Source organism: Lolium perenne, chromosome 2, assembly GCF_019359855.2.
Source record: "Lolium perenne isolate Kyuss_39 chromosome 2, Kyuss_2.0, whole genome shotgun sequence".
In the NCBI taxonomy this organism is placed as follows: Eukaryota; Viridiplantae; Streptophyta; class Magnoliopsida; order Poales; family Poaceae; genus Lolium; species Lolium perenne.
Window position 1 is genome coordinate 9375761 of NC_067245.2, and position 72089 is coordinate 9447849.

Genomic DNA, 72089 nt, shown 5'->3' on the forward strand with positions numbered 1-72089 from the left:
TTCCGCCTCGGAAAAATTTCCCTGCAAGCCCGTCAAAGACTCCATCTCCTCTAACAATGTTGGGGAAAGGGTTGGGAAATCTCCCGTGGCGGAACTTGTCGAAGATGCCCTTGGTGCACACGCCCTATGGCATCTTCGGAAGTTCCGCCTCGGAAAAATTTCCCTGCAAGCCCGTCAAAGACTCCATCTCCTCTAACAATGTTGGGGAAAGGGTTGGGAAATCTCCCGTGGCGGAACTTGTCGAAGATGCCCTTGGTGCACACGCCCTATGGCATCTTCGGAAGTTCCGCCTCAGAAAAATTTCCCTGCAAGCCCGTCAAAGACTCCATCTCCTCTAACAATGTTGGGGAAAGGGTTGGGAAATCTCCCGTGGCGGAACTTCTCGAATATGCCCTTGGTGCACATGCCCTATATATGGCATATTTGGAAGTTCCGCCTCGGAAAAATTTCCCTACAAGCCCGTGAAAGCTACTTAACTAGTAAAACAAGCCAACCATCTCCATTGTTAATATCTTACATACAGTAACATCATTACACAAAAGTGATTTCCATATTGAGATACACAAGTTATGATCCCTATCTAGCTAGTCTTCTGAGTTTTCTTTGTCTGTTTACCTTTCTTCTGACTGCGACGCAACCATGGACAATCTTCATTGTTTAAGATGATGCTTGGGTCATTTTTTACCTTGAAGGGTGGAATATCATCAAACTTATTATAATCTTCTGACATGTCTGTCTTGTCCTCTACTCCCACGATGTTTCTTTTTCCTGAAAGAACTATGTGCCGCTTTGGCTCATTGTATGATGTGTCCTCTTGCCTTTCTTTTCTTTTTTTCGGTTTGCTAGACATGTCCTTCACATAAAAAACCTGAGCCACTTCACTAGCTAGGACGAATGGTTCGGTGTCGTACCCTAGATTCTTGAAATCCACTGTAGTCATTCCGTACTGCGGGTCTACCTGTACCCCGTCTTTCAGGTTGAACCATTTGCACCGGAACAAAGGGACCTTGAAATTAGGTCCATAGTCAAGTTCCCATATCTCCTCTATGTACCCATAATATGTGACCTTGTTCCCATTGCCATCTTCTGCATCAAAGCGGACACCACTGTTTTGGTTGGTGCTCTTTTTGTCTTGGGGGAAAGTGTAAAATGTGTTCCCATTAATCTCGTACCCTTGAAAAGTCGATATAGTAGAAGATGGTTGCTTGGCCAACAAGTACAGCTGCTCGTCATCGGTGACATTCATGAGACGTGTTTGCAACCAACCGCTGAAAGTCTTCATGTGTTCTCCATCAATCCAATCTTCACGTTGCTCCGGGTATTTAGAGCATAAGATATCCTTGTGTTCCTCTTTGTACGGAGCCACCAAGATGGAATTATGTAGAACTGTGTAGTGTGCTTGAGTGAAAGAATGTCCGTCCATACACGTTGCTTTCTTTCCTAGCGTGCCTTTTCCACGCAGTCTCCCGTCATAGCGCGATTCAGGAACACCGATCGGCTTAAGGTCAGGAATAAAGTCAACACAAAACTCAATGACCTCCTCTGTTCCATAGCCCTTGGAGATGCTTCCTTCTGGCCTAGCACGGTTATGAACGTACTTCTTTAAGACTCCCATGAATCTCTCAAAGGGGAACATGTTGTGTAGAAATACAGGACCGAGAACGCCAATCTCTTCGACCAGGTGAACTAGGAGATGTGTCATAATATTGAAGAAGGATGGTGGGAACACCAACTCGAAGCTGACTAGACATTGGACCACATCCTTCTGTAAATTTTGTAGAGTAAGTGGATTGATCAACTTCTGAGAAATTGCATTGAGGAACGCACATAGCTTCACAATGGGTACTCGAACATTTTCCGTGAAGCCCCTCAATGCAACCGGAAGTAATTGTGTCATAATCACGTGGCAGTCATGAGACTTTAGGTTTTGAAACTTTTTCTCTGACATGTTTATTATTCCCTTTATATTCGACGAGAAGCCAGACGGGACCTTGATGCTACTCAGGACTTCAAAAAAGATCTCCTTCTCCTCTTTCGTAAGAGCGTAGCTGGCAGGACCTTGATACTTCTCTGGATTCAGGTTGTTTCCTTCGTGGATATTTTGCTGGTCCTGCCGTGCATCCGGTGTATCTTTTGTCTTCCCATACACGCCCAAGAAGTTTAGCAGGTTCACGCAAAGATTTTTTGTCACGTGCATCACGTCGATTGCAGAGTGAACCTCTAAAAATTTCCAGTAGGGTAGCTCCCAAAATATCGACTTCTTATTCCACATGGGTACGTGTCCGTCAACATCATGCGGAACAGATTGTCCGCCGGGACCCTTTCCAAAGATCACTTTTAAATCCTTGACCATATCATATATAACTTCCCCAGTAGGGCGGGTAGGCTTCGTTCAGTTATCTGCCTCACCTCCGAAATGCTTTCCTCTCTTTCTTACGTGATGTTGTTTTGGAAGAAATCGACGATGCCCCAGGTACACATTCTTGTTTCCCAAATATATAGTGTCAGTCTCACCTAAACAGTGTGTGCATGCATTGTATCCCTTGTTTGACTGCCCTGAAATGTTACTAAGAGCAGGCCAATCATTGATGGTTACAAACAACAACGCCCGTAGGTTAAATTTCTTTTGTTCGTGCTCATCCCACACAGGTACACCTTCGTCACGCCACAACTGTAAAAGTTCTTCAACCAATGGCCTCAGGTACACATCAATGTCGTTGCCGGGTTGCCTCGGGCCCTGGATGAGCACTGGCATCATAATGAACTTCCGCTTCATGCACAACCAAGGAGGAAGGTTATAGATACATAGAGTCACTGGCCAGGTGCTATGACTGGAGCTCTGCTCACCGAAAGGATTAAAGCCATCTGTACTTAGACCAAATCTTAAGTTCCTTGCGTCATTTGAAAATGACTTGAACTCTCTGTCGATTTTTCTCCACTGCGACCCGTCAGCGGGGTGTCTCAGCATCACATATTTCTTACGGTCCTCTTTGTGCCATCGCAACAACTTGGCATGCTCTTTGTTTTAGAACAAACGTTTCAACCATGGTATTATAGGAGCATACCACATCACCTTCGCAGGAACCCTCTTCCTGGGGTTGGACTCGCCCTCAACATCGCCAGGGTCATCTCGCCTGATCTTATACCTCAATGCACTACATACCGGGCATGCATTCAAATTCTCGTACTCCCCGCGGTAGAGGATGCAGTCATTGATGCATGCATGTATCTTCTGCACCTCTAATCCTAGAGGGCAGACAACCTTCTTTGCTTTGTACGTACTAGAGGGCAATACGTTCTCCCCTGGAAGCATCTTCTTTATTATTTTCAACAACTTTTCAAACCCCTTGTCAGAAGTACCATTCTCTGCCTTCCATTGCAGCAATTCCAGCGTGGTACCCAGCTTTTTCTGGCCATCTTTGCAATTTGGGTACAACAGTGTCTTGTGATCCTCTAACATTTTCTCCAACTTCAACCTCTCCTTTTCACTTCCGCAGCTTATCTTCGCATCAAGAATGGCCCGACCCAAATCGTCATCGGAGTCATCAAAAATCGGCTCATCAAAAATGGGCTCTTCTTCAGCTTCGTCTTCCCCCATTCTACTATCACCGTCTTCAGTGAACATAGGATAGTTGTCACTATCCTCTTCTTCTTCGTTGTCTTCCAATATAACCCCTCTTTCTCCGTGCTTGGTCCAACAATTATAGCTGGGCATGAAACCGTTCTGCAGCAGGTGGACGTGAATGGTCTTTGAGGTAGAGTAATTTATCGTATTCTTACAGGAACTACATGGACAATAGATGAAACCATTCGACTGCCTATTTGCCTCAGCCACGTTGAGAAAATAATGCATGCCATTAATGAAGTCGGGATGGCACCGGTCACCGTACATCCATTGTCGACTCATCTGCATTTTATATGTATATCAAAAATCATTAATTACACAACATCGTGGATATATGAGTGAACAACTTAATTAATATTCAAGTTCATCACATAAAACTAAGTTTTTTTTATAAAAAAGAAGAGGCTCACCGAGGTTGTACGGTGCCGGCTAGGGGACGACGCTGGCGATCGACGACGGTGAGGACGGGGATGATACTAATTAAAACCTACAAAATATACCATAATTTCAGCTCAAATTGATTATAAAAAAAGTAAAATCCCTAACTTAGGCATTTCATCGAACACCTTGCTAGCACTAGAAAAATAGTACGAGTTAAAACTACCAAAGAAATATGCGAAATTAGGAACGCCGGAAGAAAGGATGATATTGCTAACCCTTGGATAGATGTAACCCTTAATCTTGTTAAAATGGTGGAGAAAAAATAGAGGTTTGTTGGAGTGTGAGAGGTGCAAAGAAATTTTGTGTGAGAGAAAGAAGAGAAAAATGAGATGAAGCACCATCCAGGGACGGGCTGGCGACTGGTGATATAGGGGGCACCCTTTGGTACCGGTTCGTGTTACGAACCGGTACCAAAGGTCCAGCCCGGGCCCCACCACGCGTCCGAATTTTGGCCGAAGACCTCCCCTCACGAACCGGTGCCAGAGCTCCTCACCCGCCTGAGCCCCTAAACCGGTGCAGATGACCCTATTAGTACCGGTTCGTAAGGGAACCGGTACTAATGGCTTAGATGGATGCCCCATTTTCCACTAGTGGCAAGTGTGCAAGGGATGTCTGGAAAGCTTTGAACCTGGAAGAAGAAATAACAAGAGCTTGCAGCTAGGACAGGTCTCGTTCGGTTACACTCGAGCACCTTGTATGTGCGAAGCCAGTGCCAGTACAGCCAGAGGAACTGGCCCTCCCAGACCTGGCGGCGGTCGCAGCATGGTATATTTGGTGGCAACGGCGGCAGATCGTCAAAGGTGAACCTGTACAATCACCAGACCGGACGGCCATGGCGATTAAGGTATTAGCGACAAATTATTCACGAGCAAGCACTGCCAAGTACAAAGCGAAGTCAAAACACAAGTGGGTGAAACCTCTACGGGCTTGTTAAGGTCAATGTGGACGCATCTTTCTCAGCAGAAACACTTGCAGGAGGAACGGGGGCTGTTATTCGGGATGAATGTGGACACTTTATAGCGGCGGCTACATGGTTCCTACCACATGTGAGCAGTGCATGCTCGGCGGAAACCCTAGCAATCCGAAACGGTCTTTATCTTGCTAGTAACCAGGGATGCAACAAGATTGTGGTTGAATCAGATTGTGCAGATGCCATAGAAGCGGTGCAGAATGGGGGACTTCATATGGGGCAAGATGTTGCAATTATCGCAGAGTGCCACCAGTTGGCATTGGAGTTCAGGATGACGATATTCCAGCACTGCCACAGAGAGGTTAATGAAGCAGCTGATACTTTGGCGAAGACTGCATTTAGCTCGAGAACTTCGGCCGTGTGGGATGACAATGCGCCTGACTTTATTTCATCTTATATTGTAAATGACGCTACTGTTATTTGATGAATAAAGTCTTTCCCCGTAAAAAAAAGCACACATCAGAAATATTACATAAGATTTCTGAGCCAGACCAGAAAAGCAAGTTGTTGTTTGACAATATAGTAAACCAGAAATATTACATGTGTTAGTTAAGTACAATTTACAAAAATGCTGAACTTGGTTTTTCAAAAAAAGTAATTTTTTTTCTTGCATATAATGTTTTAAGAGCAAACACCTTAATCGATCTAAGATCTCCACTATGGATTAGCCCTTTTTTCGTTGGGAGAACATTAGAAAGTAATGGGCCTTTGTTAAATCATAAGATCGAAATTGCTACAGCTCTTATCCGTCTTGCAATTTGTTGCATCTGGTATGTATCATTCATGTGCAACCAGTTGGACTCATCTTCGTCTGTTGCGTTATTCTCCTTGTCGGGGATGCCTCCAAGTGATTGAGATGAAGTTGGTAGAATTGGTAAGCCTGCAAGAAAACCACAAACACCACATAACTAACAATTTGGCAGTTAAAAAAATGCAATCAATAATTAGTGGTACTACACAACCTATTGTTTCTAGTTGGGTGACAGCCGATTGTCAGCTGTTGATAACATAGTGTCATTGCCGTTGAGAAGGGAGTAGCATTTTTTCTTCTTCTCACAGGATTGGTGTTGTCGTTTCAATATTCCTCTCTATCTTGGGCATAATATATATAACCTTTGCCGTTGCCTCCTTTTCTCTTTAGGATCTGCATATATATAGATGAAAAAAGCTCATGTAAATGGCGTCGATGTTTTGAAATATCATCTTTATTATTTGCATACCGCTCCCTTTCCCTCCGCCTTTTGACCTCTTTAGGATCTGCATACACATCACACTTCAGTATTTCACATAATAATGGGTACTGAACATACCGTTTGTTATGAAGTACCTTGACTTTGCCCGTTGGTTATATCCTGAAATGGAGTCCGTCTGGAAGATGACATACGGATTTATGCCTTCTCTATTCTGTAAAATTAAGAGGTACTAAACAATACCGCCTTCCTGTAAATTTTAATTGTAGCAATCATTTTATGAGAGAATTCTTTGTAAATCCCAGTAGCATGGCGAAAACTCCCAATATATAATATTTTGTATGTACTAGGTTTTGTCCAGCTAAATTTGCATGGATACATCAGTAAGTTTGTTTTTAATTGACAATGTTCTATGTTGGTCAGTTCATTTATGCTCCATCTTTTTGGGGACAAATTTGTTATACAAAAAAATGCCATCCTAAAGCTATAAAGTGACACCTGTATTTTAGAAAAGTTAGCAGTGATTTCCTTGCTTATTCTTGAGATGAATAGTACTTTGTTTACATTGTATAGCTGGAAACAATGGCAGTTGTTTCTCTCCTTTAATTAGTTCTTCTTTTGATGAGTACATGACAACTCAAATTGTTAGTTCTACGCAGATGATCCATTGGCCTTACTGTAGTTTCCTCCTAGTAATCCCTTTGGCAATGTGTGATACTGTTATGTGATGAGATGAATAGGGGATTAGGAATCCAGGTTGATAGCTCTGTTATGATTTTGTAACATAGTCACACACATCTAATATGTTGTCCAATAAAGTTACATTGTGTTATCCTCCACTTTATTTGTTTTCACGTTTTACTGGTTCAAATTACGACAGGTCTTGCTAGCAATAAAAGAGAAGCATGATGAGTTTATGCTTTCAAGTTTTTTCCATTATCTTGACCGATACTTCATCACCTGGAGGTCTCTTACTCCACTTAGAGATGTTGGGCTTATATATTTGCTTCACAGACTTGGTAAACTGCCATTTTCTGAAGTTCCTACTCTTGTTCAGTGCATACTATTAAGTTTTTTTTTTGTTCTAATCAGTCAACTCATGGTAACAGATATTTCAATCAAGAGATAAAAGAAAATGTAAAAGATGCGGTGATAGTTCTGGTGAGTCTTTGCATCTCTAGATGAATATATTCCGAATAATTCTAATTGAGTAATATGGTCTCGAAAAGAAAGGAAACAAATTTTTACAAGACAAGTAGCTGTTCTCGCTCACTTTTGTGCTTTCGAAGGATGCAGGCGCGTTCATGCTTTGCTAGGACACTGTTGATTGGCTATGGATCATGAGCTGTCAATAAAGAATGAGTGCTGCGTAAGATTGACTATTGTGCAATCACATCAATTAGTTACCTGCAGTTGACTCAACTGCAGGTACTGAGGTACAGGCCAGTATAGCTGCAATCGAACACAGTACATACAAACCCTTCGTGGGGCGTCGGCGTGGAGGGGATAAGGAAGCAGGGGATTCCCCGGTGTTGGAAGGCGTCAGCGTGGAGGCAATTGGGCGGCAGGGGATTCCCCGGCGTTGAGGTGATACGGCGACTACGGCGAGAGGACTGCTTCGGCGGCAGGGTAGGGGACGGCGACCGCGAGAATGAGTGCTCCAGCGGCAGGAGGAGTCGACAGCGTGAGGAGTTCGTGCGGATGAACCTTTCCTTCGGTAATTGGGCGTGAGGAGTTCGTGCTGATGAACTGTTCCTTCACTAATCGCTAAGTGGAGAGGGATGAGGGAAAAACTGATTAGCGATTGGTGACCTGGATGTCGTCAGCTCCCGTCAAACACGGAAGAGATCTGAGACATTGGATATTCTGATTGAATGGCTCAGATTTGTTGGATCAGCCCCTCTGGGCTTTTATTAGTAGAGATAGAGATTTTTCGTTTTGTTAGGCCACCTGAAGATGGAAGATTCACCTGCAGATTTGAGCACCGGTGGGAGATAGTTTTAGCAGGTGAAAGAAGGATCTACAACACACTTTTGGACTGGAAACCAAGCTAACTAACGTGAATGGACGTGCAATGGAGAAAAGGATTGGCTGGTATGTCAAGTTCTGGAACGAGTTTGGCAAATCATTCAAACTGAGGATCATGAAGATGCAACAAACAGGAAGCGTCTTGCGAAACTTGTTAGATTTGAGGGGTTTTTCCTGCATTCCATTACTGAGGCTGTAGTTTTATAATATCTGGGGTAAAGAAGTGATCTTGTGATCTAGATTAATTCTGACACGCTGGAAGGAAAGCTCCTCTCCTCGTCGCTCCCGCGGGCGACAGGAGAGGCCCCCGCACCGCCACCCCTCTCGTCCCTCCCCCAACCCCTCCCTCCCCTCGTCGCCGCCCGGATGGCGCCGCCGGCCAAAGGCTGGCTGTGGGCGGCGGCAGGGCCCTTCCTCCCCGCGCTCGTGGTGAGATCGGCGTGGGCCGAAATCGGCGAGCCGGGGCGTCGCGCGGGCTGGGGCGCGGCGGCGCTGTTGCTGCTGCGATGGCGTGGCGACCAGCGGCGGCGGCGCCGGTCCAGGAGGCGGGTCCTGGTTCCCGGGTTCGGCGTGTTGGCGGGCCCGATTTGGGCCTGCATTGGCCTGCTCGGGCGCCTCTCTCTCTGCGAGCGGCGTGTGGCGGCTGCTGGTCGGCGGTGGTGGCTGTGTGGAGGTGCTCGGGGGGGCGGTTGCTCCCATGTTTCATGCTGGCCGCAGTGTCGTCATCGTTCCCGTCCTCTCCCCGTCTCGTCCATCAGCCTGTTGCGGCATTTTCGCAGAGGCTGGCATCTTCTCGGTTTGCAGATGGCAGCCGTGAAGGCGGCTCGCTCCCTACATGGGGGGTGGCCGGGGATGGGCGGGGAGCTCTGGCTGCGAGGGTCGTCCGCCTCTTTACTCAGCCATCATCCTGCAGCTGGTTGACCACTGGGGCTGGCGGGTGCCGTGGCTTCGCAGATGGCGGCCATGGTGGTGACGCTCTTCCCACCCGGTGACAAGGTATTAACTTGTCAATGCCTACAGATTGTAGACTAGGGTTTTAGCGGAAGTAGAGGGCAAGTAGATCTCGAGGGTTTCAGCCGGAAAAGTACTCGACTGCTAAAAAGCTAGGGTTATGTTGACAATGGAATCGATCAATTCTTTGTCCCTCGACTCCCCCTTATATAGGAGGCGGAGCCGAGGGTTTCACGATGTACAAGTTACAAAGTCCGGGAGACTCTTTGAGTTCGTCCCGTAGTAGTTACAAGTTATTATTCCTAATACAACTCTATCTTTCCAAACTATCTCTTAATTGGGCTTCCAGGCTTCATAAACTTCGAGTCGTGGGCTTTCAGAAAACCCCGGGTACTATCCTCGGCAGGCCCATTGGGGATGCCTATGTCAGTAGCCCCCGAGATTTTGCTTGAATCGAAGAATCAAGGAAAATCTCCATCATTAACACTTAATTTCTTCGAGTTATCAAATGATTTTTATAAGTCACTCATATATTGTACAGGGATACGGTAATTGGGGCTGGTTCATCTGACAGATCAGGTACCAGTTAACTGCTCTCGTGGCAATCCCACAAATACCTACTTCAAGATCAAGTCCCTGGACATGATCTCGGTATACTGGCGTAGTTTCGACATGCGCCGCTTAAGGTCTTACCATATGCCGAACTCCAGTCGCGTTTTATCGGGTACCTAACGCGTCCGTTAGGATTTTTCTTCGCATCTGTTGATACGGAAAAAAGTAGCATAGCGCATTCAGGTGCGGTGCCACGCCGCGCAGGACGGATCCTGGGGTCTTACCTTCGCAAAGTATTGCGGCATTCAGAGATTAAATCGCGACTGAGGCGTTCTGAGAATATATTGTCGAGTGCCTTTTTCGGCTGCTGGAATAGCACATTTGTCCGAGTCATATGATGACTTGTATATATTTTTTATCTCGTCCTCCCGATGGGAGTATATGAAGAGTTATATCGTAACTCGAAATATGCTTATCATGACTTCCTCAATTTCATCAGGTACGCGAACAGCGTTCCCGATGGGAGTAGCCCCCGAGGCTACAGCCAAGTACTTGTACTTGGTTGTAGGCTCACATTTTTATTATCTCAATCGCTATATTGTCGACTTTTTCCAGTGCTTCCATCTTTATCGGGTGCGCGACCAGCGCTCCCGATGGGAGTAGCTCCCGAGGCTACAGTCGAATATTTATTCTTGGCTGTAGGCTCAACTTTTCTATCTTTGCCAAATACTGCATATCAAACTTTCTTCAAAAAGTAGCCCCCGAGCATTTGAACAAAAACTTGTATTTGATCAAAAGCTCCCGAAATTGTTTTGTCTGTATCACGAGAACTTCTTGTCACCAATCTTTAAAACACCGCAGTCGAAGTTTTTCCTTAAAGTGACATCAGTGCTGACGATAGCCACGATCGCTGTATCGGGAAAACGCGAGTCTTGTCCTGTCACTGACCTGTGGGGCTGAAAGTCTATGGTTTTTTGACACGTTACGCAAGTGGGGGACACACGTCCTCCGCTTTTTCTGGCACGCGCACTGTGGCGCCTGTATAGTTACCTCCAAGTGAAAATACTTTTTTACCCCTGGACACGCGTAATTCATCAAATCCATTCTTTCACCATCCAACGGTGCGGCGTTTCGCTGGCTTACTATAAATAGTCTTCTTCTTCCTCCTGCAATCCCCTTTGCCGCGCCGCGCTCAATCCTCTCTCTGTCAAAGCCTCCATTGCGACCAAAAAGCTCCTGCGCTCATCCACATCCTCATTCTTTCTAGCGCCATTGTTGATGCCACCGCGGGCAAGACTCACAAGGCACAACACCCCTGAAGCAAGCATGGCGGCGCAAGATCTGGGCATAACCGAGTGGGAGAGATCTAAGATCTGGAATCAAGACGCGAACCTGATGAAGAAACTTGGCCTGATGAAGAAGAAGGAGGCGCTGATCTTCCCCAGCGAGGAAAGCTTTCCGACGCCTCCCATCCAATATCGGGTTAGCTTCGTTGACCACCTCATCCGCGGCCTCTCTGCTCCTATCCATGAATTTCTTCGTGGTTTACTCTTCGTGTACGGGCTGCAGCTGCATCAGCTGACTCCCAATTCCATCCTTCATATTTCTATATTTATCACCCTCTGCGAGTGCTTTCTCGGGACCCAACCGAATTGGGCCCTGTGGAAACGCATTTTCTACCTTCGCCGCAACGGCTCCCACAATATCGCCTACAACATAGGTGGTGTTGTTATCTGTGTCCGCCCTGACGTCGAGTATTTCGACGTCAAATTCCTCGACTCCGTCCAAGGGTGGCGCAGGAGATGGCTATATGTCCGCGAGGAGTGCTCCGACTCGCTGGAATACAACATCGCCCCCTTCGATGGTAGCGCAAAAATCCTTCACCGCCGATCCTGGGATGCAGAGGCCACCGACGAAGAGAAAACAGCGACAGAGGTGCTGATGAAGCGCATCCACGAGCTGCAGAACACCCGAGGGAAAGAATTATCGGGTATTCAGATTACCGCATATTTTCTTAGGATTAGGGTTTAGCCTCTGCAGGCTCGCAAAAACCCCCTCTGGATGTATGCCGGCGACAAAGACGCGGACCGCATATCGAAGGATCTTTCAGTGAAGGATTTGGAAAAGCTTGTCCATCGTATTTTGTCGCTGAGCAAGAAAGATTCAGTTCCAACCTCCTGCCGCGTGGAGCCATACAGCGGCACCAACGCTTTCCCCAAAGTAAGTAACTTGCCTCTCGAGTTTATTTTTTTTCGACTGCTATCTTGGTTAACTTGCTTTGTCGACCTTGAGTCAAATTTCGACTGCTATCTTGTTATCTTGCTGCCTTGCTGTCGACCCCTGTCCTTAACTATCCTTTGCTGTTGGCATTTGTTTATACAGAACCACCAAGTCATTTCTTCTCTGCCTCCCCTACCTGAAGGTGGGGAGGTCGATGAACGAACCATCGTTACCGACGATTCTCAGGGCCCTTCTCGCCCTGAAAGTGAAGTCGCGGGATCTCACAAATCCGCGGCTTCCTCTGACAAAGAAACAGAATCTGAAGCTTCGGAATCTACTCGTTCACCTCCTTCCGCTGCTTCTCCAAAGAACAAAAGGAAAAGAGGTGAAACCGAAGATTCCGGCACTTCCAAACTCAACGGGTCACCTGTCGAGGAAGCTTCTCCCGAAGAGGAGGGTGCCTTCGACCCTTACGCTGATGCCCTCATTAGCTCGTAAGCTATCTTGCCTTCTTTTTCTTTTTATATATTGTTAGAGTATTCTCATACTATCTTTTGTGGACAGAGGCGAAGAAGAGGAAGAACCCGCTGTTAACGTGACTGCTCCGACGAGCACGTCGCAAACTTTGGTTCTTTCAGAAACTCGCCATGCAACGGAGGAAAACTCGCCTCCTCCTCAAGACTTGGAAATGTCGACTCCTGTCGCCAGCCCCCGAGCCCCCGAGCCGAAGAGAGCGAGGATTGAACTTGGCAAAGAACAAGGCTTCTTGGCCGGGAGTTCGTCGGCTCCTTCCCTGGATGATGTAAGTACCCTTACCGCTATTTTGTGTCTAGTCGAGTTTTCCCCTCAACCTTTCTACCACCTTTTTGTCTACAGCCTCTGATGAAGCACTTCACCAGTCTTGGTACTCAATTTATTGGGTACCGTGACACTGTCGAAGACTTAAAAGGTAAACCTTCATACGATTGTGATGTTTTTACTCATCATCAAGTAGATTATTTTGCAGTTTTTGACTTGACTTTCTTGCGTTGTTTCCTTCCGTTAGAGGCTCTCGCCAAAGCCAACAAACGCGCCGATGATCTTGCCGCCAATCTTGAGCAGAGCGAAAAAGCTCGCAAGAAGGCCGAACAAGACGCTGCCTCTGTTGGAGATCTTCGGAAGAGGCTCCACCAAACTGAAAATGCCTTAAGCGAGAAGACAACCCAACAGATAGCGTGTGTAGAAGCTATCATCGGCCGCCTTGAATCGCAAAATCGGCGTTTTGCCAGTAAGTTCACTGACCACTTTTCTCGAGTCCCTTCCAAGATGTATCCTTATATTTGTTGATAACCCGGACTTTGTTTCAGCAGGAAAAATGGGTCAAGATTTCGAACTGCAGGAGCCTGAAGGGGACCGTCTTCTCGACGCCCTTTCCCTCCTTGAAATTCACGGGGATCTGGCGCGTCGCAGTATTGCTGATGCGCGGACCGCGTTTACGCGCCTCTTCCCCTACTTCTTCCCGAAGAAAAAACAACCAGAGGCCTTCGCCGATCTTGCCAAGCATTTTATCCCTGAGGAGGATCTTGGATTGGCTTTCCGGCAAGAGAACTTGAAGATCGGCGTGGAGGGTACCATAGCTTTGGTTGCCGAGAGCCAGCAGAACGTCGACTGGGCGAGGACTGGCGAGACGAAGAGGATGAACAAGGAGAAATGGCAGTCTCTAATCAAGGCCGCCAAACCGCACTCGAAGAAGATTCTCTCCTTCCTCGGATACAAGCCAGCTACTCCTTCCAGTTCCGCCAGGCCGGAGGTCAAGTAGATCAACTTACTCCTCCGTTTGCTATCTTTCTTTTGGTAGATGTCGATATCCTTATGATATGGGACTATTTTCGTCGACTCACTAGGAGCTGACCTTTTGTAATGGACCATCACTTGTAAATATCCCCACTTATCAATGAGAAGGAATGATCCATTGTTTGTTTATTGATGTCGATATTTTCTTTCTTCCAGTTGATATTTGATAACTACTCTAAGACTGCTGGACCATCCTCTGCTTCCCCTGCGACTTCTTACTCCAAACGGATAACTGACGACGTTTTACTGGATGATTCCTCGTCTGTGAACCTGAATCAACTAGAAATAGCTGAACTTCGACAACAACTCCAGGCCATGAAGAAACAATCCCTTATTGTCATGGAACAATCCCACAAATCTTCCGAGCGGGAAAAGATGGCTCTTCAGCAGGCTCAAGAGGCTTTAAAGTTGAAAGATGCTGCCGTTGCCGAGGCTTTGCAAGCCACTTCTCGAGAGAATTATATGCTTGACATGCTGACTGACGCAAGTCTGGATATGGCGGGTAAGTCTCGCCCCGTGCGTTCTTTTACTTCGCGTACAAGTTCTCCGGTCCTCATATTTCTTGATACGGTTAGGTTCTTTCTTGGATGCTGCTGCCGAGGACCAGCGTGTTGATTCGAGGGCCGAGGTTCTTATTCGACTTGCTCAGCAGAACAGCTCCAGCTTTTGGTCTTCCCCGGACCGGACCCGACAAATTGTACGATTTCAGGATCGTGCTTCTCAGGTTCAGGAATATCTCGACTTCTGCACAAAGACACTCGCTATGGTTTACAACGCCATGTTTCCTTGGAATCTGCAACCCAAGACTCTTCCTGAATTGATGAACAAGTTTAAAAGTGTTCAACGAATTCATGGATTTGTGAAGGCTCAATTGATGGCTGGTGCTAGGTTCTCTATGATCATGCTCCAGATCTGCTACCCGAAGCTTGATATGTCCAATGTTGTGACTCTTTGCCATGAGCGATTAAGAAAACGAAGGAGGAATGTTGACAAAATTAACGAGGCGGTGACACCCGTAGCCGAAAGGATGATTGACGATCTTCTTCGGATGGATGCTGCATACTTCATGGAGAATCATTACGCTGACTCCATGGGTGCCTCCGCAGGAGAGGAAAGGGTAAACATAGATGACCTTATAGGAGGTGATTGAAGTTCTTTTCCTTATGTCGAATTTTTCCTGAAATACAGGGATATCTTGTATAGTACGAGAAATATATTGTAAGTTGCGAGTACTATGTATTTTTTTCCTTTAGCCCCCGAGTGTATGTATGTTATTTGCGAGGCTTTTAGACCAAAGCAAATTAGTTGAGTTTATATTGTAAGGATCGAGTATATATTGTTCAACTCGCGGGTTGCAAGCCCCCGAGCCTGTCGAAGAAAAGATGTATGTCACCAATATCTTTACTATATTGCAGCATCGCGAGCCCGCCTCATTAAAAACCTTCCAGCCCCACTCGGTGCCCTGAAAGGAAAAGAGTGCGTCTGAAAACTCGCGAGCTTTTCAGTACATTGTATGTTTACATGCGTATCTCTATTTTGACTTCTACGCATAGAAGCGCCGAAGCTGCGCCACGTTCCATGGGTTTGGCTCTGCGACCCCTGTCTTCTTGTCCTTTATTCTGTATGCTCCTCCTGCGATTACTTCTGTGACGATGTATGGTCCGACCCATGGTGACTCAAACTTTTCATGGCTGTCCTGGGTAAGTCGAAGAACTAGGTCGCCAACTTGGAAGGACCTTGGACGCAAACGTCGACTATGATAGTTTTTCAGGTCTTGCTGGTACTTGGTAACTCTTGACAGCACCTCATCTCTAGCTTCATCGAGTGCATCGACATCGTCCTCTAGTGCTTTTCTTGAAGTTTGTTCATCATATTCCACCATTCTCGGGGAGTTGTGCTCTATTTCTATCGGGAGCGGAGCACGGCCTCGGCCCCATGGACCAAAAAGAACGGAGTTTCCTGTGTCGCTGTATTGGGTGTTGTCCGTATACTCCACAACACGCTAGGCAGCTCTTCTGGCCAAGTATGTCGAGCTTTCTCCAAGGGCGTCAACAATCGTTTCTTGATACCATTGCAGATGATACCGTTTGCTTTCTCGACTTGACCATTGGTTTGCGGGTGCGCGACTGATGCAAAGTGTAGTTTGATGCCTACCTCTGCGCAATATGCCTTGAATTCCTTGGATGTGAAATTGCTGCCGTTGTCCGTGACGATGCTGTGAGGGACACCAAAACGGAAAACGATGCCCTTGACAAAGCTTACCACCGATGCTGCATCTGGCGAAGTTATTGGTTTTGCCTCAATCCACTTAGTAAACTTATCGACAGCCACGAGCATATATACGTATCCCCCTGGCCATGCCTTGTGTAATTTCCCCACCATATTAAGGCCCCATTGTGCAAAAGGCCATGACAAAGGTATTGGCATCAACTCTGCTGCCGGAGAGTGAGGTTTCGCCGCGAATCTTTGGCACGCATCGCAAGTACGCACTATATCCTTTGCATCTTCTATTGTAGTGAGCCAATAAAATCCTGCCCTGAAGACCTTGGCTGCTATTGCTCGACTGCTTGCGTGGTGTCCACATACTCCTTCGTGTACCTCCTTCAGGATAATTCTTCCTTCTTCGGGTGTAACGCATCTATGCAATACTCCCGATATACTTCGCTTGTACAGCTCTCCTTGGACCACAGTAAAAGCTTTGGATCGTCGAATAACTCGCCTTGCTTCTACTTGGTCTTCGGATATCTCTTTCCTTAGGATATATGCGACGTAAATCTGCATCCAAGGAACTTGAACCATCATCACCTCACGTGATTCTCCTTCTTCTTCCGATGTATTTGCTTCTGATTCTGCTGGAGCCCCCAAGTCTTTCTCGAGCTTCTTCTTCGGCTGTTTCGATGTTTTCCTCGCCTTAGTTGATCTTTCGCTTATCTCCTCCCAAAATACGCCTGGTGGTATTGCTAAGCATTGCGATCCGATGTTTGCCAAAACATCGGCTTCATCATTGCTGAGTCTACTAATGTGGTTTACTTCACACCCATCAAAGAGTTTCTCGAGTTCATTATATACTTCCTTGTATGCTATCATGCTGTCATTGACTGCATCGCACTGATTCATCACCTGTTGAGCCACCAATTGGGAGTCACCGAAAATTTTTAGTCGGGTTGCTCCACAAGCTTTCGCCATCTTCATCCCATGTAAGAGTGCTTCGTACTCCGCCTTATTATTGGATGCATTGGAAAACGTCATCCGCAGCACATATTTCATCTTGTCTCCTTGAGGTGATACTAATATCACGCCTGCTCCAGCTCCTTCTACCCTCTTGGACCCGTCAAAGTTCATAGTCCAGGTACTCGACAAATCTGGAGGTCCTGTACTTTGCAGCTCCATCCACTCTGCAACAAAGTCCGGCATGATTTGTGACTTTATTGCTTTTCTTTTTTCATACGTGATGTCCCGAGGGGAAAGCTCTATTCCCCAAAGGGAGACACGGCCTGTAGCTTCTGGATTGTTCAAGATGTTCGATAGAGGTGCCTCATTGACTACTATGATCGGGTGTGCCGAAAAATAGTGCCATAACTTTCTTGTTGTTGTGAATACTCCGTATGCGAGTTTCTGATAATGCGGATACCTCTGTTTTGAAGGCGATAAAACTTCACTGATGAAATATACCGGCCTCTGAACTCCATGAAGCTTCCCTTCTTCTTCTCTTTCTACCACAAGTACTGTGCTGACCACCTGAGGTGTGGCCGCGATATATAACAGTAGAGGTTCCTTTTCTTTTGGCGCCACCAGTATTGGAGGTGTCGAGATTGTGCGTTTAAGGTGCTCAAACGCCCTATCTGCTTCTTCGTTCCACTCGAACTTCTCTCCTTGCTTAATCAGCGCATAAAAGGGTAACTCTTTTTCTCCTAGCCTGGCGACAAATCTGCTCAGAGCCGCGATACGTCCTGTCAGCTGTTGTATCTCCTTAAGCTTCGTCGGCTTTCTCATTGTCACAATTGCTTGTATCTTCTCAGGATTCACCTCAATGCCTCTGGCTGATACTAAGTATCCAAGGAGCTCTCCCGCGGGAACGCCAAAGGAACACTTCGTCGGGTTTAGCTTGAGGCGAAACTTGTCGAGGTTGTCGAAGGTTTCCTTAAGATCATCGATTAAAGATAACCCCTGCTTTGTTGTAATCACGACATCATCAATATATACTTGAACGTTCCTACCGATCTGCACGGCAAGACACTTTTGCATCATCCTTTGATAAGTAGCTCCCGCGTTTTTTAGCCCGAAAGACATTGTTTTATAACAGAATACACCGCAAGGTGTTATGAAGGCTGTTTTGACCTCATCCTCTTCTTTTAGGTGGATCTGGTTGTAACCAGAATACGCGTCCAGGAAGGAAAGACGTTCGCATCCCGCTGTGGAGTCGATAATTTGATCGATCCTCGGGAGGGGAAAGTGATCCTTTGGACAATGTTTATTGAGACACGTGAAGTCGACGCACATGCGAAGGACGTCAGTGTTTTTCTTCGGGACCAGGACTGGGTTAGCGACCCATGTGGCCTCTGTATGCAGCTCCTTGATGAAGTTTGCTTCTCGAAGTCGATTAATTTCCGACAGCATAGCTTTGCGGTTTGGTTCCGAAAAACGCAGCAAAGGTTGTTTAATTGGCCTAGCCATTGGATCCACATTAAGAGGGTGCTCGACAAGTTCCCTGGGTACTCCTGGCATGTCAGCTGGACACCATGCGAAGATTTCCCAGCGCTCACGGAGGAACTCGACGAGCGCGCTTTCCTATGCGCTATCCATATTTGTTGCGATAGCTGTCGTCTTCTTGGGATCTGTCGGATGAATCTGTACTTCCTTCGAGTTCTTAGTGGTATCGAAGGTTGGCTCCTTCAGTGGCCTCCCTCCATCAGGCAACACATCATAATCGGTTGTTAGCCTTGACACCATATATTCCGCTTGCATCCCGAAAGTTTCTGACAGCCGATGAAAATCCTTGTCACACTTATCCGCCAGCGCAAAACTACCTTTTACTGTGATTGGGCCGTTGGGTCCTGGGAGCCTCCACAATAAGTATGTGTAGTGTGGTACCGCCATAAATCTGGCATAAGCGGGTCGTCCTAGCAGAGCATGATACTGTGACAGGAAATCCACAACTTCGAATTCTAGTTTTTCTCTTCTGTAATTTTCTCAGGTACCGAACTAAACGTCGAGACTGATTTTCCCCAATGGATAACTTGGCTTCTCCGGGGTGATGCCATGGAAACGCGTGTCAGTTGGTTTTAGATTCGCCAAAGATATGTTCATCTTCCTCAATGTATCCGCGTGCATGAGGTTTATGCTGCTGCCTCCATCTATGAACACCCGTGAAACGTCGAATCCTGCAATCACCGCTGGCAAGATCAAGGCTGATTGTCCTGGTCGTGGAACTTGCTGCGGGTGGTCTGCTATGGTGAAGCCGATGTCTTGCCCCGACCAATTCAGGTACTCAACCGTTGGTGGAGGCATCTTCTCCGCCATGTAAACTTGTCGCGAAATCACTTTTTGAGTTCTATTGGAGGGTCTGCCCTTCTGAATCATCAAGACTGTCCTGTTGGTGTCGATATAAGGACCGTTGGTTGGGGCTGCCGCCAACTGCAACTGGTGTCGATTTTCGTCTGTAATTGCGGGTGGAGGTGGAAGGTGAATCTCACTCCTTGGCCCCTGGGAGTTTCTGTTTGCTGCCTGTGCATTGGCGTGACCCGCATATCTATGCAATGCTAGGAAAGTTCGGCAGTCTTTCTGGAGGTGACCCGACTGTCTCTTCCCAGTATTATCGAGAAAGAAATACATCTGGCAAGGTCCGTTCAAAAGGTCCTCGGGTGATACATACGGTCTCTGGAACCTTGGTCCGCTATTTTGTCTGTTAGAACGGGGAGCATCCCTATAGTCGCTGCGCTCCTCATTACCCCTTTGATAGTCATCTCGATTATCTCCACTATTTCCTCGAAAGCCAGCCGATATTTGGCCAGGACCGTCATAATCTGAGAACTATCGAGAAAAACGCCGTCTATTTTGATTATTTCGGTTGCGGTCTTCCTCCGGCGACCTGTGCCGTTTATTTTGAACAGCATCTTCTCCATCTGCCCAGCGATTCGCTATTTCCATGAGTGCTGCAATTGTTCTTGGATTGGTCCTTCCCAAATCCTCGATTAGGTCCTTCCTTCTAATACCAGCGACAAACGCGTCTATTGCTCTTTCGTCAGATATATTCTCTGCCGAATTTTTGATGATGTTCCATCTCTGGATGTATGTCCTCATTGGCTCATCATACTTTTGTCTGCAGGCTCTCAGCTGCTCTATTGACGCTGGTTTCTTGCATGTGGATAGGAAGTTCTTCACAAAAATGTCCTTGAAAGTTTCCCAGTTGTCGATAGATCCAGGTGGTAACTTCTTTATCCATGATCTCGCCGCTCCGCTTAAGTGTACCTGAATACTCTGCATGGCAGTTGCTTTGGTTCCTCCCGTCAATTTTACTGTCTCCAGGTAGTCGACTAACCAATCCTCAGGATCTTGCAAACCATCGAACTTCTTGTAGTTGTCGGGTAGTTTAAACCCAGACGGAACTCGAGTTTTACGAACTCGTCGAGTGAAGCAAGGGAGCCCGCACATATCTTCCTCATCTACTTCTGGTGATTGCCGACGTTCTCTTCTTTCTTGCCGCGCTCTGTCGATCCGCGCCTGTGTTGCTGTATTTCTCGCATCACCCGTTCTTGGAGGATCTTGCACTTTCGCCGCAGGTCGTGGACTATTTTGCCTTGGGGCACCTTCAGGAGGCGTACTTGTACCTGCAAACGCTGTTCCCATGACGCCAACTCCTGCCATAGCCATATTGTACAACGCTTCTCTTGGATCTCCGGGAGGTGGCCTGGATGCCAGTATGTAAGCCTTAGTCGCCATGTATCCAGCTTCCGGCGTTTTGGGAATAATGTTTCCTCTCATGTCTATCGACATAAAGGACATGTCGAGGTTTTGGACCAGATGCTCCCTCTCGCCTTCTGGTATGTGCTGCAGCCGGGATCTTCCTCTATTACGAGCTTCTCTGTGATTATCCCCCGAAGTTCCTGATTGTCGACTCAGCTCAGCTCTTCGCCTACTCGACGCGGAAGCTGCCGCTTTTCTCTGCTCAAGTATCACCCTTTGCTTCTCCAGTTCTCTACTAGCACGCGCGAGCCTATATTGGTATGCTTGCGACTCCTCCACCGTAGCGGCAGTGTTCAACGGATTGGTACCGTTCAAGGCTGTTGTCGCTTTATCCCAAGCTACTTGCGGTAGCTGCAACTTCTGGCGTGGTGTAGTCCCGACATATTTGGTCCCTAAACCTCGCGTAAGATCAGCGGGATCGACGTATGGATTTCCCAAATCATCGAAAGCCTCTGATGTTTCGCTCTCCGGATGACTGGACTTGCCAATCACGTATACTTGATGATATGTTGACCTTGAGTAGTTATCCTCTGGGTCGGTGACACCGCCGTAACGATCGGCGAAGACCTCCCGAATAAGGTTAGATTTGTCGATGAAGCTGAAGCTGTCGATGCTTTCCGAGTCGCTATCCAGATCGGAGTCCGTGAACGACCCGAAAGACATCCTGCCAAACAGATTGGCGAGATCTCCGCCGACGGCGGGCGTGGTGCTGCTTGTCGACGAGGTTTTTCCGCTTGATTTTGTTGTTGACGATGATCCCGAGGAATCAGAACCAACCGCTAGCGGTCCCGAACGGGTCGGTGCCGCTAAACGACGTGATCCTTCTCTCCCGACGCAGAAGTAGAAGCTCCCAAACTTCATCTCCATTGGCTCTTCCAAATAGGCATATGCATCCAAACGGGCGGGAGGGTGAGGAACAAAATCAACTAGACCAGTTTCGATCTATTTACCTCCGTCCATCGCATTGCTTGCCACCGAAGATGTCGACGATGTTGAACGTGCCATCGAGATCAGCTCCTTGTCGCCTCTAATTCCCACAGACGGCGCCAATTGACAAGGTATTAACTTGTCAATGCCTACAAATTGTAGACTAGGGTTTTAGCGGAAGTAGAGGGCAAGTAGATCTCGAGGGTTTCAGCAGGAAAAGTACTCGACTGCTAAAAAGCTAGGGTTATGTTGACAATGGAATCGATCCTTTCTTTGTCCCTCGACTCCCCCTTATATAGGAGGCGGAGCCGAGGGTTTCATGATGTACAAGTTACAAAGTCCGGGAGACTCTTTGAGTTCGTCCCGTAGTAGTTACAAGTTATTATTCCTAATACAACTCTATCTTTCCAAACTATCTCTTAATTGGGCTTCTAGGCTTCACAAACTTCGAGTCGTGGGCTTTCAGAAAACCCCGGGTACTATCCTCGGCAGGCCCATTAGGGATGCCTATGTCACCCGGGGAGCCGTCGTGGCTAGGTGTTGAGCCTCTCTGTCTTGCCATCAGTGGCAGCGGACGCTGTTTCCGTCTGTATTGATGTGCCCCATGGTGATGCAGATGGCGGCCATGGGTGCGGTCTCTTCTCCGATGTGAGGTGAGCCGTGGCAGTGGTGGTGGCGGCTTCTTCTTGCCGGTTGCTAGGCTCCGGTTTCGGGTTCTTGTTGGAGCTCTGTGGCATGTTCGGCGCGGGTGGTCTACGTGCGTGCTCTCGGCTGGCCCACCCTTCGGGTATATCGGACCCAGTGGGGTTAGGGTTTCCCTCGGTGGTGCTATGCTCTTCGACTATGGCGGCGACCCCTGCATTCGGTGTGGGTGCTCCTTGCCCTTCGGCTCCATCCGATGGCACACATGCATCGTGGCGTCATCTCGGCCGCGCACGACCTTTCGGCCACACCCTCGACACAGTGGTGTCGGTGCGTAGTGTGGTCTTGGATGTGCGTTGGCTTTCGATTACGTCGATGGTGCAGTGTCACCATTGGGTCCCTCCGCCGTGTCCATCAGGCTCTTCCTTGTGATCGCTGAGCTTGGGTCGCGATGAGTCTTCTCTTCGATCAACCGTCCCCCCAAGGGTTTTGCGGGGGTGGCATTTTCTTCTCCCCGTCCTTGTGTTTTTTGTTGGGGTGTGTGTTTTTCCTTTTTTTGCTCCTCTCTTGTAACCCCCGTGTATTCTGTTCATTTGAACCTATCTTGTAGAGGCTGAAAAGCCTCATAGGCAACTTTGAAATATATTCAGGTGGGGATTCGTTCCCCCCCGGTGAAAATTCAAAAAAAAAAGAAGTGATCTTGTATCTTTTTCAGTTCCAAGTCAGATGGTAAGCTTGATGAGTATATTCATGGATCAAGTATGGGCAGAAGGGTATCTCTTACCTTACAGGAAGCAGCAAGGAACAGCTAGAAAATCTCCATACCTTGAGCAAGAGAAACTATGAGGTATGTTATTGTGATGCCCTCTTTTTCATCTCATAGTCAGATTTAGTAGTACTCGATGTAGTAATGGTTGTTGACTTGTTGTTGTGACCTATGGCCCGGCCACATAGTATAACTATGCGATAATGCTACCATTGTGCTTATTCATGTGTATGCACTCTTTGGTGCCACCATGGGATTCATTGAATGGTCGGATCTATTCAACATGTCGTGTAACCTGTTTTGGGTTTTGAATGGAAACTGTAGTGAGATGAAAACGGTGCTTTTCTTGACTGTGTAGCATTAATTCATGGCAGACCACCATGGACACGATCTGTTGAAATTGCCACTTACTCTAGAATTATTTCATCATTTTATTTGTTTAGAAAATTCATCCTTAGTGGTAATGTGTGTGTGTGTGACATGCTTACAAAAACTTTCATGAAACACAGTATTCAAGGGTGCTTTGAGCATTTGGCCGCATATTTTGACATGTAGGCGATTTGCTAATTGATAAGCATACCTAGGACCTAGGAATTACTGTATATGGTGGATACTGGGCATATGAGTGTTGCGAGAAAATTTCCTAGTCATAATTAAGTACTTGTCTTCGTAGATATGGTTTTGCTAAATACACTAGTGAATCGTTTATACCAAGGAAACAAATAGACATATAGTGGATTATATCCAGCTAAACTTGAAAATGCCAGAGTATGTCAGCATGCACCCTATTAGGTGGATTTTAATTTTAAGATTCTTAAATTCTATTTGAGGATGGTTTGCGACCCTTGCACTCATTGAATTATATGTTGACTCCAATCAATCTTTGTGGGCGGCATCGTTTGAGGTCTGGTGCTTCCGCGATGTACCCATGAGTGTTGCCACTACCGACTTTGACCTGAACTCCATCGACTTCTGTTTTATGTTGCGGGAAGGTTTTGGTAAATCTGATTCTGCTATCATTCTTTCATGCATGTTCATTACCCTTGTTTTAGTGCAAACCAATGTTCAAATGATATGTTGTCTATTTATTTGAGCCCACCTGAGCCCGTATAAATGACTAATGAGAACTCTCCCAAATGGATTCGTCTGTTCCTTCGGGGGCTGTTGTCTCGTCTTCATTTTCTCATGTCGTTTGTTTCGGGGTCTCTATTGGAGGGTTTGTGGTGGGTTATTGACATTGCTTTCTCTTTGAGGATGCCCTTTTTGCTTGGTGGTTGGTTGGCATGCTCTGTCTTATGATGATGTCTTTGTCGACTCATATGTGGCGGTGCTCGTTGTTATTGCTGGCATTGTGAGGTCGTGCTATGTTGGTCGGCTGCGCCATTAGAAGTATAGACAAAAGTGTATCTCTTACCTTACAGGAAGCATCAATGAACAGCTAGAAAATCTCCATACCTTGAGCAAGAGAAAATATGAGGTATGTTATTGTGATGCCCTCTTTTCATCTCACAGCCAGGTTCACTAGTACTCGGTGTTATTGGTTGTTGACTTCTTATTATGACCCATGACCCGGCCAAAGTATAACTATGCGATAATGCTACCATTGTGCTTATTCATGTGTATGCACTCTTTGGTGCCACTATGGGATTAATTGGATGGTTGGAGCTATTCAACATATCGTGTAACCCGTTTTGGGTTTTGAATGGAAACTATAGTGGGATGAAAATGGTGCTTTTCTTTAGTGTGTAGTGTTAGTTCATGGCAGACCATCATGGGCACTATCTGTTGAAATTGCCACTTTTACTCTGTAGCATTAGTCCTTTGAGCATTTGACAACATATTTCGACATGTAGGAGAATTCCTTTTTTCGAAAAAGGGTGCTTCATTACTCAAAAGGTTTAAGCATTACACCCAGCCTCTGCATAACTAAGATGCACATAGCCGTTCAAAGTATCAAAAGGATCGAACAAAAGAGTTCATAGTCAATAAAAAGATAAACGCTAGAGAATCCGGCACAGCCTAAAAAACCTGAAGACGCCTATTATGTTGCCACCCATGTTGGAAAATAAACTCCTTCGCCGTGTTCTCCAATCGTGTAGACACCACCGTACAAAAGGTCGCGATCCTCCAAACGCTGCAGTGGCGACCATGAACGGAGCAAAGCCGTAGCGCGGTAAAGAACCTGCAAAACAGAAGAATTCTTGTCATTAAAAACCTTGTCATTTCTACATAGCCAAAGCGACCATATAACAACAATTGCACCCATCCTGATAAGCGTTTTATACCTAGTGTCAACCCCGTTTAGCCAATTGCCGAAAATGTTTGCAACGCTATGGGGAGGATATAAGGTAGAACCTATCTGAATGATTGACCATATAGACCTAGCAAGTCGACAACTGAAGAAAAGATGTTTTATTGTCTCATTTTCATGACAAAAAACACATTTCGTACAGTCATGCCAATTGCGTTTGGCAAGGTTATCTTTAGTGAGAATCACATCCCGAGGAAGATACCATGCAAAGACTTTTGTTTTCAGAGGTATCTTCATCTTCCAGATGGATTTGTTATTAACAACCGGTTGACTAGGTATGATTAAAGCTTTATACATGGAACTGACCGAGAATTTACAATTCTTGGTAAGATTCCAACGAAATTCATCGCCCCCTGAACCAGCTAGATTGAAGCTAATCACAGTAGCAGTTTATTCCATGAAGCCAGCCTGGGACCAATGAGATCACGCCTGAACGACATAGAGGGTGGAGAGGTTTCCATCACCTTCTGTACGGTATCTCCTTTATGGCGAACAATATTGTACAAAGTGGGATATTGTTCTCGAAGAGTAGTTGTACCCAACCACCTATCCTCCCAGAACCTTATCTCAGACCCATTCCGAATGGAGAATGAACCGAATGGGAAAAAGTGCTTTTTAGTTGCCATGATGCTAGCCTAGAAGTGCGAATCTCCAGGTTTCCATATAACCTGAGATATTGCTTTCGAGCCCACATACTTTTTCCGCAAAAGTTGTTGCCACCGACCATCCTCAGTTACAACCTAGCCAGCCATTTTCCTAGCAAGGCCCTGTTTTTAACGTCAAGATCATGAACTCCAAGTCCACCTTGATCTTTTGGACGACACAAAACACTCCATTTGGTTAACCGATATTTTTTCTTCTCATTATCCCCTTGCCAAAAGAATCTTGATGGGAAATAATCCAATCTATGCAAGACTCCTTTGGGTAATTGGAAGAAAGAAATCATATACAGTACCATATTTGTCAGTACTGAATTTATGAGAACTAATCTTCCTCCAAAGGATAATAATTTACCTTTCCAACTACTCAGGCGTTTCTGGAGTCTGTCCTCCACAATTTTTCATTCGGCCAGCGTCAGCCTCCGATAATGAATTGGAATGCATAGATAGCTAATTGGAAAACTCCCGAGGCCACATCCGAAAAGCTCGGCATATAGGTTGACATCGTCTTTAGCCTCACCGAAACAGAACAATTCACTTTTATGGAAATTTATCTTTAGACCTGACAACTGCTCGAAAGCTGAAAGTATTAACTTCAGATTTCTTGCCTTGTCCAAATCATGATCCATAAATAAAATTATATCGTCGGCATATTGAAGGATAGATAAGACCCCATCCACCAAATGAGGAACCACTCCTTCAATCTGGCCATCAACTTTAGCCCTCTCGATTATAATAGCAAGCATATCCGCCACAATGTTAAATAACATTGGAGATAGGGGATCGCCTTGCCTCAACCCTTTTTTGTCTAGAAGTATCTACCAATGTCATCATTGACTTTGATTGCAACACTTCCTCCAAAAACAAAGTTATTAATCAGAGCGCGCCACTCGTCAGAAAAGCCTTTCATCCTGAGTGTCTGCTGAAGAAAGGACCATTTAACCTTATCATAGGCTTTCTCAAAGTCGATTTTGAGTATTACTCCATTCAACTTTTTACGGCGCATCTCATGAATTGTTTCATGCAAAGTGACAACACCATCTAGGATGTATCGACCTTGCATAAAAGCAGTCTGAGATGCAAGCACCACGTGATCAGCCACCGAGTTCAGTCTAATAGTCGCAACTTTGGTGAAAATCTTGAAGCAAACATTTAGGAGACAGATTGGTCTATATTGTTGAATCCGTTCCGCATCAATCACTTTTGGTAAAAGAATGATCTCACCAAAATTGATACGAAACAGATCCAGTTGTCCCTTATGAAATTCACTAAAGAGTTCCAATAAATCTACCTTAATTATATCCCAGAAATTTTGATAGAATTCAGCAGGAAAGCCATCCGGTCCTGGTGCCTTATTGTGTTCCATTTGGAAAACCGCTTTCCTAATCTCTTCCTCAGAGTAGGGAGAAGTCAGAAGCGCATTTTCCTGTGGAGACACTTGAGGTATATCATCAATCCTGGACTCGTCCATAGATATATCAAATTTCTCAGGGGCGCCAAACAGACCCTTATAATGCGATGTAATATATGACTTTAGCTGTTCATGACCTTCAATCACGCCCTCTTCCTGGACTAGAGAGTGAATGCGTTTCTTTCTGTGTCTGCCATTGGCTACACTATGAAAGTATCTCGTATTCGAATATCCTTCCAGCAAAAATTGGGCTTTGGATCTTTGGTACCATTTGAGTTCCTCCTCCCTTAGTAGACCAGCTAACGTTGCATTGAGTTGACTTTTAAGTTCAATCTCATGCGTAGTCAATGGTCGTACCTCAGCAGTGCCTCTAGATCATCTATTTTCGATGATAGGCTGAGTTTCTCTTTTTTTAGCTTGCCAGTCATATGCTTAGACCATCCACCAAGGTATCTACGCGCGCGTCGAGCGTAACTTATTATTCCACCTTTGAATTGGAGTGTTTCCAGCAACAGGTTTGTCCCATATAAACTTAATCATATTCGAGAAACCTTCCCGTTGTAACCATCCAAGTTCAAATTTGAACGGACGGCTACGCGTAGGAGATGGTGTCCCAGTTGAAATTAAAATAGGGGAATGGTCCGATAAAGCTTCTATACGAGGCAAGACCCGTACCGAGACAAGAGAGGGAACTTTAATTCCCAATCTGAGTCCATTAGTACACGGTCCAACTTCTCGTAAGTAGGCTCTGGGTGCCTCCCAACCATTGAAACCTCTCTTAAATCCAAGCTGTCAATAACGACATTGAATAAAAAAGGCCAATGTGTATCGAACCGACCCCTGCTCTTCTCCTGTGGGAATCGAAGCAAATTGAACCCCCCCCAAATAATGATCGGGTGCGGATTGTCCTTCGCTAGGTTAACCAATTCGCGGAGAAAAGCAGGTTTTGCCGCATCCTAAGCAGCCTCATAGACGGAAACCAAGCTCCATATGAAATTATCGGATTTATTCCGGATGTGAAGCTTTATTGTAAAGTCACCTCCAGAATTATCTAAAATTTCCATAGTAGAAGTTCGGACCCCAACTAATAGGCCCCCCGAACGCCCTCGGGGTGGGCGGGATACCCAAGCAAAGTCTTCCCCGCCTGAAAGGCTATTTAGAAAACTTGTTGAGTAATTCCGCTTGCCCGTCTCAGAAATAGCAATAAAATCTAAATCATGCTCCCTAATGCTATCGGCGAAAGTAGGAGAATTGCTAATTGATAAACGTACCTAGGACCCTGGTATTACTGTATGTGGTGGTTACTGGGCACAGGAGTGTTGGGAGCACATTGCCTAGTCACATGTACTTGTCTTCGTAGATGTGGGTATGCTAAATACAGCGTTGAATCGTCTGTACCAAGGACACAGATAGACAGATAGAGGATTTTATCCATCTAAACCTGAAAAGGCAAGCATGCACCCTATTAGGGGGATTTAACTTTAAGATTCGTAAATGCTATTTGAGGATAGTCTCAAACCCTGCACTCATTGACTTACATGTCGACTACCATCAATCTTTGTGGGCTTGACCTTGCAACATTTATAATTTGGAAATTACAAGCTTGGGAAGTAACCCCATCCTTCCTTGCACTTGTTTATGATGCAGTACCTCCTCATGGACTATGAGGACAAGAAGTTGCAGACGTGTCCACTGAAGCTCAAGGACCTCAAGGAAGGAGATGATGGGCTAGTGGCACTGGACAGTACGTGAGGGCATCGACTCAGCCCTGCGTGGTGTTGACCTCCTAGTGTGGTCAGAGGCTCAGAGCTCCAACATGAAGATGGTCATGCAGGCTCTTAGATGCGAGCAAGCAGGCGTACATGTGTGGCCTCGAGATGAACCCCTCATCAAGCACAATGTCGCCCAGGATAGCTCAGCTTTCCAAGCGCCATTTTGTATTCTTGCTACCACATATATCAGTAGCTGTCTATGTACCTAGTTGTAATGACACAATATCTAGCTCAAAATTAGAAGCTTGATTGTATGTAGATGCCTGGTTTGCTTCTGGGTTTCAATGTGTAGTATGGATATGCTCTGCATTTGATTATACGATGTTAATTGAAAAATAAGTAGGGTGGTGTACATGTGTGTCCAATTCTATTTGAGAATTCTTGAGCAACATCTCTGGATTATTTTTAAAGGTTTCTTAGGATAATTTATTAATGTTGCTAGCTAGCTCCCACCGATCTGGATATAGGATCAATCTTGGCTTTATGCTGGCCAGCACGTGCTCTTTACTTGTCTGGCAGCTAGCTTTCGATCCAGCTCAAGTTACAACGTCAAATAATTTATTAATGTTCTTAAGATTTTTCCTGTACCACTCAAGTTACAACGTCAAATAAATACAGGAAGCATCTTTCAAGCCTTACCTACCGCAGGATGGAATGAAAAGGAAAACATGCAAAGTTGGAAAAAAAGGATATGTGGCGACCATAACCAGTGACCTGGAGGACTGAAACTTTCAGCACGCACAATGCATCCGACGGCCATGCCTCTTCCACTGATCCACGAGGATAAGGAAAAAAGGCAGCAGGCGAACGGCAACCATCCCTTCCACATCCTGTAAGAAAGAAACGGGGTTGAGCACATGGTTATATATACCCTGGGTGACCCGGCAATGGGGGCCTCAAGTGTAGCCTGCCTTCTGCTCCCCTCCAATACCATGGCTCCCACCTCGATGGCTTCCTCGGCCACCACCGTCGCACCCTTCCAGGGCCTCAAGTCCACCGCGGGCCTCCCCGTCGGCCGCCGCAGCGCCGCCAGCCTCGGCAGCATCAGCAATGGTGGAAGGATCAGATGCATGCAGGTATGGAAATTTTTAAACGAAACACATGAGTTTTCTCGTCCGTCCAATTCACTTTTAGCATCAATCATGACTTGACTCCCTTTATTTAAACCTCTTTGTAAATACTGTACTAAGACAGCTCTATATATCTATATATCTTCATTAGTGCAACCGAAAATGTATAAAATAGTGAACTCCACTTTTTATTCCATAATTCTGCATTAGTGACACATATATATTATCCTATTTAGTGAACATTTTATGGAAGTTCACCTCCTATAAAACTTCGAACATGGGTTTATCTCCATTTTAGCATTATGTATATTCTGTTAGATAAGGCTGGCATGATCTTGTCCAACCTGTTCTGCACCATCTGTTCAAATAATTGTCGTTGTCCTAATATTTTGAAGTCTTAATCATCACTTCACACCTTGCCTAATAGATATGCATAAAAGAAGACTGCCCAAAGTCTCTAAAATTTGTAATCTAGACGAGATGGCGTAATTAGTGTCACAAATGCACGAGTAGAGGTTAAAACTGGAATTCACTTTATTAAAAGAACAAATGGTTGATGTTCCCTCAAAAGAAGAAAAAAATCACTTAGCATCAAGTATTGAGCTGAGTGTGTGTTCTTTCAACAATTCAGGTGTGGCCGATTGAGGGCATCAAGAAGTTCGAGACCCTATCTTATCTGCCACCGCTCTCGGCGGAGGCCCTCCTGAAGCAGATCGACTTCTTGATACGCTCCAAATGGGTTCCCTGTCTGGAGTTCAGCAAGGTTGGCTTCATCTTCCGTGAGCACGGCAGCACTCCCGGATACTACGACGGCAGGTACTGGACAATGTGGAAGCTGCCCATGTTCGGCTGCACAGACGCCGCCCAAGTCCTCAAGGAGGTGGAGGAGGTCAAGAAGGAGTACCCTGACGCCTATGTCCGTATCATCGGTTTCGACAACGTCCGTCAGGTGCAGTGCGTCAGCTTCATTGCCTTCAAGCCACCAGGCTGTGAGGAGTCCGGCAAGGCATAAGCTGTGAGCTAGGAATCCGATATATGGAGTCTCTTGGTTCAGTTTTCGATGACAACTCCGCTTTCCGGGTTTTACTTTTACTTCCACATATAATTGTGTGTGTATGCAAGTTGTTAAATACTTTGAGATCAACAAGTTGTAAAGAGTTTGTGACCCGTCAAATACTGAATATCTATATATCTCACCGGGTTGCGATGGAGTTTAGCGCAATCTACATTCACGGTAATCAATTCTATAGCGCCATGCCATTGATATCTCTCTAACTGAAACCGTTGGCTACCTCTGAAACACTGTTCAGCACATATATTACACAGCTCTTAAAGAGCATATAATACACCGCTTCCCTCATGCCTCGCAGAGTCACAGGTAATTGCACAGCTCCGGTCAGGGCCAACGGATCAAAAGCGTATATTTTGGAGCACCGTCTGGCCAGAGGCTTGCTCCAAAAAAAAGAAGGTTCGACTCTTCAAAGGAAAAGATCTGAGTTCAAATCAAAGAGATCGAGGAGCCACGGCACGTGAATAAATACCTCAGAGAATTTTTTTAAAACATAAGGCCTCATCCTCGAAATAGGCTTTCGCCCCGCTTTATAAATAAAGCCACACACGGTCAAACTGATACAAGGTAGAGAGGGAAACCTATTACAAAGCAGACCAAAAATATAAAAAGAAAGTATAGGAGAAGCCACACCCTCCACAATACAACCGAAACAACCGACTAAAGTTGAGACCCCGCCTCCTTGTGAAGCCACCGGACATCGTCGTCTCGTACCACCAAGTTGTTGCCGGGAAGGGCCGCCTGCCCTCCCGCTCCGGGCCATGGAGCGCCGATCCTGCCAGCAGCCAACAAGTACCGGGAACGAATACCACAATGTCACGTGTAAAAGATAAGAGGCCGCCGAGTCCGCCCTACGTCAGGTCGGAGAGAACCAAAAGAGGATCTGAGCATGCCCGCCGATGACGACGAGGGCAGGCCGAAGGTACCCAAGCTCCACGACGACGCCCCCAAGAGGGTGACGGCGCTAGGTGCCGCCGCCGTCGAGACCGAGAACGGTCAAAGGTTTTCACCCGGAGCTCTAGCATGGGGGAGCGACCACAACGGTGCCCCCAAGAGGGACACGACACCCACAGGCGCCGTCACCGTTGGCGCAAAAGCGCTGGGCTTTCGCCCGAAATCAACTCCCACCACACCAAAGGAACCATGGGCAGCCCGCCGACACAAAACAAAGCCTCCGAGACATGGTCTAAGAGCTGCCACTGCCGAAGCACCACCAACGCCAGGAAACCCCGCCGCCCACTCCACGCCATCCCCATGACCTAGGAGTGAAGCCACCACCACCGCTACGTCGCCCGCCGGAAAGCCGACCGTGCAGTTTCCAGGGCCACCGCCCCGGCATCCAAGCTCATCCCATCCGCCGGCAGCAACCTCCAGCCAGACCAGAAGTGAGGGCAAGGGCGGCAGTAACCGGACAGGGAACAGAGAGCAACGGACCCGGCATGCAGTGGCTGCCAACCGAAGGCCCGCCTGGCCCCGGTATGTCCTCCGGTCGCGCGGCAGTTGGAGGAGAGGCACTGCCACCTCCCTGACTCCCGGCACCACCACGATGTGCCGACCAGCGCACACAGCAGGGGCCCGCGAGGCCCAGATCTTGCCCGCCTGGCCCAGATCGGGCCCAGATCTCGCCCGCGTCGCCCTAGTGCCGCGCCGCCGGAGGTCGCCGCCGTCCCAGCCAGACCCCGAAGCTCCGCCACCGCTGCTGCTAGGCCGACCCCCGCCGCCAGAGAATGGGGCCGAGCCCGTGCCGCTTGAGAAAAGGCACCGCTGCCACGGCTGCAGCCGGCAGCACGCCCTCACGAGCACGTCCGCACCACCACGAGGTCACCACACCGCCGGAGATCCGGTCACGCCGCCGCACCCCTCGCCCAGCACGCTGCCCTCGATGGCCGCCACGACCCATGTCGTTTCTCCGCGCGAGGGGGAAGGAGAGCCCCGCCGCCGCCAGCGCCCAGGCTTTGCCCAGCGACGCCGTCCGGCGGCGGCGAGGAGAGGGGAGGAGGAGGGGGGCTGGAGGTGGGGGAGGCTAGGGTTCCCTCCCCGTCGCCCACGGGAGCGACGCAGGAGGGCACAGGGGTTTTTTCGTCCAAAACATAAGGCCTCATGGCCCGGCTTTATAAATAAAGCCCTCACGGCGAAACGGATAGTTCACAAACATCATACAAACCACTCACACCACCGCAGCCGAAGCTGCCCGACCCAACCCAGGTCCGGGAAGACGAACTGACGCTACAAGCGTTTTACGGATACATGCCCACACACGCACGCAACCAAACTAGATAGAGGAAATGAAGAAGTCCATGATCGAGCGTCCACTGAGGGTCCTCCGCTACTCAGCTCGCAACCTCTTGTACAATCTCCTGACGTCGTCCACCGCCACGTCTAGCATCGCCATGTCCCTCTGTCTCAGCAGAACCCTCCAACACTGCATATGAATCAACATCCGATAAAAGACATCAGCTGGGTTTCCAATCATCTTTCCTTCAATGGTTAGTTTGTTTCAGATAGTCCACAAGGTCAAGCATTGAGCCGCGAACGTAAACCAAACTAGCCTACGAAGGGGGCCATAAAGGCCCTGGGCGATTGCAATGAACTCCCCCGGCCCTGCGGGGTTCCAGTCGTAGTGTAGGAGTTCCCTAACTCCGGCCCACATCAATCTGGAGATGGGGCAAGAGAAGAAGATGTGGTTGCAATCTTCTATCTCAGAGCACAACGCGCACCTCCCATCCGAAGGTCCATGTCGCTTGGCAATCTGTTCACAGGATGGGAGGCGTCCCCTGATGAGTTGCCACAGGAACACCTTGACCTTGGGAGAGACCCTAGTGCGCCAAGGTTCCTTGAAGCAGGTGACTGCCGCTCCCTACGTCAGTCCAAGGTAGACTGATTTAGATGTGAAGTCCCCGCGGATGCCTCGAGTGACCAAGACACCTTGTCTTCCTCGATCGCTGGCTGCCAACCTGTGACTTCTCGGCACAAGTTGTCCCACTCGACAGCCTCGGCGAGTCCAAACCGTCTCCTAAACGCAAGTTCCCAAACCATGGGATTCCCTTCCTGTGGTCTTGCATCGGACACCGAGACCAAAGGATCAGTGCAACAGCTAAATAGGCAAGGGAATCTTGCCATAAAGGGGTCCCGACCCGTCCACCAATCCAGCAAAAAACAGGTGCGTCTCCCATTGTGCACCTCATGTTTGGCTCCCGGCTTGAAATACCATTTGATCTTTTGTATGGAATTCCAGAACTGGGAGCCCCGGATCGGTACCCTGACATCAAAAAGGTCCCGGCCACCAAGGTATTTTGCGCGGATGATATCTGCCCATAGACCATCCGCATGCTGGTACAGTTTCCAAATTCGTTTGAGCATCAGTGCGATGTTCATTAGTTTGGTATTGAGGATTCCCAATCCTCCAAAGAAGAAAGTGGGAGGCTCGACAAGCCGGATTTGGTTAACTCCAACCTACCTGCCGAGGCCAGAAATAATCCCTACCATGTGTCAACCCTATGACCTATCTTCTCTGGCAGGAAGTTCTAGTCCGCTACCCTTAGCGCCTTGTCACTGATCGGGAGCCCGAGATATTTAATGGGGAACTCCCGCCCGCTTACAGTTCAGCATGCAGGCCACCCTGTGCTGGAGTTCCTCAGTCTTAAGGTTCGCAATCACTAAGCCTGTCGGTCTCATCAAGATCAGGGTGTCGTCTGCGTATTGCAGATGTGTCACCCCCCCCCCCCCCCCCCCGGATGAGATGCGGGGCAACTCCCTCAATATGTCCCACCGCACTAGCTTTTGCCAGAATGGCCGCCAGTCCATCCACAATGAAGTCGAACATGATCGGGGAGAGTGGATCTCCCTGCCGCACTCCCCTGGCGTTGCGAAAGTAAGGTCCAACCTCGCCGTTGACGTTGATGACAGTCTGACCTCCCTTGATCAGCTGCATCAGGCGGTGCACAACACGAGCCGAGAACCCCTTTCAGAGGACTATCTCCTGAAGGAATTCCCAGCTAACTCTGTCATACACCTTCTTGAAGTCGAGTTTGAGAAGCAAACCCTTTTTCTTCCCGACTCGGAGTTCATGGGAAATCTTGTGTAGGGCCAGCGCCCCCTCATGCAGATAGCGACCCTTGATGAACGCAGACTGGCTCCGGTCAATCCTCCTATATGCTAATGATGCTAGTCTAATCGCATAAGCCTTAGCTACAAATTTGAAAATGACGTTGATAAGCGTGATAGGACGAAACTACGTAATCAGCTCGGCCCCCTTGACTTTAGGAATCAAAGAGATGATCCCAAAGTTAAGGCGAGCAATGTTGACCCTCCCTAGAGCAAAGTCATTTAGCAACTGCAAGATGGGACCTCTAAGGATTCCCTAGAATCGTTTGAAGAATACTCTTATAAGATCTAGACCTGGGCCTAGGAAGCAGTGTTGAATATATAAGCAAATTATCATATGAATTAATCCGAACTAATATTTGACAAATCATGACTACAAAAATAGCAGATGAACTAATCATGCATATCAACAGAGTAGATGAACAGATATCATCTAGACAAGATAAACCTATCGCATCTACTCCAAATAGTAGTACTAGAAACTCTGGCAAGATCTGAAACGAGGAGGACAGAAACGCATACCGTCCAGCGTTGGCGGCAGCAGCAGCAGCGGCGATGTTGGCGGCATCCTGGTTGTTGTCGCCCATGTTGAGGTTGCCGAAGAGGTTGTCGATGTCCGGGAAAAAGTCGTCGTTCGGGAACTCATCGTCGGACGATGTCGTGTTGCCAGTAGTCGTGTGTAAGCGCTCCCCAAAAACCTGATTGCCCCTCACCCGTACAAGTCTACGAGAGGCAGCGTTCCGGAGGCCTACTGTCCCACCTCTCGGTGCACGCCGAAGGACGGGATGAGGAAGACGAAGGCGGCAGCGCAATGAACTGGAAAGATGCGGTCGCATATGGTGTCTCGTACAGGGTAGGGTTTGCGTCCGCGCTTATATAGTGCGGTTCGGGAAGGTCGTGGGGCGCAGCCCACGTACGACTCCACGATCCAGAAAGACCGGAACAAAACAGTTGCGTTAACGCGTCTGTTAATGACCCGTAATTAATTACACAATTAATTTCCCGGACAACAAAAAGGTAATCTCGGCTCGGAGAGATTCCCGCAACCCGCGGCGTGGCGAGGCGAGGTGGGCACGAGGGCTCTCTCTCTTCTCACTCACTTACTAGGATTAGAACAACCCACCTTATATACCACTCCAACTCTCTCCCAACTAGCAATGTGGGACTAAACTTTAGTCCCACCCCTTGCCATTCCCACATGGGCCAAGAGAATTTCGGAATTTGTACTGGGACATGGGCTAAGGACCAAGGCAAAATTCCAGCAATCCCCCACAAAGTCTCATTGGCACATCTAATACCATTATTCCAGAATCATTGTTTTATATACCGGTGCACGGTGGAGATTGTTAAGTTGAACTTCCACTAAGAACTTCATATTACACTAGTTTGCAACTTGAATAGTGGACTACGCCTTGAACTACAAGTTTTCTGCGAACTAGCTTCACACAAAGCCTAGATCGATACAGGGCTGCCGCGAGGCTTCCTCGCGGTGTGGAGCTTATACGTCATACTCCAGGGCCTTTCATGAGTTTATTAGAGAGCACCCAACTCTCATAGATTGCGACGTCTAACAATCAGACTCACATATGTGTGTTCTTCAGAAGATGTTCTGTAGGACAACATCTTTGCTTTAATAAGCCACTTAGAACACATTAAGATAAATATCAACCTGCCATGCAGAACAGGAGAGTATTGCATCTTCACGGAGAGGGTAAACTCAATATAGGGATACTCTCCTCCCAGCTGACTAACAGCTTGTCTCCCAGCTCTAATTCACGGGATCTCCGATCACATAGAGTGGGTTACCACTGTAGGCAACTCATAGTGTGGATCTCAAGCCCATCTCCCTCGATGCATTCTCTATCACTTTTCGTGATAGACCCTTTGTGAAAGGATCTGCCAAGTTTCTAGATGTTTGGATATAATCCAACGCAATAACTCTGGAGTTTCTCATTTTCCTGACAGATTTCAATCTCCTCTTCACATGCCTTGATGACTTCATATTATCCTTAGAACTATTTACTTTGATGATCACAGTTTGATTATCACAGTTCATAGGAATAGCTGGCATTGGTTTCTCAACCATAGGTAAGTCCATCAAGATCTCACGAAGCCACTCTGCTTCAACAGTGGCAGTGTCTAGTGCTGTGAGTTCTGCTTCCATTGTTGACCTCGTTAAGATAGTCTACTTGCAAGACTTCTAGGAAACAGTGCCACCACCAAGTGTAAACAAATAACCACTCGTGGCCTTAGTCTCATCAGCATCAGAAATCCAATTGGAATCACTATTACCCTCAAGTACCCTCGGATACCCAGTATAGTGAATACCATAGCTCGTCGTGCCTTTCAAATAGCGCAACACTCCCTCAAGAGCATGCCAATGAACATCTCCAGGTCTTGATACAAATCGAGCCAATTTGCTTACAGCAAAAGAGATGTTAGGCCTCGTGGCGCTGGCTAAATACATAAGCGAGCCAATGATTTGAGAATATCTCAATTGATCTCTAGCAGCTCTTTTGTTCTTTCGAATTAGCACACTAGGATCATAAGGCGTTGGAGAAGACTTGCAGTCGCTATACCCGAAGTGACTCAATATCTTTTCCACATAGTGGGATTGAAGCAATGTAATCCCACCATCGTCATCCTTGAGAAGCTTGATGTTTAAGGTTACATCAGCTACTCCTAAGTCCTTCATCTCAAAGCAACGATATAGGAACTCTTTGACCTCCTTAATGATAATAAGGCTGGTCCCAAATATCAATATGTCATCAACATAGAGACAAAGGATAACTCCCTCGCCCCCACCATGGCGATAGTATACACACTTGTCAGCTTCGTTTACAACAAAGCCTTCAGCGGTTAAGGTTCGTTCGAACTTCTCATGCCATTGCTTAGGTGCTTGCTTAAACCATACAAAGACTTCAACAACTTACACACCCTTCCTTCTTGACCATCTACTACAAATCCATCAGGCTGTTCCATATAAATTTCCTCATCGAGCTCTCCATTTAGGAAAGCTGTCTTAACATCCATTTGATGAACGAGAAGACCATGTGAGGTTGCCAAGGAAAGTAGTACTCGAATAGTGGTCTGTCGAGCTACAGGTGAGTATGTATCAAAGAAGTCTTCGCCTTCTTTCTGTGTATAACCCTTGGCCACAAGTCGTGCCTTGTACTTTTCAATAGTACCATTGGGCCTAAGCTTTTTCTTGAACACCCACTTGCATCCTACAGGTTTGCACCCATAAGGACAATCAGTAACCTCCCAAGTTCCATTAGCTAAGATGGAATCCATCTCGCTATAGACAGCTTCCTTCCAGTAGTCAGCATCCTGAGATGCATAGGCTTCTGAAATAGAAGTGGGAGTATCATCCACGAGGTACACAATGAAATCATGACCAAAGGACTTTGCAGTCCTCTGTCTCTTGCTCCTTTTGGGAGCTTCATTGTCGTCCTCCACAGGATTATCATAGTGTTCAATCGCAATGGTAGGTTCAGGAATTGTAACTAAATCCTGACTTGATGAACTAGGCATCTCCTGATTTGATGAGCTAGACGTTTCTTTCATGGGAAAGATGTCCTCAAAGAAAGTCGCATCATTCGACTCCATAATTGTACCAACATGCATGTCGGATACCTCAGATTTCACAATCAAAAATCTATAGCCAATGCTATGAAATGCATATCCTAGAAAAACACAATCCACGGTTTTCGGTCCAAGCTTGTGCTTCATGGGTATTGGCACATTCACTTTCGCCAAACAACCCCAAGTACGTAAGTATGAGAGTTTCAGCCTTTTCCTTTCCCATTTCTGAAATGGAGTAATGGTTTTGTTCTTTGTGGGAACACAGTTTACGACATGACATGCTGTCATTATCGCCTCCCCCCACCATACCTTGGATAGACCCGATGTATCTAAGATGACGTTAACCAAATCAGTTAGAGTACGGTTCTTTCTTTCGGCCACCCCATTAGACTGAGGTGAGTAGGGAGGCATCCTCTCATGGATAATACCATGCTCCGCACAAAAAGAATCAAACTCATTGGAAAAATACTCTCCACCACGACCAGACCTAAGCCGTTTAATCTTTCAATCAAGTTGGTTTTCTGCTTCAGCTTTATAGATTTTGAAGTGATTAAAAGCTTCATCTTTAGATTTCACAAGGTACACATAACAATATCGAATGGAGTCATCAATTAAAGTCATGAAGTATCTTTTTCCACCTTTTGTCAACTCGCCATTCATCTCACAAAGATCTGAATGTATGAGATCCAGTGGTGACAAATCTCTTACCTCAGCAGTCTTGTGAGACTTGCGAGGTTGCTTAGCTTGCACACACACTTGACAATTGGAACTCTTGACAGTAGTAAATTTCGGAATTAAATTCATATTGGCTAGCCGAGTCATGCACCCAAAATTAATATGACAAAGTCGTGAATGCCAAATATTTGACTCACTATCATTGCTAACATGATTAATAATTTGAGTACATAAGTCTGATAAAGATAAGCGGAACAAGCCTCCGCACTCATAACCTTTTCCAACAAATTGTCCATACTTAGTGTTGTTGCCTATTCGACGGTGCTCCAGAGTAGGGATACTCATGGAGGGAAGAAGAAGTAGGGGCCATCGGGCGGAGAGTCCTCGGGACGGTGGTACGCGATTTACCCAGCTTCGGAACACCTGCTCGATGACAGGGCATACTGCTGCTTTTCTAGAATTATCTGGGCGCTTTCGCGTTGTTACAATGAGTTGTCCTTGTCTCTAGGGCTCCCGGGATCCGGTTTATAAAGGCGCCAGGATCTAGGGTTTACACGGAGAGTCCTAGCCGGGATACAAGATGCCTATCTACGGAATATTACATTGCCGTGCACGTCAAGGATCCGCCTTTCCTTATACGCCGTATTGGATCCGGATACTTCATGGGCCTCCATGGATCCGACTAGTCATGTAGGTCGGTTGGGATCCGGTTCCTGTTCCTGGGCTGGACTTCATCCACCTTCTATCAACAACAACTAGGCCGCCCGATGGGCCACATGCCACCATCACCATCTGTGGACCACCCGAGCTTGCCAGATCTAGACCATGTCGTTGATATACCCATAAAGTATACCCACAACAGTAGCCCCCGAAGTTCTTCAAGATTCATCATTCCTCCGCCCATCTCTGCCCGGATCCGAAGAGAATCTCGAAGAGCTTCCAAAACTTCATCGTTTCCGACTTCACTTAACTGGAAATCAGTCGTTCTTTTGTAACAGTAACTTAGCAGATTTTTCACCCACGTCGCACGCAACTTCCTCTTTTCCCGCGCTAAATTTTCGGAACTGCGAATCTCAGCCGGAAATTTCGGAGCCGTGCTGTTAGGTCACCGCTGCATCAGTTTCACCGCATTTGACCTAGGGCACGTGGCGGACATCCAACGGCGCAACCATTCAGTTCCCACCGTAGGATCCGGCACACGCATCTGCGCGCAGGGCCTATAAATACCCCGACCGCACGGTCACTTCCATTCTTTCACCTCCTCTCACCACTTCGTCTTCAACCTCGCGCCAGCGCCGCCCAACAGATCTCGCACCGACGAGCTTTTCCCCGGAAACTTTCAAGCGCCGCCGCTCCAAGGTCCGCCTCGACCTGAGTTGCACGCGTTTAGTCAGGAAACGTGCTCCGCCGCCGATTCGTGGTCTCGCCGGAGGCCAACGCGTCAAGTCTACGACATCTTCCTTCGCCGGCGCCACGGGGAACCATCACGCCATTGCCGGTAAGTCCACCGGACTTGTAGAAGATAGACATCAGTAGGATCTGGCTTCTTAAGTTCTTTACTATCATGCATGCAGCCGGAAATATGTCCGATAGCTCGCCTAGATTCACCGATAGTTCTCCGAGTAGCCCTCCACCAAACTCAACGGAACCAACCTTCGTCGAACCCTTAGCGTTCCTTCCGCCCAACATTTCCGACACCAGGCTAGCTCAACCTTACTCCACCTCTTCCAGCAATCTCCTCGGACGCATCCCAACTCTAGAGGAAATCCAGGCGGAACTACAAGGGCAAGCTCGAATGGCAGCCAAAGTACAAGAAGCGGAACAGAAGAAAAGTTCCAAGGCCCGGAACCGTGAAGGGGAGAAGGGCCAGTCGTGGCCCAGCGAAGTCACCGAGTCGGAGCTCAGAGCCTTCGAAAAGGAAGGACTTGTGGCTCCGGATTCCTGGAGCTTCAACAAGGACTCCAGCACTCTGACCCTGGAACCTGACGAGCGGGTCTTCACCAAAGCGTGGGTGGAGCGAGGCCTCTCGCTTCTGCCTTCAGAATTCTTCCTATCGGTGCTAAGCACCTACAGACTCCAACCACACAACATCTGCCCCAATTCATTCCTCCTCCTCTCAGACTTCGCCACGCTCTGCGAAGGTTACCTCGGAGACCGCCCGGACGTCCGGCTATGGCAATTCTTCTACAGGGTGAAGAAGGACACGAAGGACAAACTGATGGTGAACTGCGGCAGCATGACCTTCATGCTCCGCACCAAGAGAGTGTTTCCGGCTCTCACCTCTTACGAATCCGTCCGATATTGGAATGCCGGATGGTTCTATCTGAAGAACATCTTAGTTTCGGGCTGCCACGACGGCCTCCCCGCCTTCATCAATAACCCTCCGGAGGACCTCGCTAGCTGGAGCTTCATCCCCGCCCTTGCCCAGTATCCGGAGCTGGAGAGGATGGCCCGGAGAATTTCCTGGCTGGTCCATGACGGTCTAACCGGAATGGACCTGACCTTGAGCTGGTTTACCCGCCGGATCCAGCCGCTGAAATACAATAAGTGGTTGATCTGCGAGTACTCCGGAATTGATGATCAGCTTCGGGCGACCAAGGACAGCTTACCAACGGATTCTGTGAACTAGAGGATCCGGACACTTGTGAAGCTCACCCGGGGCCAGGAGGTCCCTGAAATCAACAAGGACATGTACCTCAACAACAAGTGCCCTCCGGTACATTTCGCACTTAGTCATTTTACTTCTTATCTTTGAATTGTTCTAACTTTTTCAACACTTTCTCTTTCAGCTCAACAGCTTGGCGGACGAAGACATGCGAGATATTTTTCGTACTCCTACAGATGCTGGAAAGGCGGAGGAGGATCCGGAGGACGAAGACGAGGGGGAGGAACAGGCTCCCAAGAAGAAAACTGCCCCTCGCGCAACCAAACGTCCCCGCGCCCAGGTTTCCGGTACTGATGCCGGAGCCAGCGGCGAGGCCTCCGCCAAGAAGGCGAAAACCACTGCTCCCTCTGGCTCTCGACGCCTCGATTCTAGGAAGGCGGAGCACGATCGCATCAAGCTGCTTGCTACAGCCGGAAAGGGGACGCGCCGATCTCTTCCCGGAGCCATGTAAGTTTTCCGGACTATAAACTCTTTTGTTGTAAAGTTGAACTTGTCACTTATATCTTTTCTTTACTTGGTTCAGGAACCAGAAGGTCGCTGCTTCACGGGTTTCCACCCAGAAGCCAATTACTAGCTTCATTCGGTCGTCTCCGGCCGTTGGCTCCGCCACCCCAGTTCCGCCAAGCACCTCAAACGCTGCTCCCCAACCCACTCCGCCTGAAGCTCAACCAACTCCTGATCCCGCCACCGAAGCTCAAGTGGAAGTAATTCCGGTGAGCAGCGGGAGAAAGGACGAAAGCTGCTCCGCCACCAAGCGGGCTGCCCCTGACGAAGCTCAAGACAGGGGTCAAGAGGAGGCGGAAGTCACTTCTGCAGATAAGGCTGAAGCTACGGCTCATGATGCCATCGTATTTCTGGCCAACTTTGGTGATCCTTCTGACCTCTACGCTACGCCCAAGGCGTACTCCACCAAGTTCTTCAACAAGCACAGAGGCGGAAAAATGGGAGCTCGAGCAGGATTTGCTGAACTCCATGCTGAACAACGCATGGGGCAAAGCTGATGCTGATTGTTCCGACATTCAGAATCACAAAAGGGAAATCTGCGAGTTTCTCGATCAACTTCTCTGCAAGCGCAAGGTAAACCAATCTTCCCATTAGCCCCCAAGTATCTAGGCGGAAACCAAGCTTAGTTTTCACCTTGATACTTTGAGTAAACCATCCTAAGAAAATTTTAAAGTGTCGTAGTAACCCCCAAGCGTCATGTCGGAAAGATTTCCGGCAATGATACTTCGAAAAGATCTACACTTAGTTACATGCAATCGGAACTTACCCTTCTTTGTCACTGCTGTAGGAACAACAAGCGTTGCACTATGAGCTTCATAAGAACATCTCTCTGCAGCGCCGCGTCACTAGTCAATGACAGCATGATAGCATAGAAGGAGGTGTACAATGAACTCGAGAAAACCTTTGATGGTTGCAAAGTCAATCATGTGAGCAGACTCAACAATGATGAAGCCGACATTTTGGCAAACATCGGTTCGCAGTGTCTGCCCATACCACCTAGAGTTTTCTGGGAGGAAATCAGTCAGAGATCAACCAAGTCAAAGAAAACAACAGTGCCGAAGCAGCCGAAGAAAAAGGACAAACCCAAGAAAAACTTGGGGGCTCCAGCAGCCCTAGAATCACATATTTGGGATGAAGAGGAAGAGCCAGAGGAGGTCATGATGATACAAGTCCCCTGGATGCAAGCATACTTGGCATATATCAAAAAGAAAGAAATACCCGAAGATCCGGTAGAAGCATGGAGAGTTATTCAGCGATCTAAGGCATTTACAGTGGTCAAGGGAGAGCTATATAAGCGAAGTATATCGGGTGTGCTGCAGAGATGTGTTACACCCGAAGAAGGATGACCCATATTGAAGGACATACACGAAGGGATATGTGGCCATCACGCAAGCAGTCGAGCAATAGCAGCAAAAGCTTTTCGAGCTGGATTTTACTGGTTAACAGCCATAGAGGATGCGAAGGAAATCGTGCGCACTTGCGAAGCTTGCCAAAGATTCGCGTCTAAACCTCCCTCCCCAGCAGCAGAATTAATGCCAATACCCTTGGCGTGGCCTTTTGCACAATGGGTGCTAGATATGGTGGGAAAATTACACAAGTCTTGGCCAGGAGGACATGTATATCTGCTCGTAGCAGTCGATAGATTCATCAAATGGATTGAAGCGGTACCAGTAACTTCGGCAGAAGCAACATCAGCGGTAAACTTCATCAAGGGAATAGTTTTTCGGTTTGGCATCCCTAACAGCATACTCACGGATAACAGCAGCAACTTCACCTCCCGAGAATTCAAGGATTATTGCGAAGGTGTAGGCATCAAGCTGCAGTTTGCATATGTGGCACTCCCACAAACCAACGGCCAAGTCGAAAAAGTAAACGGTCTCATCTGCAACGGCATCAAGAAACGTCTGCTGACACCACTTGAAAAAGCGAGACACACCTGGGTCGATGAGTTGCCTTACGTGTTGTGGAGCTTACGAACAACACCAAATGCAGCGACTCAAGAAACTCCATTCTTCCTGGTCCATGGTGCTGAAGCAGTGCTCCCGATAGAAATAGAACATAACTCTCCTAGAGTAGCGGAATATGAAGAAGAAGCTTCGCAGAAAGCGTGGGAAGACGATGTTGACGCAATTGATGAAGCAAGAGATGTGGTGCTATCAAGAGTAAGTGCATACCAGCAGAACCTCAAAAACTATCACAGCCAACGTTTGCAACCCAGATCCTTTGAAGTCGGCGATTTAGTTCTTCGACTCAAGCAAGATGGACATGAAAAGTTGGAATCACCATGGTTGGGGCCATACATCGTTACCGAAGTTATTCCGGGAGGAGCGTATAGATTGAAGGACAAGAAGACAGGCAAGGATGAAGGGAATCCGTGGAATGTTGCACAATTGTGACGTTTTTACGCCTAGAAGGAAGTCAAGATAGTAACAACTATGTAAACATACATTGTACACAAAATAGCTCGCAAGTTTTTAGATGCACTTTTTTCCTCTCAGGGCACCAAGTGGGGCTGAAAGGTTTTTAATGAGGCGGTCTTGCGACGCTGCAATATAGCATGGTTGAATTAAAAAATAGTGATGACATATGTTCTTCTCTCTTTACAAGTAACGCTCGGGGGCTCGAACCCGCAAATTCACAACATAGTCGATTTCGACACACTTGGCAATATACACGCTTTGGTTTTACAAAAACCTCGCGAAAAAATAAGTATTCTTATGTCACCCGAGATACTTGGGGGCTAAACAGGAAATTACAATACAGCCAGAAGAATTTGCTTTGACTTCATATATGACTCGCAGAATTTTACAACAGGACATGACAATATAGCACACGACATTTAAAAAAAACATACGACAAGTACATATACACAACATTGCGTCTTGGTTCAAACCTCACGCATTGAGCAATATAAAGAACTCATATATCCACCTATCTATATTTTCTCTTGCAGCACGTATATTTTGCGTCGAATCATTGTATCGGTATTCCTTGAAGAAAGTGGTATCCACCTTGAGGAGCTCGTCAATCATCTTCTCGGCGACAGGTGACACGACCGCATTGTGCCGATCAATGTTTACTTTCCTCTTCGACATCTTGAGAAGGAAACTTTCGAAGACCTTGTCAAGATCCAACTTCGAGTGGCAAATCTTTAGCTAGATCAAAGCAAACTTGGCACCAGCCACCATTTGAGCCTTCACAAAGTCATGGATATTGCGCACATCCTTGAACTTGTCCATGAGTTCACTAAGATTCTCGGGTTGAGGGTTGCGAGGAAACATGGCATTATATACCATGGCCAAGGTACTGTTGCAGAAATCGAGAAATTCTCGAGTTTGGGTGGCTCGATCCTGAAACTGGACAATAAGGCGACAGCGAGTCTCGTCCGCCCAAAAATCAATGTCATTGGCTCTGGCAAGACGAAGAAGGCTCTCAACCCGCAAATTCACCCTCTGTTCCTCAGCGGCAGTATCCAGAAACGCACCTACGAGAGACAAGGGGAAAAAGTAATATAGCACAAGGATAGACACAGAAAAACAACGAGAAAAAGTTGAGACAGAAGTAACGTACCAGCCATATCCTGACTTGCATCAGTCATGAGGTCGAGCATATAATTCTCACACTGAGCAGATCGAGCGGCATTGGCAGTCACAATTTCTTTCAGTTCAAGAGATTCTTGCGCCTCACAAAGAGCCACTTGTTCTCAATCCAAGGATTTGCGTGATTGCTCCAAAGCAGTCATGGTTTGCTTTTTCATCGACTGAAGTTGTTGTCGCAAATCGGCTACCTCCTTTTCGATCGAGCCAGGACACGACGAAATATCCAAGGAAGCACTTCCAGGCACTTTCGTGGAGTGTGAGGCAGCAGGGGAGGTGTCGGAGTATCCAGCCCCGGTATAGTTGTCAAAAATTAACTGGAAGGCAAAAAATTATCGACATCAATCATTCGGCAAGGCACATTTTCCATTCATAGTCATAGCACATTACATAAAGGGTCGGGAGCAGCAAAAGGTGAAAGTATCTACAAAAAAGAAAAAAAGGAGTACAAGTTGGTCTACTTGACCTCCGTTTGGGTAGTGCTGACGGAGGCTGAAGACCTCGGGTCAAGGAAGGCGATGAGTTTCTTCGCGTAGAGTTTGGCATCCTTCACCAGAACCTTCCACCTCTCGTTGTTCAAGCCCTTGACAGCAGCAACCTTAGCCCAGTCGACCTTTTGACCACTGGCCGCCACGAGAGCGATAGTCCCTTCGACTCCAATCTTCAAACTTGCTTGGCGATGCGCCAAGGCTGGATCATCCTTTGCAAGGAAGGGCTTGACGAGCTGGTCAAATCTCTCGGGTTGCATGGTCTTCGGGAAGAAGTGGGGGAAGATGTGCCCAAACGCATTCCGCGCAGATGACAGGCACTCGCGCACCAGATTGCAGCTCAACTCGAGAACGGTGAGAGTATCCAGGAGACGATCTTCGTCCAACTCCTGGTTCCTGGTATAATGCTCACCAATTTTCCCTGCTGGATAAAGGAATTTTTTTATCAATATCAATACAACTCTAGCACGACAACGAAAGTAGAAGGACAAAGGGAGAGATAGTATTACTCAAAAATTATCTGGATTGCATCTCAAAGTGTGTAATTATGTCGTTCTCGCGCTGGACGAGCTTGGCCTCTTTGTCGCTCAAGGCATCTTCAGCGGCTTGAAGTCTTCGACGAAGATCTTCGACATCAGCAACATCTTTTTCAGCCTTTTTTCGATCTTTCACGCTAGCCTTAAGCTTCTTCTCCAAGTCATCGGCGCGTTCTTCGGCACGACGCAATGCCTCTAAAAGAAAGAATGAATGAAGGCTCAAAACAAGAAAGGAACGTCTAAAGCATTGAGTGCAGTAAAATCTTACCTCTTAGAGATTCGGCCTCGTCACGGAACCCGATAAAATGGGAGCCTATGTCAACCATCTCCTTCATCAAGGGCTGCCAACAAGTCGACAAAATAGACATATAGTACCAAGAAGTCGAAAATTGCTCGAGTAAACAAATAATACGACAAACAAGAGAAGATATCTTACATCGTCAAGGAGAGGAGTTAACAGACTCCCGGTGGCAATCTCTTGCTTGCCAGCAGCACCCGTCCTAGCTCTCTTCTTCTTCGGTGCTCGGGGGCTGGGCGATGGAGTCGACGCTTCTGGCTCAACGTGCACTGGAGGCGAAGTTTCTGGCGCGACATGACGATCCTCGGAAAGGACCAACATGTGGGATGCGCTCGTGTTGGCTAGCCCATGAGTTTCGGGTTCCAACTCCTCTTCGTCGTCCCTGTCAATATAGCAGCAATGTCAATACGTGGAAACCAAAAGACAAGATAGTTAGAAGCAAAGAGGGAACAACTTACGAGCTGACGTTGCCAGTAGCAATGAAGGGGTCGAAGATTTCTTGTTCTTCGGGAGAAGATTCTTCGGCGGCTGGTTCAGAAAGTTCGGACACACCGGAATCTTCTTCGTCGGCGTTTCTCTTCCTCTTGCGTTTATCCGGAGAAGCAGCGGGAGGGGGAGAGAAGAAGGGAACCCGCACTCTTATCAGATTCTGCGGGTTCACTCTCGCGTACGGAAGTGGAGTCAGAAGGTTGTACTGACTCCGAGTCTTTGTCAGAGGAACCCGCACTCTTATCAGATTCTGCGGGTTCACTCTCGCGTACGGAAGTTTCTTGCGAATCATCTGTAACGATGGTTCGCTCGGATACTTCTCCACCCTCACGCAGTGGAGGAAGGGAAGAAAGAGATTGATGGTCCTGCAGGCAAAAAAGAGTGAGAGAGCATGACAAAATTATCAGATCCAAAGAAGAAATAGTTACAGTAAAAAAGCAGGAGTAAAACTCGAAGGAAAACACTTACAGCTGGAAGTGCATGGTAACCACTGAATAGTTCCACGTGGCAGGAAGAAGGGACTTCACTCTTTTTTCTCAAAGAGGTGAAGCGGCGGACAAGCTTCTCCAAATCTTTCAAGGGAAGATCGTCGGAAACCCTATCAGAGTCTTCAGCGCCGGAATACAGCCAAAGGGGATTCTTGCGAGCCTGGAGAGGTTGCACCCGAATCCGCAGAAAGTGTGCAATGATCTGCACACCCGATAGTTCTTCCCCTTGGGTATTCTGGAGCTCTTGGATGCGAGCAATTAGTGTAGGATAACGTTGCATAGAAAACAAAAATTTTCCTACCGCGAACACACAATCCAAGCCAAGATGCAATCTAGAAGACGGTAGCAACGAGGGGGTATCGAGTCTCACCCTTGAAGAGATTCCAAAGCCTACAAGATGAGGCTCTTGTTGCTGCGGTAGACGTTCACTTGCCGCTTGCAAAAGCGCGTAGAAGATCTTGATCACGATCGCTTCCGGCGCCACGAACGGGCAGCACCTCCGTACTCGGTCACACGTTCGGTTGTTGATGAAGACGACGTCCACCTCCCCGTTCCAGCGGGCAGCGGAAGTAGTAGCTCCTCTTGAATCCGACAGCACGACGGCGTGGTGTCGGTGGTGGTGGAGAAGTCCGGCGGAGCTTCGCTAAAGCTACGCGGGAGTTATGGAGGAGAGGGGGGCGGCTAGGGTTTGGGAGGGGGTGGCCGGCCACTCAAGGGGGGCGGCCAGCTTGTGGTCTTTTGGTGGCCGGCCCCCTCCCTTGGCCCCTCATTATATAGGTGGATCCCAAGTGTTGGTGTCCAAGTCTTCGAATAAGACCCGAAACCAAAACCTTCCATAGGAGGGGGAAACCTAGCCCAACTAGGACTCCCACCCAAAGGTGGGATTCCCACCTCCCATGTGGGGGGTGGCCGGCCCCCCTATGGTGGAGTCCACTTGGGACTCCACCCCATCTAGGGCTGGCCGGCCATGGTGGTGGAGTCCCATGTGGACTCCACCTTCCTTGGTGGTTTCTTCTGGACTTTTCTAGAACCTTCTAGAACCTTCCATAGAACCTTCCGCGACATTTTATTTCACATAAAATGACATCCTATATATGAATCTTATTCTCCGGACCATTCCGGAACTCCTCGTGATGTCCGGGATCTCATCCGGGACTCCGAACAAATATTCGAACTCCATTCCATAATTCAAGTACTACCATTTCAACATCCAACTTTAAGTGTGTCACCCTACGGTTCGAGAACTATGCGGACATGGTTGAGTACTCACTCCGACCAATAACCAATAGCGGGATCTGGAGATCCATAATGGCTCCCACATATTCAACGATGACTTTAGTGATCGAATGAACCATTCACATATATTACCAATTCCCTTTGTCTCGCGATATTTTACTTGTCCGAGGTTTGATCTTCGGTATCACTCTATACCTTGTTCAACCTCGTCTCCTGACAAGTACTCTTTACTCGTACCGTGGTATGTGGTCTCTTATGAACTCATTCATATGCTTGCAAGACATTAGACGACATTCCACCGAGAGGGCCCAGAGTATATCTATCCGTCATCGGGATGGACAAATCCCACTGTTGATCCATATGCCTCAACTCATACTTTCCGGATACTTAATCCCACCTTTATAGCCACCCATTTACGCAGTGGCGTTTGATGTAATCAAAGTACCTTTCCGGTATAAGTGATTTACATGATCTCATGGTCATAAGGACTAGGTGACTATGTATCAAAAGCTTATAGCAAATAACTTAATGACGAGATCTTATGCTACGCTTAATTGGGTGTGTCCATTACATCATTCACACAATGACATAACCTTGTTATTAATAACATCCAATGTTCATGATTATGAAACTAATCATCCATTAATCAACAAGCTAGTTTAAGAGGCATAATAGGGACTTCTTGTTTGTCTACATATCACACATGTACTAATGTTTCGGTTAATACAATTCTAGCATGATATATAAACATTTATCATAAACATAAAGATATAAATAATAACCACTTTATTATTGCCTCTAGGGCATATCTCCTTCAGTCTCCCACTTGCACTAGAGTCAATAATCTAGTTTACATTTGTAAAGATATAACACCTTGGCCTTCTGGTGCTTTATCATGTATTGCTCACGGGAGAGGTTTTTAGTCATCGGATCTGACACGCTCAGAAACGTATGTATTTTGTAATTCATTTGCGTCTCAACGCATCACTCATTTCCAAATGAGTTGGCATTATATATGTTTGATCTTCTGGTGGAACCTTAATTCCGCTGTCTGAAATATGTCACTTATATTGTCACATACAATATAGCTTCAAAGTTCTGACTCTGTCGGAACTACACCAAGTTCTCAAAGAACCTCTTGACTTAACATCCTTTGTCATTGTCAAAACAATGACATACTCTGCCTTCTTTTGTAGAATCCGTCACAATATTTAGAACTCTTCTAAATCTAGCATAGACAACTTCTAGCTCATTGTGCTACCTTTTAAACAACACTTCGTCTAATTTGAGATTATATTTTATATGTGACAAAACCAATATCGGTATAACAACTTACAGCGATTTGTTTGTCATTTCTTCATATAAAAAAAAATATATATATATCCTTAGTTCTTCTAAAGTACTCAAGGATATTTTTACTGTCATCCAATGATCATCATATGAATCATTCTGGTATATGCTCATAACACTTTATAGCACATGATATCTGATTGTGTACATATTATTCGTGATCTATAATCACTCATGTGTTTTTTACTCATTGAGTGTCAGATACACTCAAGTCTTGTTAAACCTTCACATGACAAGAACATTTTCTTAATATTTCTATATTGAACTACTTCAATATCCATCATATGTATTTTGACTTAAACTTATTTATGTGTTTCAATCTATCTTCATAGATCTTGACACTAAATTTGTTTCAGTCCATATCCTTTCATTGAAGTTAATTCTCAATGAAACCTTTTAATCAAGTATATAATTACATCATTTATAACCAACTATATGTCACCTACATAAAGTATTATAAATGTGTCTTAGCGCTCCCACTTAATTTCTTGCAAAAGCAAGCCTCTTCATCATCTCTGATGAAATAAAAAACTCTTTGACTATTTGATCTGGTGAAGATTCCAACTCCGTGATACTTACTTCATCCAATTGAAGCTTGTATAGCTATCTAGTATTCCACGGACCAGCAAAACTCTTGGTTGTATCTTGTATATATACTTCTGTTAAGTAGTGTATTTTGCCATCCTACTAGCATATCTCATAAAAGAAATATGTAGTGATTACTAGAATAATCCACATAGACTATAAGCATTGCCACGGAAGATCTAATCTTATCATATTCAACTCTTTGAACCTTGTCGTAAACAATTTTTCGACAAGTCAAGCTTTCTTCAAGGATATTTCATCCAAGTCTATCAATTTCATAGATCCATTTACTTTCATAAAGTATTCATCTATCTTGGATTTCATGGCGTATAGCCATTTTAACGGAGTCAGGGCCCATCATAGCTTCTTTGTTTGTAGTTGGTTTATCATTGTTCATAATCAATCCTTTGTCCACAAATCATTTATTTGATCACAAAGTAAACCATACCTACAAGGTTCAATATGTACTTCGATTTCCATGGCTAAAACACTTTGTAGTCATGGGAGCCATGATCGTCGTGGCCGCTTCCGAAACAAATTCCGATGCTGCGCTACTCTGATCATTATGCTCAGGTTCATAAACCTTATCAAATTATATTGTCCTCCCACTCAAAAACTTCACTAGAAACAATTTCTTGGAAATAAGAAACATTGACAAACACTTTTGTCTTTGTCTACATAGTGGGAAGAATTCCCAATCAATTCTCTGGGATAACCAACAAAGACATTCATCCGATTTTGGTTGTAAACTTATTTACTTATGCTATGCATACCAAAATTTTAAGAAAAGACTATTAGGATTCATACCCATACCATAACTCGTATGGTGTCATTTCAACGGATCATGATGATGCTCTATTAAGTGTAAAAGCGGTAGTCACTAAAGCATAATCCACAAAAATATAATGGCGTCATAATATTTTATCTCATCATTAATCCAACAAGGTTTGGATACATCTCTCGGATACTTCATCATCACTATGATACTCCAAGAAACGTGAGTTGTAGAACAATTTCATAACTCTCTTAGATGTTCGCTAAAACTCGTAATTCAAATATTTCCACCATGATCCAATCATAGATACTTGACTTTTCTATTACGATGATTTCCACTTCATGCTGAAATTTATTTGAATCCATTCAAAATGTTTCAAACTTTTCCTTATTGAATATATCCACATATATACTCAATTCATTGTTTGAAAGTTTTCATGAAGTAGAAGAATCTCCCGCACACAACTATGCCCAGTGAACCACATACATCATCATGTATTTTTCACTAAGTTAGTTGCCTGTTCAACTTTTGGCCTATGAACGGTATTTTAATCATTCTCTTTAGAAAAGATTTGCAAGCGCCAAATGATTCAAAAATCAAATGACTCCGAAAATCCATTTGCATGGAGTTCCTTCATGCGTTCCTTTCTAACATGACCTAAATGGCGGTTCCACAAATAAGTGGAATTCAAATCATTTGCCTTATGGCATTTTAGCGTCAGGGTGTTATGTATGTGTGTTTCACCATTAAGATTTATAATAACTTATCCATCGTACATGGAGTAATGTCATAATTTAAACAACTCATTGTTTTTATTTGACCAGAGCAAAATAACAATTTATTAAGCTCTTTATTATAAATTCTAAGGGCTAGATAGAATGCTAATGACGAACATAATAACACTTTATTTTGTTCCTGACGTGCATTCCTATCATATTCCTTGTCAGTCACTTAGGCCATTGTATTCTTGTATTGCGTTGTTTTGTATGACACTTCATACCAACCAATATAGTACTAATACCCAAGAATTTCATAGTGTGAGTTAACTAGGAATACAACCATAACATGTATATCATTTATATACACCTGAGCTAGACTTTCTAGTCTTCTCTTTTCTTTTTGCCAAAATATCTTTTGTAGTTTCTCTTTTAGCTTTCCTCATTATTCAGAAAAACACTTCAACATCATTAACTTCTAGGTTTGTTGGTCAAATACCAATAACCTTGAGGTTCTTACTTTGAAGTTGATCATCATATGACAAGTGTTCCAGATTTCATTATTAGTAACTTTGTAATATGATGAACAATTTCACTCATAATTTTATCCATCATATCATGACGACTTTCCGAGACCATGTCCGTACATGCTAGGCTCGTAAAGTTTTAACCTTGGTATTTGCATGTGCAAATCTAGCTTGCACACCGTTTTATGCACACGTAGAATCTATCACACCCGATCATCACGTGATGCTTGAAATGACGAGTCTTAGTAACGGTGCATATTTAAGGATGGTCACTTCATGGATATGCGAATATCGTTAGTGCCCCAATAGTTGGAGGATTGTGACGCCTTGCGTCTTCAACCTTCGTACATTCCCATAAAACTTATGAGTTTATGTAGTCTCACCAAACTTTATTCTATCATCTTGCAATAAGGTCTTAGATATCACATATATCTCATACCTTGATTATTTCTGAAAACTAAATTTTCAGCTCCTTACTTTTCAAACAGATTTGAACTTCAAGTTTCTGAGACAAGATAACTTTAGGTACTAATTGAAACCATAGCTCTTTGAATCAACAATGTGAGGTTTACTAAAAGTTTGCAATAGGACTTAATCAATTCTTGATTCTTTAACAATACGGTACCAATCCGTAAAGTTTCTTGTCAGATTTTAACAGTATTTCTATCTCAATTACAAGACTAGCACATGGTAGAAAACGGATGCCAATACTACAAAAATAATTCAAAATACTACTCAGACTATGTTTATGATAATTAGTTCATGTTTTAATCTAATTACTAATGAACTCCCACTTAATACAACATCCCTCATAGTTGTTAAGTGGTACACGATCCAAATTCACTACACCAAAAACCGATCATCACGTGAGATGATGTAGCTTCAATGGTGAACATCAACATGTTGATCATATCATCCATATGACTCGTGTTCAACCTTTCGGTTTCCGTTGTCCCGAGGCCATGTCTGTACATGCTAGGCTCGTCAAGCAAACCCAAGTATTCCGCGTGTGCAACATGGCTTACACCCGTTGTATGTGAATCGTTGAATCTATCACATCCGATCATCACGAGATGCTTCGAAACGACGAACTGTTACAACGGTGCATACGAAGGGAGAACACTTTATTATCTTGATATTAATGTGAGGGATCATCTTATAATGCTACCGTCAGCGTTCTAAGCAAAATAAGATGCATAAAAGGATTAACATCACATGCAGTTCATATGTGATATGATATGGCCCTTTTGTCTTTGCGCCTTCGATCTTCATCTCTAAAGCACGGACATGATCTCCATCATCAACGGGCATGATCTCCATCATCGTCGGCGTAGCGTCAAGGTTCATGGCGCCGGCTTCATGGTTGTTCACCTCATGTGGCAACTATTACAACTACTTTGAAATACTACTCAACATGAAAATTAAAGACAACCATAAGGCTCCTGCCGGTTGCCACAATACAATAATGATCATCTCATACATATTCATCATCACATTATGGCCATATCACATCACCAAACCCTGCAAAAACAAGTTAGACGTCTCTAATTTGGTTTGCATATTTTACGTGGTTTAGGGTTTTCGAGAGAGATCTAATCTACCTACGAACATGAACCACAACGGTGATACTAATGTTGTCAATAGAAGAGTAAATTGAATCTTCACTATAGTAGGAGAGACAGACACCCGCAAAGCCTCTTATGCAATACAAGTTGCATGTCGAACGAGGAACAAGTCTCATGAACGCGGTCATGTAAAGTTAGTCCGAGCCGCTTCATCCCACTATGCCACAAAGATGCAAAGTACTCAAACTAAAGATAACAAGAGCATCAACGCCCACAAAACCATTGTGTTCTACTCGTGCAACCATCTATGCATAGACACGGCTGCGATACCACTTTGTAGGATAACGTTGCATAGAAAACAAAAATTTTCCTACCGCGAACACGCAATCCAAGCCAAGATGCAATCTAGAAGACGGTAGCAACGAGGGGGTATCGAGTCTCACCCTTGAAGAGATTCCAAAGCCTACAAGATGAGGCTCTTGTTGCTGCGGTAGACGTTCACTTGCCGCTTGCAAAAGCGCGTAGAAGATCTTGATCACGATCGCTTCCGGCGCCACGAACGGGCAGCACCTCCGTACTCGGTCACACGTTCGGTTGTTGATGAAGACGACGTCCACCTCCCCGTTCCAGCGGGCAGCGGAAGTAGTAGCTCCTCTTGAATCCGACAGCACGACGGCGTGGTGTCGGTGGTGGCGGAGAAGTCCGGCGGAGCTTCGCTAAAGCTACGCGGGAGTTATGGAGGAGAGGGGGGCAGCTAGGGTTTGGGAGGGGGTGGCCGGCCACTCAAGGGGGGCGGCCAGCTTGTGGTCTTTTGGTGGCCGGCCCCCTCCCTTGGCCCCTCATTATATAGGTGGATCCCAAGTGTTGGTGTCCAAGTCTTCGAATAAGACCCGAAACCAAAACCTTCCATAGGAGGGGGAAACCTAGCCCAACTAGGACTCCCACCCAAAGGTGGGATTCCCACCTCCCATGTGGGGGGTGGCCGGCCCCCCTATGGTGGAGTCCACTTGGGACTCCACCCCATCTAGGGCTGGCCGGCCATGGTGGTGGAGTCCCATGTGGACTCCACCTTCCTTGGTGGTTTCTTCCGGACTTTTCTAGAACCTTCTAGAACCTTCCATAGAACCTTCCGCGACATTTTATTTCACATAAAATGACATCCTATATATGAATCTTATTCTCCGGACCATTCCGGAACTCCTCGTGATGTCCGGGATCTCATCCGGGACTCCGAACAAATATTCGAACTCCATTCCATAATTCAAGTACTACCATTTCAACATCCAACTTTAAGTGTGTCACCCTACGGTTCGAGAACTATGCGGACATGGTTGAGTACTCACTCCGACCAATAACCAATAGCGGGATCTGGAGATCCATAATGGCTCCCACATATTCAACGATGACTTTAGTGATCGAATGAACCATTCACATATATTACCAATTCCCTTTGTCTCGCGATATTTTACTTGTCCGAGGTTTGATCTTCGGTATCACTCTATACCTTGTTCAACCTCGTCTCCTGACAAGTACTCTTTACTCGTACCGTGGTATGTGGTCTCTTATGAACTCATTCATATGCTTGCAAGACATTAGACGACATTCCACCGACAGGGCCCAGAGTATATCTATCCGTCATCGGGATGGACAAATCCCACTGTTGATCCATATGCCTCAACTCATACTTTCCGGATACTTAATCCCACCTTTATAGCCACCCATTTACGCAGTGGCGTTTGATGTAATCAAAGTACCTTTCCGGTATAAGTGATTTACATGATCTCATGGTCATAAGGACTAGGTGACTATGTATCAAAAGCTTATAGCAAATAACTTAATGACGAGATCTTATGCTACGCTTAATTGGGTGTGTCCATTACATCATTCACACAATGACATAACCTTGTTATTAATAACATCCAATGTTCATGATTATGAAACTAATCATCCATTAATCAACAAGCTAGTTTAAGAGGCATACTAGGGACTTCTTGTTTGTCTACATATCACACATGTACTAATGTTTCGGTTAATACAATTCTAGCATGATATATAAACATTTATCATAAACATAAAGATATAAATAATAACCACTTTATTATTGCCTCTAGGGCATATCTCCTTCAATTAGTGACTCAGTGGCTGCTTTTTCTTCGGCTGTGGCCTCTGCGTCCCAGGATTTACGCCTCTGGATCTCTTCCGAAGAACCAAAGGGAGCAAGGCCATAGTCTTGGGTTGCCGAAGATTCGTCCTTAACATAGAGCCATTTCTTGCGCCAGCCTTGGACGGATTCAGCAAACTTCTAGTCAAAATATCCGACTTCTGGCCGGACGCAAATGCAAACACCACCTACGTTGTAGATGGTGTTCTTCGAGTTGTTGCGGCGGAGGTAAAAAATGCGATTCCACAGGCCCCAGTGAGGGTAGATGCCCAGGAAGCATTCGCAGAGGGTGACAAAGATGAAAATGTGGAGGAGAGAGTTAGGGGTCAGCTGGTGAAGCTGAACCCCATAGATGAAGAGGAGACCGCGGAAGAACTCATGCACAGAAATAGAAAACCCACGGATGAGGAAGTCAATAAAAGTTACCTAGAAACTTGAAGGATGATGAGGGGAACTTTCATCCCCTGGCATCTGCATCGCCTCCTTGTTGAACAGGCCCAATTTCTTGAGCAGCCGTTTGTCCTGCGCTGAGATCTTGGATCTCTCCCATCCAGAGGTCCTCTCCTTCCCCACGCGCTCGCCGGTGCCGGGAGCGATGTGCTTGGTGAGCTTGGTTCGCGGAGGCATGGTGGAGATGCGGCGGAGCAAAGAGAGGAAGAAGAAGGTAGGCACAGGAGGTGCTCGAGGAAGGAGAGAGATAGAGGCAAGAGCGAATGAATGTGCAGCGCAGCAAAGGGGAAAAAAGAGGCGCAGTGTAAAACTTATAGATGGAAGACGATGAGGCTCAACCGTTGGATGAGAAGGAGAACATCCTGGACCCTACGCGTGATCGTGCGGTAAAATGGTTTTTGCACTTTATTTTTGACGGGAGGAAGTTACTGCGCGCGTGCCGGGAATATCGGAGGATGTGCAAGGCCCACTTGAGTGACGTGGGGGATGAGCAGAAGTTTTGGACCCACAAAACAGTGGTCTACCGGCAGTCGTGTCTTCCCAAGGTGGCCACACATGGCTTTCGTCAGCAACGACGTCATGGTGTTAAAAAACTTCGAGAGCTGGAGTAGTACATAGTTGGAAGAAAACTTCGAGAGCTTATTTCCAGATGCAAGCACCTGTTCATATGCTCGGGGGCTACTCTTATCAGAAGTATTGCATATACTTCTGATAAGATAACGAGGTGATAATAAAAATACAGAGTTGGTTAAATAACAGAAGTTGAGCCTACAACCAAGTGCAAACACTCGGCTGTAGCCTCGGGGGCTACTCCCATTGGGAGCGCTGGTCGCGCACCCAATGAAATATAGAGAGAAGAAGGGAAAGCAAACTAACAAGTCAATATAGAATTGTAGTCGAAAAACTTTTTCGTACATCTTTGGGAGGTCAAGATATTGTTTCATGAGTCAACTCGAGAAAATGAAGAATTCCAGCAGCCGCACAAAGGCACTCAACAATATATTCTCAGAGCGCGTCCGCCGTGGTAAAAACTCTGAATGTCATGACTCGAAAAAGAGTACGCGAAGGTAAGACCCCAGGATCCGTCCTGTGTGGCGTGGCATCACACCTGAATGCGCTCTCCCACTTTATCCGCATCAACAGATGTGAAGAAAAATCCTGATGGACGCGTTGGGTACTCGATAAAATAAAGCTGGGATTCGGTTCACGATAAGTCCTTAAGCGGCGCGTGTTGAATTACGCTAGTATCCCGAGTTCGAGTCCAGGGACTTGAGCTTGAAGTAGGGTTATGCGGGTTTGACACAAGAGCAATTAACTGGTACCTGATCTTTCAGATGAACCAGCCTCATTTACCATTATCCCTGTACAAAATAGACATTAAGTAAAAGGTTCACCATGATTTGAGAGTTTTACTAAATAGACACATGATTTTCCTCGGTTTTACGATGGAGATTTTACTCGACTCTACGATTCAAGCAAAATCTCGGGGGCTACTTGTAGGATAACGTTGCATAGAAAACAAAAATTTTCCTACCGCGAACACGCAATCCAAGCCAAGATGCAATCTAGAAGACGGTAGCAACGAGGGGGTATCGAGTCTCACCCTTGAAGAGATTCCAAAGCCTACAAGATGAGGCTCTTGTTGCTGCGGTAGACGTTCACTTGCCGCTTGCAAAAGCGCGTAGAAGATCTTGATCACGATCGCTTCCGGCGCCACGAACGGGCAGCACCTCCGTACTCGGTCACACGTTCGGTTGTTGATGAAGACGACGTCCACCTCCCCGTTCCAGCGGGCAGCGGAAGTAGTAGCTCCTCTTGAATCCGACAGCACGACGGCGTGGTGTCGGTGGTGGTGGAGAAGTCCGGCGGAGCTTCGCTAAAGCTACGCGGGAGTTATGGAGGAGAGGGGGGCGGCTAGGGTTTGGGAGGGGGTGGCCGGCCACTCAAGGGGGGCGGCCAGCTTGTGGTCTTTTGGTGGCCGGCCCCCTCCCTTGGCCCCTCATTATATAGGTGGATCCCAAGTGTTGGTGTCCAAGTCTTCGAATAAGACCCGAAACCAAAACCTTCCATAGGAGGGGGAAACCTAGCCCAACTAGGACTCCCACCCAAAGGTGGGATTCCCACCTCCCATGTGGGGGGTGGCCGGCCCCCTATGGTGGAGTCCACTTGGGACTCCACCCCATCTAGGGCTGGCCGGCCATGGTGGTGGAGTCCCATGTGGACTCCACCTTCCTTGGTGGTTTCTTCCGGACTTTTCTAGAACCTTCTAGAACCTTCCATAGAACCTTCCGCGACATTTTATTTCACATAAAATGACATCCTATATATGAATCTTATTCTCCGGACCATTCCGGAACTCCTCGTGATGTCCGGGATCTCATCCGGGACTCCGAACAAATATTCGAACTCCATTCCATAATTCAAGTACTACCATTTCAACATCCAACTTTAAGTGTGTCACCCTACGGTTCGAGAACTATGCGGACATGGTTGAGTACTCACTCCGACCAATAACCAATAGCGGGATACGGAGATCCATAATGGCTCCCACATATTCAACGATGACTTTAGTGATCGAATGAACCATTCACATATATTACCAATTCCCTTTGTCTCGCGATATTTTACTTGTCCGAGGTTTGATCTTCGGTATCACTCTATACCTTGTTCAACCTCGTCTCCTGACAAGTACTCTTTACTCGTACCGTGGTATGTGGTCTCTTATGAACTCATTCATATGCTTGCAAGACATTAGACGACATTCCACCGAGAGGGCCCAGGAGTATATCTATCCGTCATCGGGATGGACAAATCCCACTTTGTTGATCCATGTGCCTCAACTCATACTTTCCGGATACTTAATCCCACCTTTATAGCCACCCATTTACGCAAAGGGCGTTTGATGTAATCAAAGTACCTTTCCGGTATAAGTGATTTACATGATCTCATGGTCATAAGGACTAGGTGACTATGTATCAAAAGCTTATAGCAAATAACTTAATGACGAGATCTTATGCTACGCTTAATTGGGTGTGTCCATTACATCATTCACACAATGACATAACCTTGTTATTAATAACATCCAATGTTCATGATTATGAAACTAATCATCCATTAATCAACAAGCTAGTTTAAGAGGCATACTAGGGACTTCTTGTTTGTCTACATATCACACATGTACTAATGTTTCGGTTAATACAATTCTAGCATGATATATAAACATTTATCATAAACATAAAGATATAAATAATAACCACTTTATTATTGCCTCTAGGGCATATCTCCTTCAGTCTCCCACTTGCACTAGAGTCAATAATCTAGTTTACATTTGTAAAGATATAACACCTTGGCCTTCTGGTGCTTTATCATGTATTGCTCACGGGAGAGGTTTTTAGTCATCGGATCTGACACGCTCAGAAACGTATGTATTTTGTAATTCATTTGCGTCTCAACGCATCACTCATTTCCAAATGAGTTGGCATTATATATGTTTGATCTTCTGGTGGAACCTTAATTCCGCTGTCTGAAATATGTCACTTATATTGTCACATACAATATAGCTTCAAAGTTCTGACTCTGTCGGAACTACACCAAGTTCTCAAAGAACCTCTTGACTTAACATCCTTTGTCATTGTTAAAACAATGACATACTCTGCCTTCTTTTGTAGAATCCGTCACAATATTTAGAACTCTTCTAAATCTAGCATAGACAACTTCTAGCTCATTGTGCTACCTTTTAAACAACACTTCGTCTAATTTGAGATTATATTTTATATGTGACAAAACCAATATCGGTGTAACAACTTACAGCGATTTGTTTGTCATTTCTTCATATAAAAAAAATATATATATATATATATCCTTAGTTCTTCTAAAGTACTCAAGGATATTTTTACTGTCGTCCAATGATCATCATATGAATCATTCTGGTATATGCTCATAACACTTTATAGCACATGATATCTGATTGTGTACATATTATTCGTGATCTATAATCACTCATGTGTTTTTTACTCATTGAGTGTCAGATACACTCAAGTCTTGTTAAACCTTCACATGACAAGAACATTTTCTTAATATTTCTATATTGAACTACTTCAATATCCATCATATGTATTTTGACTTAAACTTATTTATGTGTTTCAATCTATCTTCATAGATCTTGACACTAAATTTGTTTCAGTCCATATCCTTTCATTGAAGTTAATTCTCAATGAAACCTTTTAATCAAGTATATAATTACATCATTTATAACCAACTATATGTCACCTACATAAAGTATTATAAATGTGTCTTAGCGCTCCCACTTAATTTCTTGCAAAAGCAAGCCTCTTCATCATCTCTGATGAAATCAAAAACTCTTTGACTATTTCATCTGGTGAAGATTCCAACTCCGTGATACTTACTTCATCCAATTGAAGCTTGTATAGCTATCTAGTATTCCACGGACCAGCAAAACTCTTGGTTGTATCTCATCATTAATCCAACAAGGTTTGGATACATCTCTCGGATACTTCATCATCACTATGATACTCCAAGAAACGTGAGTTGTAGAACAATTTCATAACTCTCTTAGATGTTCGCTAAAACTCGTAATTCAAATATTTCCACCATGATCCAATCATAGATACTTGACTTTTCTATTACGATGATTTCCACTTCATGCTGAAATTTATTTGAATCCATTCAAAATGTTTCAAACTTTTCCTTATTGAATATATCCACATATATACTCAATTCATTGTTTGAAAGTTTTCATGAAGTAGAAGAATCTCCCGCACACAACTATGCCCAGTGAACCACATACATCATCATGTATTTTTCACTAAGTTAGTTGCCTGTTCAACTTTTGGCCTATGAACGGTATTTTAATCATTCTCTTTAGAAAAGATTTGCAAGCGCCAAATGATTCAAAAATCAAATGACTCCGAAAATCCATTTGCATGGAGTTCCTTCATGCGTTCCTTTCTAACATGACCTAAATGGCGGTTCCACAAATAAGTGGAATTCAAATCATTTGCCTTATGGCATTTTAGCGTCAGTGTTATGTATGTGTGTTTCACCATTAAGATTTATAATAACTTATCCATCGTACATGGAGTAATGTCATAATTTAAACAACTCATTGTTTTTATTTGACCAGAGCAAAATAACAATTTATTAAGCTCTTTATTATAAATTCTAAGGGCTAGATAGAATGCTAATGACGAACATAATAACACTTTATTTTGTTCCTGACGTGCATTCCTATCATATTCCTTGTCAGTCACTTAGGCCATTGTATTCTTGTATTGCGTTGTTTTGTATGACACTTCATACCAACCAATATAGTACTAATACCCAAGAATTTCATAGTGTGAGTTAACTAGGAATACAACCATAACATGTATATCATTTATATACACCTGAGCTAGACTTTCTAGTCTTCTCTTTTCTTTTGCCAAAATATCTTTTGTAGTTTCTCTTTTAGCTTTCCTCATTATTCGAAAAACACTTCAACATCATTAACTTCTAGGTTTGTTGGTCAAATACCAATAACCTTGAGGTTCTTACTTTGAAGTTGATCATCATATGACAAGTGTTCCAGATTTCATTATTAGTAACTTTGTAATATGATGAACAATTTCACTCATAATTTTATCCATCATATCATGACGACTTTCCGAGACCATGTCTGTACATGCTAGGCTCGTAAAGTTTTAACCTTGGTATTTGCATGTGCAAATCTAGCTTGCACCCGTTTTATGCACACGTAGAATCTATCACACCCGATCATCACGTGATGCTTCGAAACGACGAGTCTTAGTAACGGTGCATATTTAAGGATGGTCACTTCATGGATATGCGAATATCGTTAGTGCCCCAATAGTTGGAGGATTGTGACGCCTTGCGTCTTCAACCTTCGTACATTCCCATAAAACTTATGAGTTTATGTAGTCTCACCAAACTTTATTCTATCATCTTGCAATAAGGTCTTAGATATCACATATATCTCATACCTTGATTATTTCTGAAAACTAAATTTTCAGCTCCTTACTTTTCAAACAGATTTGAACTTCAAGTTTCACGGAGACAAGATAACTTTAGGTACTAATTGAAACCATAGCTCTTTGAATCAACAATGTGAGGTTTACTAAAAGTTTGCAATAGGACTTAATCAATTCTTGATTCTTTAACAATACGGTACCAATCCGTAAAGTTTCTTGTCAGATTTTAACAGTATTTCTATCTCAATTACAAGACTAGCACATGGTAGAAAACGGATGCCAATACTACAAAAATAATTCAAAATACTACTCAGACTATGTTTATGATAATTAGTTCATGTTTTAATCTAATTACTAATGAACTCCCACTTAATACAACATCCCTCATAGTTGTTAAGTGGTACACGATCCAAATTCACTACACCAAAAACCGATCATCACGTGAGATGATGTAGCTTCAATGGTGAACATCAACATGTTGATCATATCATCCATATGACTCGTGTTCAACCTTTCGGTTTCCGTTGTCCCGAGGCCATGTCTCGTACATGCTAGGCTCGTCAAGCAAACCCAAGTATTCCGCGTGTGCAACATGGCTTACACCCGTTGTATGTGAATCGTTGAATCTATCACATCCGATCATCACGAGATGCTTCGAAACGACGAACTGTTACAACGGTGCATACGAAGGGAGAACACTTTATTATCTTGATATTAATGTGAGGGATCATCTTATAATGCTACCGTCGCGTTCTAAGCAAAATAAGATGCATAAAAGGATTAACATCACATGCAGTTCATATGTGATATGATATGGCCCTTTTGTCTTTGCGCCTTCGATCTTCATCTCTAAAGCACGGACATGATCTCCATCATCAACGGGCATGATCTCCATCATCGTCGGCGTAGCGTCAAGGTTCATGGCGCCGGCTTCATGGTTGTTCACCTCATGTGGCAACTATTACAACTACTTTGAAATACTACTCAACATGAAAATTAAAGACAACCATAAGGCTCCTGCCGGTTGCCACAATACAATAATGATCATCTCATACATATTCATCATCACATTATGGCCATATCACATCACCAAACCCTGCAAAAACAAGTTAGACGTCTCTAATTTGGTTTGCATATTTTACGTGGTTTAGGGTTTTCGAGAGAGATCTAATCTACCTACGAACATGAACCACAACGGTGATACTAATGTTGTCAATAGAAGAGTAAATTGAATCTTCACTATAGTAGGAGAGACAGACACCCGCAAAGCCTCTTATGCAATACAAGTTGCATGTCGAACGAGGAACAAGTCTCATGAACGCGGTCATGTAAAGTTAGTCCGAGCCGCTTCATCCCACTATGCCACAAAGATGCAAAGTACTCAAACTAAAGATAACAAGAGCATCAACGCCCACAAAACCATTGTGTTCTACTCGTGCAACCATCTATGCATAGACACGGCTCTGATACCACTGTAGGATAATGTTGCATAGAAAACAAAAATTTTCCTACCGCGAACACGCAATCCAAGCCAAGATGCAATCTAGAAGACGGTAGCAACGAGGGGGTATCGAGTCTCACCCTTGAAGAGATTCCAAAGCCTACAAGATGAGGCTCTTGTTGCTGCGGTAGACGTTCACTTGCCGCTTGCAAAAGCGCGTAGAAGATCTTGATCACGATCGCTTAGGCGCCACGAACGGGCAGCACCTCCGTGCTCGGTCACACGTTCGGTTGTTGATGAAGACGACGTCCACCTCCCGTTCAGCGGGCAGCGGAAGTAGTAGCTCCTCTTGAATCCGACAGCACGACGGCGTGGTGTCGGTGGTGGTGGAGAAGTCCGGCGGAGCTTCGCTAAAGCTACGCGGGAGTTATGGAGGAGAGGGGGGCGGCTAGGGTTTGGGAGGGGGTGGCCGGCCACTCAAGGGGGGCGGCCAGCTTGTGGTCTTTTGGTGGCCGGCCCCCTCCCTTGGCCCCTCATTATATAGGTGGATCCCAAGTGTTGGTGTCCAAGTCTTCGAATAAGACCCGAAACCAAAACCTTCCATAGGAGGAGGAAACCTAGCCCAACTAGGACTCCCACCCAAAGGTGGGATTCCCACCTCCCATGTGGGGGGTGGCCGGCCCCCCTATGGTGGAGTCCACTTGGGACTCCACCCCATCTAGGGCTGGCCGGCCATGGTGGTGGAGTCCCATGTGGACTCCACCTTCCTTGGTGGTTTCTTCCGGACTTTTCTAGAACCTTCTAGAACCTTCCATAGAACCTTCCGCGACATTTTATTTCACATAAAATGACATCCTATATATGAATCTTATTCTAGGACCATTCCGGAACTCCTCGTGATGTCCGGGATCTCATCCGGGACTCCGAACAAATATTCGAACTCCATTCCATAATTCAAGTACTACCATTTCAACATCCAACTTTAAGTGTGTCACCCTACGGTTCGAGAACTATGCGGACATGGTTGAGTACTCACTCCGACCAATAACCAATAGCGGGATCTGGAGATCCATAATGGCTCCCACATATTCAACGATGACTTTAGTGATCGAATGAACCATTCACATATATTACCAATTCCCTTTGTCTCGCGATATTTTACTTGTCCGAGGTTTGATCTTCGGTATCACTCTATACCTTGTTCAACCTCGTCTCCTGACAAGTACTCTTTACTCGTACCGTGGTATGTGGTCTCTTATGAACTCATTCATATGCTTGCAAGACATTAGACGACATTCCACCGAGAGGGCCCAGAGTATATCTATCCGTCATCGGGATGGACAAATCCCACTGTTGATCCATATGCCTCAACTCATACTTTCCGGATACTTAATCCCACCTTTATAGCCACCCATTTACGCAGTGGCATTTGATGTAATCAAAGTACCTTTCCGGTATAAGTGATTTACATGATCTCATGGTCATAAGGACTAGGTGACTATGTATCAAAAGCTTATAGCAAATAACTTAATGACGAGATCTTATGCTACGCTTAATTGGGTGTGTCCATTACATCATTCACACAATGACATAACCTTGTTATTAATAACATCCAATGTTCATGATTATGAAACTAATCATCCATTAATCAACAAGCTAGTTTAAGAGGCATACTAGGGACTTCTTGTTTGTCTACATATCACACATGTACTAATGTTTCGGTTAATACAATTCTAGCATGATATATAAACATTTATCATAAACATAAAGATATAAATAATAACCACTTTATTATTGCCTCTAGGGCATATCTCCTTCACTACTGACATAGGTATGCCTAACAGGCATGCAGAATAAGGTACCTTGGATCTGAAAGAAAGCATGAATCCCATGGACCCGAAGCTTTGGAGGCCCAAGAGATTAAGGATCTGCGAGTTAAGAAAGTAGAGTTGTAATAGGAATCTTGTATCAATATAGGAAAGGCCCAATATGCCTCGGATAGTTTATAACTTGTACGACACGGAAAGCCTCGGCTCCACCTCCTATATAAAGGGGAGCCGAGGGAGAAACAAGGGACCGAAATCTTTGTAACCAGAACCACCATAATCTTGAGTTGAGCACCTTTGTTCGGCTGAACCTTCGAGATCTACTTGCCCTCTACTTCTTACGAAACCCCAAGTCAACAATCCGTAGGCATTGACGAGTTAATCCCTCGTCAGTACTAAACCACCCTTGCTTTCCTCCTCCACATCCTTGTTGCTCCACTATTTTCTCTCCAACACCCCACCCTCTTGCTCCATGATACGTTGCAAACGTATCTATAATTTTTGATGCTCCATGCTTGTTTTACACCAATTGCTATATGTTTGTTTACACTTCGTGGCACTTTTATGCATTTTTCGGGACTAGCCTATTGACAAGATGCCACAGTGCCAATTCCCTGTTTTCTGCTGTTTTTGTATTTCAGAAAAGTTGTACATGAAATATTCTCGGAATTGGATGAAACAAAAGCCAAAGTTCCTATTTTTCCTGGAGCGAAGACGGAGTCCAAAGAAGAGACGGAGGAGGGCCACAGGCTGGCCAGACCATGACTACGCGCAGCCTGGCCCTGGCCCACGCCTAGGGGTGGTCTGGGCCCACCTGGCGTCCACTGACCTCGCCCTTCCGCCTATATAAAGTTCCTGACGCAAAAACCCTAAATATACAAGCCTCCGTCCATGAAAAGTTCCGTAGCTCCGCCGCCATCGTAGACAAGATTCGGGGCACAGAAGTCTCTGTTCCGGCACCCTGCCGGGACGGGGAATTGCCCCCGGAGCCATCTCCATCGACTCCACCGCCATCTTCATCACCATTGCTGACTCCCATGATGAGGAGTGAGTAGTTCTCCCTCGGGGCTGAGGGCTCTACCGGTAGCTATGTGGTCTATCTCTCTCTCCCATGGTGTGATCTTTATGTGACCATGAGCTTTGTAATCTAGATGTCATTATGCTAATCAAGTGAACTTTACTTATGTGATCTCCGGAGACTCCTTGTCCCACGTGTGTAAAGGTGGAGTGTGTGCACCGTGTGGGTCTCTTAGACTATATTTCACAGAATACTTGTTCACTGAATTATGATTTGAGTTGGATGTCTCTATGAAATTGTGGTGTGTTAGTACCACCTATGAATGCTCAAAGTGCAGCGCGGGGTGTTCATTAGTACTTGGGAATACATTTTTAAGGTTTGTTTTTGCAGACCTATGCGGTAAATTAGTGTTCGTTATCCTACCGGAGAGTAGTTAAGAGTAGCATAGTGAAGTGCTTATATTTATATTCCTTTATGATATCATTGTTGAGAGTGACCACTAGTGAAAGTATGATCCCTAGGCCTTGTTTCCAAACATCGAATCACCGTTTATTTATTGTTTTACTGCATGTTTACTTGCTGCCATATTTATTTCAGATTGTTATTACCACTCATATTCATCCATATCACTTGCATTTTACTATCTCTTCGCCGAACTAGTGCACCTATAAATCTGACAAGTGTATTGGGTGTGTTGGGGACACAATAGACTTCCTGTATCTTAATTGCAGGGTTGCTTGAGAGGGATACCTTTGACCTCTACCTCCCTGAGTTCGATAAACCTTGGGTGATCCACTTAAGGGAAACTTGCTGCTGTTCTACAAACCTCTGCACTTGGAGGCCCAACACTGTCTACAAGAATAGAAGCGTGCATAGACATCAAGCTCTCTTTTCTGGCGCCGTTGCCCGGGAAGAATCAAGACACTCCATCAAGCCCCGTCAACCGCCATCAAGCTCTTTTCTGGCGCCGTTGCCGGGGAGGTAAGGTAAAAGGTACTCACATCTTCTGGCTACTAAGTCTTTTAGTTGCTAGTGAGTGCTCGAAGTTATTTCCTTTATATTCTGCAATTATATCTTTTTGTTTCTGGTTTTTATTTTCACTAGTTAGGCTTAATGGAAAACAACAAAAAAATTAGAGAGCTTTATAGTATTTATCTTGAGTTAGGACATGAGGTGTTTGAAGAGAAAATTAAAAAACCTATGGAACTTTACTTGCATGCTAGTAGCAATGTTATTAGTATGAATTCTTTGAACACCATTATTGCTAATGCTATGGAAAAGTCTAAGCTTGGGGAAGCTAGTTTTTATGAAAATGATCTTTTTATTTCCCCAGCTTTAGAGGAGGAAATTTGCTATGATGATACTATGCCTCCAATATATGATGATTACAATGATGATTATGTTATTTTCAGTCCACGTACTATTGAGGAGAAAAGTAATTATGATTACAATATGCCTCCTATATTTGATGATTATGGTGATGAGAATAATAATGATAGCTATTATGTGGGGAGTAATAATTATTTTATGCATGTGGCTCATGATAAGAATGCCTTATGTGATAGTAATATTGTTGAGTTTATTCATGATGCTACTGAAAGTTATTATGAGAGAGGAAAATATGGTGGTAGAAGTTTTCATGTTACTAAAACACCTCTCTATATGCACTTTGTTTTGCTTTCCTATGCTTGTTAATATGTGTTTCTTTGATTTATTTTCTTACAAGATTCCAATGCATAGGAAGTGGTTTAGACTTAAATGTGTTTTGAATTTTCTTCTTGATGCTCTTTTTTACTTCAATTCATATATGTTATGTGAGCATCTTCTCAAACTATTGCGCCTAGCTGAAAGGCATTAAAGAAAAGCGCTTATGGGAGACAACCCATTGTTTTATTTCTGTAATTTTTCTTTTTTGTTGAGTCTTGGAAGTTATTACCTCTGTAATAACCTCTCCTTATCATTTTTATTTCGTTTTTGTGCCAAGAATAGCCTCTAATTGGAAGAAAGTAAGATTTGTGGAAGTTGTTGTCTTGAAAACAGATTCTGTGATGTTACCATAAAAATTCGTAAAAATATCCACAGCGGAATTTTGAGCTGTCATTTTTTATTCATATGCCCCAGGTTATTATCTAACTTTCATTAGTTGACCACTTTTCGAGATGATTAACATAGGATTTTCGAAAAAATTGATCTTTACCTGCTGTTCTATTTTCACAGATTTCTGCACTATTTGCATTTGCCTCTTAAATCTCTTTCTTTTTTAGTTCTTTTGATCAAAGAGCTTTTTGAAGAGTTGCTACAGTAGCTAATGCTTTAATAGGTGTTTGATATATGTTAGAACTTAACCCAAGTGGATTTGTTTATTTTGATTGTACTAACGCTGCTAACAAAGAATTGTGTGAAGTTTTGTATGAAGGAAGTTTTCAAGTGTAGGGAGAGAAGAATGATGTGATGAGATGAAGAATGGACAAAATCTCAAGCTTGGGGATGCCCCTGCACCCCATGAAATATCCAAGAGGTACAAGCGTCAAAGCTTGGGGATGCCCAAGGCATCCCCCTCTTAATCAACAAAGCATCAGGTCATCTTTCTAGACGCTATATTTTTATTGCTTCATATGTTATGTGTTGTTCTTGGAGTGTCTTTATTTTTGTTTTTTTGTTCTGTTATGTTTGCTGTAGCATATGGTTGATCCTAGCATTCTTGTGTGGGAGAGAGACACGCTCCATTTTCATTGCATAGAACGCTCTAGTTTTCGCTCTTATTGTTCTGCGAGTGTTCTAGTTTTCTGGTACTGCGTTTAGCTCTTGGTTTTCGATTCTAATTTTGTTCAGAGCTCGTTAGTATTCTTTATTTATGTATGATCAGCTCTCTGGTCCATAATGTATTTCATCTCTGAGAGCTATTTCAAATAAGTTGATTGGTGTTGGATACGAGTAAAATATTTCATGACTATAGTGATGCAAAAGGAAGCTTGTCTAGACCGTGGCATAGACTTTGGCATGTCATGTTGGATGTTATTCTTGTCATATGCTTAGTATTTATTGTTGTAGCATGACTTGTCTCAAATGGCTGAGAGTGGATAATGTGTCATTGAATGAATCATTTGTTGTTTCCATCATAAAAGCATAATATTGTGGTATTCTCCTTTGATGTTTTATTGGGTTGACTGGGTGCATGCTTATACCATGTTATGACTATAACCAGTCAACTAAAGCCTCTATGATCATTTAGTTTTTGACTTGTAATATCACTTTATGCTTTGATTGATAATGTTTTGTCGCTATGCATGATTATGGCCATTATTGCTCTCTTAGTTGGTCGCTCCCAGTCTTTTGCTAGCCTCCGCCTGTGCTGAGTATGATCTCTACTCGTGCATCCAACCACCTTAAACCAAAGTTTTCCAATTGTGTCCACCATATCTACCTAATAGCATTATTGCTATTCCAAGTATATTCATCATGTTTTTATTTATCTTCCAAATTAAGTTTTGGCATGATAACATTAGTCAGTAAAGCTCTCACGAACTTGATGGCACATTTATTTTCTTGCACTTAATAAACTTGATCATTGTGCCTATCTTATGAAGTTTATGTGTTTGCAAATTGCAAGTTGGGAGTTAGTAT

General features: G+C 45.2%; 1 protein-coding gene and 1 pseudogene across 1 annotated transcript; one reads left to right on the forward strand and one right to left on the reverse strand.

The window, feature by feature from the left end:
* Positions 1–580: 580 nt before the first annotated feature.
* Positions 581–4900, reverse strand: LOC139835390 (uncharacterized; annotated as a pseudogene).
* A 25233-nt stretch (positions 4901–30133) lies between these two features.
* On the forward strand, positions 30134–31547 carry LOC127331104 (ribulose bisphosphate carboxylase small subunit, chloroplastic 1). The gene is made up of 2 exons (XM_051357176.1): positions 30134–30337; positions 30963–31547. The coding sequence occupies exons 1-2, from the start codon at positions 30149–30151 to the stop codon at positions 31341–31343; spliced, it is 570 nt and encodes a 189-aa protein (XP_051213136.1). The 5' UTR covers positions 30134–30148; the 3' UTR covers positions 31344–31547.
* The last annotated feature ends 40542 nt before the right edge of the window (positions 31548–72089 follow it).

What these genes read in the sequence shown, in the direction of transcription:
- LOC127331104 (XM_051357176.1), top strand. Translation starts at nt 30,149, where the DNA reads ATGGGGGCCTCAAGTGTAGCCTGCCTTCTGCTCCCCTCCAATACCATG. An exon ending in GAAGGATCAGATGCATGCAG is followed by an intron (nt 30,338 to 30,962) that starts GTATGGAAATTT and finishes TCAACAATTCAG; the next exon opens with GTGTGGCCGATTGAGGGCAT.